This window comes from Phymastichus coffea, unplaced genomic scaffold, assembly GCF_024137745.1.
Source record: "Phymastichus coffea isolate CEN01 unplaced genomic scaffold, Cenicafe_Pcof_1.1 PCOF00179, whole genome shotgun sequence".
Classification (NCBI taxonomy): domain Eukaryota; kingdom Metazoa; phylum Arthropoda; class Insecta; order Hymenoptera; family Eulophidae; genus Phymastichus; species Phymastichus coffea.
The window spans coordinates 12,542-84,630 of record NW_026706990.1 but is presented as its reverse complement, the minus strand read 5'-3'; the positions used below and the strand labels follow the sequence as shown (position 1 = coordinate 84,630).

The 72,089-nt window shown below is 36.5% G+C and overlaps 3 protein-coding genes across 6 annotated transcripts; 2 read left to right on the top strand and 1 right to left on the bottom strand.

Moving 5' to 3' along the window:
• Positions 1–36,870: 36,870 nt before the first annotated feature.
• Positions 36,871–38,438, top strand: LOC131673472 (general odorant-binding protein 19a-like). The gene is made up of 5 exons (XM_058951492.1): positions 36,871–37,014; positions 37,675–37,753; positions 37,840–37,928; positions 38,000–38,114; positions 38,188–38,438. The coding sequence occupies exons 1-5, from the start codon at positions 36,949–36,951 to the stop codon at positions 38,271–38,273; spliced, it is 435 nt and encodes a 144-aa protein (XP_058807475.1). The 5' UTR covers positions 36,871–36,948; the 3' UTR covers positions 38,274–38,438.
• Positions 38,439–41,868: 3,430 nt separating this feature from the next.
• LOC131673468 (5'-3' exoribonuclease 2 homolog) lies at positions 41,869–47,356 on the bottom strand. Of its 4 annotated transcripts, none has more exons than XM_058951485.1 (18): positions 47,291–47,356; positions 47,061–47,141; positions 46,860–46,987; positions 46,668–46,779; positions 46,377–46,550; positions 46,145–46,307; positions 45,545–46,005; positions 45,261–45,467; positions 45,041–45,193; positions 44,786–44,961; positions 44,547–44,715; positions 44,344–44,433; positions 44,091–44,247; positions 43,797–44,025; positions 43,520–43,723; positions 43,357–43,439; positions 42,679–42,938; positions 41,869–42,597 (listed from the first exon to the last, which is right to left on the bottom strand). In XM_058951485.1, exons 2-18 carry the CDS (start codon positions 47,133–47,135, stop codon positions 42,538–42,540), a joined length of 2,901 nt encoding a protein of 966 aa, XP_058807468.1. In that variant the 5' UTR covers positions 47,136–47,141; positions 47,291–47,356; the 3' UTR covers positions 41,869–42,537. The 4 variants fall into 4 exon arrangements, with proteins under 4 accessions (XP_058807468.1, XP_058807470.1, XP_058807469.1 ...); XM_058951487.1 differs by having other exon boundaries at positions 47,280–47,308; XM_058951486.1 differs by having other exon boundaries at positions 47,258–47,294.
• A 9,224-nt stretch (positions 47,357–56,580) lies between these two features.
• On the top strand, positions 56,581–57,915 carry LOC131673477 (uncharacterized). Its single transcript, XM_058951496.1, has one exon. The coding sequence runs from the start codon at positions 56,581–56,583 to the stop codon at positions 57,913–57,915; it is 1,335 nt and encodes a 444-aa protein (XP_058807479.1).
• The last annotated feature ends 14,174 nt before the right edge of the window (positions 57,916–72,089 follow it).

Below are 72,089 nucleotides of genomic sequence, written 5' to 3'. Positions count from 1 at the left end.
ATTTGTTTGGTTTTTACGGAAATGAGAAACGCGTATATAACTACAAAACTCATTAAATTGTTAGTATAAACGATATCGAATGAGAATCTAAAACACTTTGGGAGTTTTGATTAAGTGTTATTAGACAAAACTTCTGTTAATAAATTAATAGTTGATGCACTAATAGGATTCGATATAAAAATTCATGGACTTTTTCAAACATACAAAGGTTTAGTGGATTCAACAACGTAGAAATCTGTAGCCGTGGGCGCAGGGTGAAATGAACTTTTAGTTGGAGTGAGAATAACTTTATTTAATCCAAACCAAGACTTACAAATGTAACGCGACTCGGCAGAACGTAAACCGCGAAGCTGGCATAAGGCCGAGCTGTTAGCTAGTCTCGAATTCGGGCTAGAGTGTCTAAAACTCGCCCCAGCTACTTGGCGCTTCTCCTCGGAAAATCCCGAAAATAAGGCAAGTCTCTCCCACGTGGCCCGCGGGTTAATATTAATAAAACGAAGGTTGGGCGTGCGCTTTCCCTTAAACGAATTCATTAGCGCGGACGCGCGGCCATCAACGTTTAATGCGTTTATTATAGATGGCCATAAAACGGTAGACTTCTGGCCAACACGTGGAGAGAAAGTGCACGCCACAAATCCATAGACATCACAGCCTTCCAAGCCTTTTTAATGCACTTTTGAAAGAAAATAAAATATATTTTAAAGTTAATGACAATACAATTATACAATGGTAGTAGAATTATCGAAGTACCATTCACAAACGAGGTCGTAACACGGTAGAGGGACGAAACGAGCTGTGAATCCGATGTGTAAAGCGCCAACAGACTCATTTCACACGTGGTTTATTTTTCGTAATGTTTAACGTATGATTATAATAGCAGTTGAAGTGGCTTCGAGCCGTGAATGGCACAACGGAAGCCATTTGAAATTTGAGATAAAGATGGAGAATGCGCTTAAGAGGCCTCCTCCGGCGGCCGAGGGAAACGACTGGAGATTTGTTTAGCTTACCTTTTGCTTACACGTGCCTTACAATGTTGACTTACACATGCCAAAGCATACGTCGAGGCGCGCGAGAGTGGGAGAGAGAGGATGACTTCGAGAGGAATAATGTTTGCGCAAGACGAAAAGACGCGACGGGATTCCGGATAGCGACGCCTCTGGCTGCAGACCAACTATGTACACGCGCACTTCATTCAGACTTTAGCATAAATTATGCCTAAAATGTCTCGAAAGAGCTCTGTATCCTTTTCGAATTCTTACACACGCTCGCACGGAAGTGGCATTCCTTATTCGTTTAGAGTGGATTCAGAAATAGGCCTCTAACTCAACTAAGTTTACCTTTCGATGATTAAGCTATTTGCAACTAGACTTCTCGACAAATAGAAAATCAAGCTATGTTTACGCGATTTCCCTTATTTTCGTCAACGAGTATCGCCAATTCTCAACAGAGTACACGTTAAACAAAATTTTATTCATCGGACAGGTTAAAGTCTCGATCCTTGTTGCACCTCGTGTAATATTTTATCGCGCTTGATGTCGTCTCCTCGTTCTCTTTCTCCGCGTCTGGCGCGCGGCACAGCCCTCGCGCGCGACGGCGCAGTAGTTACAGGCGGCTGCGACGTCGACGACGACGTTGGCCGCTTCGATTTTCCGCGCGGTGCGCGCCAGCGAGTCTGTCGCGAACGAGCTGCACTACGACTCAGCAGAGCGTAGCTAAATCGGCTTTTGCCAACGTTTTTTTTCCTACGCCCAGCGACGACGGCGGGGAATATTTCCCGCTGAAATAATAAGAGCTTTCCACGGAATACGCACACTTAAATTATATTTCAAATTAAATTGCCTGGCCTGAGCACGTTGGCAATGTGGCCGCGTGCTCTTTTACGTTCTTTTTTATTCTTTCGTATTTTTCCCCACTTTTCTTTTTAATAATGGCTCATTCCGACTGGCAGGCGTTAATTAAAATTTGCGCCAACCGTTATTTATAGATTTTTCTCCCGCGATCGGTAAACCTTAATTGCAATTAAAAATTCGTTTCTTTCGTATAGGAGTAATGGCGTGCACGCGTGTAATAACGACTACATTATATATGTTTCAAAGTGAAGTTGAAGCTCGCAATCTGGAAAATTTTTCAGAAATTTGAAATGATAAGCTGGCACAGAGCAAAACAACAAAACCATCCCTCGAAAGCGGCAGGGTATTCAAGCCAGGCCGCGGGATACGAGCTCTGTAACTAATTTCGAGTGCATTTAATGACTGCGCGCGCTCGGGAAATCGTTGACGCTGCTGCGGCAAACGACGCGTGACACGAATTCGTTACATGCGCTTCCGACAGCGCAGACAGAGAGAGAGAGAGAGAGAGAGAGATATCCCGTGTGAGTGCGAAATACGAGCGAGCGTAATATATATATACGCAGTGCACACTCATATATACGGGACGTGCAGCGGGGACAGGTGTAATTCTAGACGTGCGCGCGTGTCCGTGGGTGGGCTTCAAAACTCCAAACTACATATACGCGATTTTCGTGCGGCACGCGAAGCAGCTCCAATTTACGGCCTTTCGCAATGTTTGCGGAGAGATGAGAGCGCTCGTTTGATTCTTTATAATGCGATGGATATGAGTTTTAATTGACAATTTTTAGTCTAGCGATAGATTGTTCCAACGTGAACTTTAATAAAACAGAGAGCATTTTACCTTGACGCTCCACTGTCGAAGGGGACAAAAAAGCGCGCACAAAGCAATTTAGGTAAAATTAAGCAGCGACAAAGGAGGGAATGTGATTTGACGTGCCTAGCGAATGAGAACGTGAGCGAGAGGGAGAAATTCAGCAGAGGGTGAAGAGAAAAGTCAAGAGAGAAACGACGAGAGAAAGAGAGAGAGACAGAGGGAAGAAATCGCGAGAGCGCCTGATTGTGCGGAGAGAGAGAGAGAGAGATACTTGACCCTGCTGAGCCAGCTTCCACTCGCCAAAAGGGACTTATGACTACGACGACGACGCGTTAATAAATGCGTCACAGTCACGTACCTATATAACATTGCCATCGTCGTCATCGTCTGATGAAAAGAACGAGTTAGCTGTTTGCTCAACTTAAACATATTGGCTGTACGCGAATAATCCGATTTGTGAATTTCGCTATACTCGTGCAACGGCCTCTTCATATTAATTGAAATTCAAATATCGGCCGCGCTAGCTGACTTGCAATTTTCGAGTGGCCCATCTATCTGCTTGTGCGCTTGACGAGCGCAGCGCGCATGTGCGCGAATTGCCAACAATGTCGCTTTTTGTCATCGTGCACCGTTTCATTTTTCGCAATTTCAAGCGATCGCGCGGCGAGTAGGCAAAGAACGCACTGGAAATTTCGTCGGACGCAACGAGGATCCAATCGCAGATAAAGGGGAATTCGGTGAATTGTCGCGACTGGGGCTTCGTCGCCGATATAAATTTATCGAGCGGGTGTTGGCATGGAGACTGCCGGACCAGAGACGTACCTGCTGTGTGTATCTGTGTAGGGAGAGAGAGAACCACTCGAAGATCCAGCGGCTGTGCAACAGAAGGATCGAGACCGTCGTTTCGATTAGAGCAGGCGAACCGGGCAGTCGAGAATTCACGCCTACGTGCGCTTATTTTACTCTTACACGTGAAATGACTTCGCGGGCTATCAATCTTAGTAATGATGCTATGTTTCCTTTTTGTGGTAATAAGTGTAACTTTTTTATTTGCTATAGTACAGTTGGACTAATTTAAATTTGATTTTACAAACGACGACTCGCAGTTCAAAAAAAAAGCTTTAAATGTTAATGGAATACGCTATAGAAACGAAGAAAAAGCTGCAGTAAAGATTTAGTAGCGATGAGCGAATGAGATGGGAAAAGAGAAGAAAATTTGAATAAATTGAATGTCTATACAGGCACGGAAATAGCTAAAAAGAATCGAGCAAATTGGAAGTCGCGAGAGAGAAGGATGCGCGCGGCACAAAGAAGACAAAGCGCGCAAGAGGAGAGAGAGGAGGGCAAGCGCAGCAGGGCGGAGAGGAGGAGTATCGATTTCCCGAGCTGATCCAATCAACGCGGTCGCCTTCGGTTCACGCTCACGCTTTTACCCAGCCGAGCGTTTCCGACTCTCTATCTCTCTCTCTCGTCCACCAACTTCCTATATACCTATACATACGTCGCTGACTGGTTAGCTTCTGGAATTGGGCACTCGAACGGCGTAGCTACCCCCTCGGCCTATCTACTAAAATTGTTCGCCGATTTATGCCCATTTATTATATATTATTGCATCGCATTTCGTCTACGGAATATTATATTTTGCAATAATTTGCAAATTCTGAATTTGTCATCGTTGAAGAAGGAAAACGAAAGTAAAGATTATACAAAAACAGACGCAGATAGAACGTGAATGATTCGAGGGCGTTTACACAATGCGTATAGCGACGATAACAATTCAGATGTATATGAAAGGAATGGCGGATGCAGCTTTTGGGGTTTGTCAACCGGCCAAATCCGCGGAAATCGGACGATCCTCGGCATTCTAGTCATTGTGCAATCGCAGCCAGACGGAAAATATCCTAAACTAATCCGGCCTCCATGACATTGTTCGGCGAAAACAATGCTGCCGTAGTGAGCCCTCGTGGCCGATTTGCTCGATCGGATATTCTTCCTGCCTGTTGCCTTGATTTCATTGTCATGAATAAAGAAGTCGAAGCGCGCATCCTCCCTCGCATTCACTCAATGCCTAATAAGCGTCAAACAAAACCATTGTTTACCTTATTGTAACTTGTCTTACATATATCCGACGCTCGTACACATCTACCGTGGTTCCTTTTCAATCTTGATTTCTCTCCAACAATGTTACTTAAAATAACCTTTAACTTAAAAGATGGAGTACAACGAAATCTCGAAAATGGGCGTGTAATGAACAGCGAAATATAGAGTGCTATAATTTTAAGCAGACTATCAGTTGACCAAAAGATCTTGTTATTGCAGTCAATAGCTCAACTGTTTTTAAGTTATTCCTGTTCACAAAAGAAATTCATTTTCACGATAAAGAATCACTTCGGATGATATCACAAAACATTTACTTTGCAAGTGAAGTATTTTTTGAAAATAACTTTTCGACACCAACAAGACTAATGATCAACAAGACAAATAATTTATGGTTATAATCATACTAGCGAATTATTTTCTTCTGGTGTAGATCTGCCAAAAAGTAAGAAAACCTTTATAATCGGCGATTTCAGAGTGATTTCATTTGGAAAGGGTAGAGTATTTCTTATTAATGCATTAAGACCTCGATCTCTACGACTTCAACATGTCCATACAATTTAGTAATATTCATTTCACTACGTTATACAGTATTTTACGTATATTGGTAACACGTTTGCTACTGTGTAACGTGGTTTAGGATCATTTTCTTACTATCGCGGTTTACGATGTTAAAAAGATTTAATTTCGACTATTTAAAAAATATCGCAACAAATCGATTTCTAAATTCCTATAAAAATATTGTATTATCTTTAAGACGATCATCATTATAAAAATTAAATATCCTGATTACATCGACAGAGTCATAATGTGCAATAAGTTAGAATAATAATACTAAGAAAATTGTAACATTGTTAGGAACTAACATTCATACAAAAATGTAGTTTAGTACATATACAGAATGATGAAGAAAAGCTCACCTTTCACTTTTATTAAAATGGCACCACTTCTTCGCAATTGAACCGATTATTCTAGCAATAATACCTTTAAATATTTGCAGAGTATAGGAAAGTTGAACAAGGTTCAAATAAAGGTATTTTGCTAGGTTATTTTATTTTATGGTATGTTATGGTATTTTATTAGGTTCAATAAAGGAGATTCTAAAAATACTGAAAGTATTTGAGAAAAAAGTACAAAATAAAATAAAAACAATCATTAAATTTTTGTTGTACAGATATTCATATTGCATGATTTGACTACACAATTTTACAATATTTAAAAATTTTGTTTATTGAACATAATAGTTTTCAATTCCACAAAAAAACAAAACAAAATTTATTAGAAAATAAAATAAATAGAATATACTGTTGAAGACGTATACTTTCCACAGATAATTTGATTGGAAAATAACTAATCCAAAGTATTCTATGTAAAATATTTTTCCAGGAATGAATAAATATTTTAAATAATTCTATATTTAAGATTCTATCCATTGTGACGTCGGGGTCACTCTCAGGTACGCTTGGAGCAAGCGTAAACTCAGGGTTGCTCTGATTTGGCTATCGTGTAACACACAAGCCGGGACGAGCAATATTGTTGCGTTGAGAAAACTGTATGCTAACGGGGAATGTAATAACCAAATGTTATTACGAACACACCAGACTCACGCTTAATGTGTTCTTAAGGGACTTTAATGGAAATTCACCAGACTCACGCTTAATGAATTTCCAAAAGAAAGGCGGATTACTTAAAGAAAGAAAAGGATAGCCAGGTTTAAGATTTTACTTACTTTTATTTTATCAATTTAGTTATTATTAATGTTGCGTTCTCTCTCTGCTCTTTGGCCTCTTTCTCTCTCTATATGTTCTGAATATAGTTGGGTGATTTGATGCTTGCTCCGGGACTCGCTCACTAGTAAAAACTTCTTATTACGGACTTCCTGGTGCTCACTCCGCACTTACTCTATCTGAACTTGACTTCCTCTAACTTAACTGACTGAACTGAGCTTAACTTCACTTAACTTCCTCTCCAGCCTTGTACAGAGCTTTTTATAAGCCGTGGGTGGTTGGGTGGAAATCCCTTTCCTCAGGCCCATGAAGCGATAACGGCTAAATTTTGTATTGGTCGGAAATTTTCTAATCATATCCAGAATTTCTTTATTGGTCTGTGGGCGTGAATTTTCAGAGAGAGAAAGGGCGGTCCCTTTTTAACTTGGGCCCTTTTCTCCAGAGATGGCTCTCGGAGTGCCACTTTTAAGAGCAAGAGTAACGCTATAGCTTATAATTACTTATACATAATTGTACTAAACTTAATTAATTATGACGATACATAGTGACTATTATGAACATTCAGAAAAATTCAAACCTTTTACGATTTATTATAAAATACATTATTGTTCTATTTATTGGTTATTCGGTGACAAAAAGGTGCGCATTATAATGGCTTACAAAATTGATGAAAATCTATTTAATATTACGGATATTTTCTTAAAAATCGGTGGGAAAAAAAAAGATAGATTGCATTTTTATGGTCCCCTTCCATTATCGGCGTGATAACACTTCACGATGTATACGCGATGATCGTAGGCCCCTGTCAACACATACGTGTGGGACAAAGCAGGATAGAGCGTTGATTGTAAGCTTGAGTACGCAGGCTCGGGCCACTATCAAAGTTTATATTTCGAATGCGTTTTCATCGTGGGAAATCAGGAAGGTTCCCACTCCGTTCGTCATATTTAATAATTAAATATAAAAAAAACTAAGTTATGGCTAGCCGTCACACCCCCACACTTAAACAATTGCTAGAGGAGTGCAACGAGGAAGAGCAATCGAAATTTTTATTCTAATTATAAAGATCTTGTCGTATCATGCTGTAATCAAGGTTTTATTATTATTTTTATTATTTTATTAATCTCGAAGATCTTACCCTAACATGGGAGGAACCCAAACGATGGTTTAACTGCTTGAGATTGTGATGCTGGAATCGAATTACTCTGGTTGTGTTGTGTTATTTCATTTTCTGTTGTATGTAGAGTCGGATATAACTCCTGTCCAGGAGCGGTGGCAATATTTGCTGGTGATTCTACATCCCTTTTCGCTTCTGTGGGTTTTGGTGCTAAATGTATCAGAAACGTAGTTAAACTGTTCCATATGGCCCCAATCAGATGAAAAGACCATCCATAAATGCTATGTAGAGTTATTCCATTGATGAGGACTTCTATTAATTTTTTTGTAGTTTGGACAATTAGTATAATTGCAAGTATACCGGCACTGAAAGTACCAAAGGTCATAAATTTCATCCACATTTTGCTCCAGGTATTGACTATTAACTGCTCCATTACATTCTCGTTCATTAACCTTCCAATTATTCCATTACTGTCTCTTATGGTGTGTCCACGAATTTCTCTGGTTACATCATTTATTACTGCAGGTTGCTCCAAGGGGAACAGGATTCTGTTCATTAAATCTTGTAGATCCTTTTCTGTATATATTCCGCTGGTGGCTAGTGAGGGAATATTCTGGTACTTCCAAGTTAATCCAGAAAAAGGCTTAAGAGTGGTGGGAGTTTTTGCTTCTACTGCTCTTGGTAAAAACTTATACCAGTCATCATTAAAGTAAAAAAATGTGGGTAGGAGAGCATTACAATCAACTACTGTCCCATAAGCCTTCAAAATATGTGTTTTTGGAGATAAAAATTTGGTATGGTTGTTATGGATTACTTTTAGTTCAGCATAACATTCGTCTCCTTGCGATACCTTCACATCAACGGGTATACACTTAACGATGTGTACTACCTCTCCTGCTGTCACAGCCATGTATCCGGGTCCTTTCATGAGATTATAGGCAAACTGATCGGGAGATTGACTAGCAATTGCAAGTGCATTTTTCATAATTTCTCTTTCTTGCTTACAGCGATGTACGACAACATCCTTGTACATACGACTTAATTGTACTTTTATGTGACGTTCTACATATACAAATTTAGAATTTACATACGCAAATATATCTAGGTTGTTCATTGATATTTTCTTACTTAGAAAAAATGCATTATTTTCGACAATATAAACGAATAATTTTGGGTGTTCAGTAACTATAATTTCGTAACCACATAGATTACGTTTAGATTTGGATATTAACGCAAAAGCAATGTCTTGTGTTACTAACGAGTATAATGTTTGTTCTATTTCACCTTCAATTTGATTAGCTGTTCCTTCATACAATATTTGATACCGATTAAATTTGCATACATCTTTAGGTACACTTTCCCAAAAAGTGTATCCTCCTTCAGAATCTACACAATGTTCACTACCTAAAATACATCTAACGCCACTACGTAATATTATTTGGTTATTATCTAAATCGACCGAAGCGGTGTATTCTTGTAAAGTTACTTTTATTTTAGCTTGGACAACTACGGAATTCCAGCTTCCATAAGCATCGGAATAACTACCATAGGTACATTCTCCATTATGATCTACACTTCCTGCAAGTATAGCGGGTCTAACCGTGGTTTGATTAACTTTAATATCTCGAAATACATGTGAATTGTCAAAATAAAATGTACCGCTTTTGTGTAAATCATAACACGTTTGTTGGCTTACATCCATTAAATATTCTATTGCGCCATTCTCTATTATGGAATTATGTGAATGCATTCCACAATAATAAACAGTTCGGTCTACTTGGACTTTACATTGAATCACTTGAGCAGTTTCATAGTTATTTAACTGTAACAATTGAATGTACTTTCTTGTTGCGTTTATTTTTGTAGAAGGCATTTCACATTCTTCCACACTTAATAAAGATATAGTGGTTATATTAAGAGATCTTGCTCCGCAGTCGTATCCTATGATGGCTGTAACTGGATTAGTTATTGTTAAAAATATTAGTGATAACAGAGAAGAATGCATCATGTTTTCGGTTCTGTAATCAGAAAATATTTCATTATATGTTCCTTTTGATCTTTTGTTTGTTTCATAATATATATATATTTTGTTTTATGATTTATCTCATTTTATTTTATATTATATTATATTTTTCCTCTCTACCCCTTTTTCTATTTCGGCTTATTTTCTTTGGTTGATTTGTTTATATGTGAAATTCGGAGTCTATTTGAATGAACTATTTTTGTGCCCTTTTTAGTCTCTATTTTTACATTATGTTTTGGAAGAATACCAACTATTTTATAAGGCCCTGAGTAATGATCCCCGAATTTCCCCGGTTTAGGTCCGGATTTTAAGAAAACGTAATCACCTAAACTAAAGTCTTTTGGATTTATATGTCTATCGTAATATTTTTTTGATTTTTCTTTAGAGCTAACTAAATTTTCGTAAGCTAATTTTCGTATACTACATAAACGCGCAACTAAATCTATTATATATCCTTTATATGTAGGTAACGTATCGCTTTCACGAAGGGGATTATTTGAGGGCATTCGAGCTAAGCGGCCAAATACAACTTCATACGGCGTATGTTTGGTACTTTCTTGTACACAGGTATTGTAGTTTAGGATAGCTAGGTCGAGCCAATCATCCCAATCGTTGTCAAGATCGGTGTATTGCTTTAAGTACTCAATTAACACGTGATGAGATCTTTCTAGGGAACCGTTCGACTGAGGCATGAATGCTGTGGTTTTTAATTTCTTTATTTTGAATCGCTTGGAAATACGCGTCATTAGCGAACTCAAAAAATTTCTGCCTTGATCAGTAAGCACAGCTTTCGGACATCCAAAAACACAAATGAATTTCTTAAGAAATGCATCCGCTATTGTTGATGATAAGGTGTCTGCTAATGGGACAGCTAGACAAAATTTACTTAATTGATCCTGTAAGGTTAAAATGTATTCGTTTCCTTTTATTGTTCTTTTTAGAGGGCCTACAATATCCATAGCAATTTTATCAAACACTGTAGCACATGTATCAGTTATTATCATAGGTTGTTTGGTTTGTAAACGAGTTAATTTCTTTAATTGACATTCTAGACACTGTTGGATTCGCCTTTGTATATCGTCTTTTAGATTTTCCCAATAATATTCTTGTCTAATCCGGTGAAAGGTTTTTGAAACGCCACGATGTCCTCCAATTGGGGATTTATGGAATTCATAAAAGATTCCGTCGCGTTGTTCTAAGGGTACATACTTTAACTTATCTGTACAAATTATTAATTTTATTCCACTATTTCTAAAGACACTATCTAATAAATACTCTATTTCTATCCAACTTAAATTTTCTACATGTTTACTCTGAGCAATACAGACTTCAGTTTGATTAGTATTAATTAGTAAGTCTCTTAATATTTTTAAAGTAATATGTATATAATCCTTAATATAAGTTAACGATTCTGGGCGGTCTCCTCGTATGCAGAGTCCAAATTGATGATAATTCTTCTTCTTCTTTTCTTTTGAGACTTCACCCACTTGTAAGATTACCTTAGTATTAATTTTCTTATTTTCTATTAATTTTCGAGCGCCTTCATCACAAGGTTGTCCATTGCTGCTTATAAAATAAGCAACATTGTCGTTGCGCACATGTATGGCTTCTTTAACCTTAACTATATTAGCGGTATCGTTGTTGTTATTTACGGACTCATCCGAACTATTATTCATTGAGTCCTCTTCGGAATCGGGATCTTGTATATTGTGAGGTAGATTCTGATTGGGTTGCACAGGTATTTTGGGTATAACTCGTGCCTCACCTTCAAGTTCACTATCGTCTAGATCACTTTCTACGTAATCAACTATCTCATTTCGAGTTCTTTCGGGGTAACGTTTTGAAACAACTTCGACAGATTCAGGTATAGGCAACTTCTCTACGGGAGGTGTTCTTGGGTGTGGGATAATATTTTTATTATCATTATTAATAGGACTTTTCCGGGGTCGTCCGCGTGGACGTTTTATTGGTTTGATTTCTTCAGTTTCCTTTTGAACTATCAAAGGATCAGATGACTGTTCCAATCGTTGCCTTTGCCTTCTAGTAACTACATTTATTTCGGGTATTTGATGAGTTTTGTCTGCTTCGGTGATTACAGATATGTAACTATTATTTTCTTGTGTTGGTATTTTCCGTCTTCTAAAAGGAATGTAAGTGTCTCCTATTTTTATTGTCTTTGTGTCAAAATTAACACTTGCTTTACTAGAAAAAAGGAAATCAGATCCTATTATACCTTCGCAATTTACAGGAAAGTCATTTTGTACAATACGGAATTTCATTGATATCTCAAATAATTTCAGTGTTATTGATCCTAAAGTTCTATAGGTTAAACCATTAATATCTATTAAGTCAATTTGATCGGTCTCATCACGAATTCCTAAAGCATACTTTTCCTTTATTAGACTCTGTTCAGATAAACTATTAATCATATACTGTGTCCATCCGTATTTTGGATTATATATATTCAATAAAGGAGGTTCCTCATCAACGAGTGGCGTATATAAATTATAAATTTTTCTATATTTTTTCATGTTACTATCACTAACAACAGGTTTTATTGCGTTACTTTCGTTTATGCTATTGTTATTATAGTTTATCTTCGTACTGGTGTTGTATAAAAAATTTTTACCTATGATTCCGTGATATGGCATTTGACAATTTGCAACAACATAAAATACTATTTCATTCCCGGCTATTGTTAACTTGACAAATCCACATTCTTGGTAATCATCTTCAGCAAAAATACTCTGCATGGGTAAGATATTGGACATTTGGATAGGTATATCGTCCGGTACACAACAGGATTTAATGATATTGGTAGTGGAAGTAGAATCAATTAAGAATTGAACCTCTTCACTTGTCTGTTTGCTGATATAAGAGTAAACTAGATTTTTAATTTCTCTATCATTCTGACGTATATGTTTTACATTAATTGGTTCTATCGGATTCCGAGATAATGCATCGGCTGTCGCATTGGCTTTACCTGGGCGATAAATTATCTCATAGTCATATTCAGAAATTTGGAGACGCCATTTCAAAACCCTGGTATTGAGGTCGGCTGACTTAAACCAAACTAAAGGTTGGTGATCAGTAATAATGGTGATTTTCCTTCCGAAGACATATGATTTGAATGCTTTGATACTGTGAATAATTGCGAGTGCTTCTTTTTCGTAAACCTCGTAATTCAACTCCGGACCACGTAGTACTCGAGAGGTGTATGCGATAGGTTGGTCTGATCCAATAGTGCCTTGTGAAAGTATTCCTGCTATTGCAATTCCAGAGGCATCCGTACGGATTATGTAATCTTTATCAAGATTTGGGAATTGTAATAATGGAGCGCTACACAGCAACTCTTTAAGTTCACAAAATGAACTTTCGATTTTATCTGTCCATTCAAACACCGTATCTTTTTGCAAAAGTCTGGTCAAAGGTTTAGCAATTTTCGCAAAATCTTTAATGAATCTACGATAATAGCCACATAACCCTAAAAATTGACGTACAGCTTTAACCGACTTTGGTCTTGGGAATTCCTTAACTGCTTCAATTTTTTTCGGATCTGGTTCTAGACCATTTTCACTTATTATATGACCTAAGTAATTAACTCGTCGCATTAAAAATTTGCATTTTCCAATCTGCAATTTCAATCCTGCTTTTCGTAATCTTTCTACTAACATTCGGAATTTGCGATCATGTTCTTCAAGTGTATTTGCATATATAACTATATCGTCTAAATACACGAACAGATCTAACCCTTGAAGTCCGCGGAGCAACGTATCCATTAAACGTTGAAAAGTCGCGGGTGCATTCTTCAATCCGAATGGCATACGCACAAACTCATAGTGACCGAAAGGAGTACTGAAAGCCGTTTTATGCGCATCTTTTGGGTGCATCTTGATTTGGTAAAATCCCATGGCGAGATCAAGTACGGAATAGAATCTAGCACCTCCTACTTGGTCAAAAATTTGTGTAATGTTAGGTATTGGATACGAATCAGCGATTGTTTTTTCGTTCAATCCTCTCATGTCCAACACCATTCTTCCATTACTGTCTGTTGCCTTAGGTACGATCCATATGGGGATGTTGTATGGTGAAGTAGATTCTTGTATTATACCAGCTTTTAGTAATTTTTCGACATGATAGTTAATCTTATCCTTCATCGCGTGAGGAAATTGATACTGTCTACTATTTACTGGTACATCATCGATTGTTCTTATCTCATGCAAGACAAGATCGGTTCCCGGTAACTTGTCGCTAGGAAGATAGAACACATCTCGTACTTCCTTAATGAGACTAACAATGTAACATTTTTCAGTATCGTTCAGGTGACCTAAATCTAAATAATCTTCTATGTTTTTATTACTATCTTCGTTGGTTTCATCTAAGATTACGTCGGCTATCCCTAAATCATTATCTACATCTTCTATATCTAATTCTTCGTTAACGCTGTCTTGTGCAATACTATAAACGTGTCTGACGGCCGAATTAAACGGTACTCCAAAATCTAAGGGTATCAATTCGTTTAATATTCTGTCAAACTCATCAGGACTAAGCTGCACTTTATTGACTTGTGGTCTTGGCATGATTTTTCCGAGATCTCGTTCTAATAATAGAGGTACAACAAAGTTTTCTCCTCTAAAATTATTAAATCCAAAGTCTATGATGGCTTTAGCTTCTTCGAGAAATAAAGCGCCTAATATTCCTTCGTAAGTCATTCCAAAAGCATCATCGACTACATGAAAGATAGTGTAAGTGTCAAATATCCTTATTTCGGTTGTACCAAGAGTTGATATTATTTCTTTTCCTATTCCTCGGACTTGTGTTTTTTGCGTGTTATCAATTTCGTTTCCAGGTGACAGAAGACGTTTCTTTATTAGATTGACTTCGGACCCGGTGTCTATTAGGAAATATTCTTTGGTACTAGTTGCTGGATTTAAAACTTTGACTTTTGGAGAAATCTTTTGTATTGCATTTATACTAACTTCTTCTATTCCTTCTGTACTATGTAAATAACAAAAATTGCTACATTGAACATTATTTTCTTGAAATCGTATGACATGATCTCCTACAATAAATTGTCGTGTTGCGAAATTTATTACAGAATTGCTTTCTGAAAAATATGTAGCCCCTAAAACTACTTCACAAGGTATTGGAAAATCATCTGGTACTAATTGAAATTCCGTCGGTAAACCAAATATTGATAGTGTAATTGTTCCTAATGTGATAAAGACCTCTGACCCTATTCCCTTTAATTGTTTGCATCTAGTACTATTTATATGTTCTGTGTAACTTTGAATCATTCCTATTTTCATTATATTAGCTTCTGAGCCTGTATCAATCATAATTTGAAATTTAATATCACCTAAGAAGTTTGCGTTAATTATTGGGACTTTGGCTGAAATTTTTGGTTCATTTGTTACGGTATAAGACTGAGCGATACTTCCGTCTCTTGTAATTGATGCGCTTGATTCGAATTGGTCCTCTGCATCGCGCTCTGATGAGAGGACTGCTGCCCGTTTCCCTGAAACTGATGGCGATATGGTTGTCTTTTTGGACAATTAGCGATATAATGGCCTGGTTGCTTGCAATAAAAACAGTTAGTGTTTGGAGTAACACTATTACTATTATAGCATTCTTTTGCTGAATGGCCTGACTTGCGACAAACTTGGCAAATAACTTCTGTATCACGGTTGATGCTTAAGTTTTTGCGACACTCTTTCGCTGAGTGGCCAGGTTTATCACAAATTTGACAAATAACCTGATTTATCATTCTTATTTGTGTTCGAGTTCGGCAGTCTGCAGCTATATGGCCGTTTCTATTGCATATTTGACATTTGAGATGTGTTCGACAATCACTAGCAACGTGACCTTTCCTATTGCAAATTTGACATGTTGTAATATTATTCCTTAACTTGGAGAAGCATGAATTTTCTTCATGACCGACCTTTTTGCAGAAATTACATCGTTTACTTTCTCTAATTATACTATTGCAATTTAGGGCATTGTGGCCTTCTTTATTGCAATTTTGACAGAGGGTTATTGATCTGAAACAACGAGAATTATTAGAGGCTCGTGCTCGCAATGTTGATTGTAATTCCAGGTCTTTTTCGACTTTTATGGCATTCTTTAGCGCATTCAGGATAGTGGTGTCACTAGGTAAATTTAGCCGAATTTCGGGCTTTAGTCCTCTTCTAAAGCATTCAAATATGTTTTGTTCAATTATCTGTTTTTGTGTAGGCGTTAAAGATTCTAGATTCTCTTCTTTCTTTTTGGCTTCAATAATTTTACTACTTAACAGTCGTAACCTATTTCCAAAAGTTAATACCTTTTCCTCGTTTCTTTGAAACTCATTGCCTAATTCACCTAATAATTGATTTAGTGTTTGGATAGGACCGAATATGTCAGCTAAATGATTTAATAATTCATCTACAGTGGAAAATGTTAGTCCTACTACTGTAGCACGTGCTTCTCCTTCTAATTTCGATCTTAAGCGTTTGGTTAAATTTTCTTCTATGTTTGGCGGTATTATACTTAATGCCTCTTTGCATCCTTCTACAAATTGGGTCCATTGGTTTGGTCTTCCATCAAATGTTGGTACTACACTTAATGCATCATTTAACGATACTACATGTCCTGGTAATGCTTTGGTTTCGGCGTATATTTCTGCTTCGCTATTGATTTTCGGCGGCATTTTGTTATAATTAATAAAAGGGATCGGTAAATCAATAATAGAGTCGTTTAAGGTATGTGAAGTGGACGCAGTTTCGACTTGGTGTAAAGATCTGTTTCGATTAAAATCTGGATCTAAAGCAGGACTGTCTTGAATATCATTTAAGTCAGGGAGTGATTCTGTTGATCGCTTTAGATTTCCGCCAACTTTACTAATTGTCCAGCTGACACTCGAGGTTCTCGACTGGCTGCGTGTAAGTCGCTTATCCTTGCTTTCGCTCATTAATAAATATACTTATATAGCTTATATACTTAAATATGCATTTATATATGTCAGACAAAGGGAGAAGAGAAAAAAAAATGAAATTTGTACTAGAAGGTATAAATTTATTTGGTGTTTTATTTTGCTAAATATTACAAGTACTTATATATTTTTACATAATTTTATGTTGACAAATTGTTAAGTAATTACAGCTTAATTAAGGAATTCTTATAATCTTTTATTAATCCGAAAAATTTGTCTATTCTAGATATCGGCTCACTAGCAGAGGATAAATTGGGAGAAGCCTTACAATTTACATTCTTTTTTGTTATAAGTGGTAAAGGCGGACTCAAAAGAGCTTTAGGGATAGAAGGAGGCTCTGAAGATTTCTTTTGTATCTTAATTTTTTTAATCGCGCGCAAGGATCTTTGTAAAACTTCGTAAACCTCCGGGTTTACTTTTGTACCATCCTTCAGTATTTTAAGTTTTTCGTCACTTTTTGCAATTTTAATAACGGCGTCTTTAATATTATGCTTTTTTTTTAATTTTTGATTTTCGCAAAACGGTATTTTGTATTCCCTCCTAAATGTTTGTTGACAACGAACACACTTTTCCGGGATAACAAAATGTCGACATAAACATCTTCGAAATTGGGCGACCTTTTCTTCTAATGTTGTAGGCGAGTTACTTGATGAAGGTGCAGATTGTTTGGGTGGACCCTGTACCTCGTCTTTTGGTGTTGACCAAATCTCTATCGGACGAGCTAACTCTATTTTATTCTGCTTAGATATCTCTTTTAATCCATTTTCATACTTGTCCTTTGGCAATCCTAACTCGTGTTTTCGAATCTCTCTCCCGAGAGCTCTTCGTTGTGTTTTAGTTAGCCGTTTTCTAGTTGTTCTATATCCTAGTTCCACTAGAACAATATCGAAACAAAGACACCAAACTTATATTAATACTATATTTCAATAATTAGAATGATTTTAAAAAAAGTCTGAACTTCATACTTTTACTAGAAATCTCAATCTAATTTATCGTAATAAAACCTTATCTATTTCTGTGTATAAACTAAGGATTATCGCGAATTATTTTACTTATAATTGTAAATTTTCAAATGACTTTGCTAATTTATCTACTTTATTTGCTAAAGCCCTTTTTGAAATCGTATTCCTATTAATTAATTTGTTATTAATTTTTACTTGCTTCCTAAGATTTTTAACTTGTTTCTTTAGGGCAGTATTTGTTTTTATTAAGTCTACACAAATATTTCCCAAACTAGCTATCTGTTCAATTCTATGCTTATTTTCTAATTCAAGTTTCGCGACACGTGCGCTAAGACTACGACCGTTATTATTTATTCTTGTGATATCGGAACTATGATTATTAACCCTATCAATTACGGATATTTGACTGTCCTTTAAATGTGTAATATCTTCGATTAATTCATCTACCGTGTCGACTACTTCGTTAGAAAAAGTATTAAAACTTACGAACGGTGGCATTACAACTAAAAGAAAGACCAAAAATCTTATTTATCTAAACAACGAAATTTTATTAAAACTTATTCGTTTGTAGAATTATGAAAACTGTATGTGAACGTTTTATTAAAATTTTATTTTTACAGATATATTGCGGCAATTCATTTCTTAGATATAAATTTTGATTCCTACAGAAAGATATTTATCTTTATTTTTACTTAAACTTTCTTAATTAAACCTTTCATTCTTTGATACTATTTGTTTTTAAAATTATTTATTTTACTTATAACAGGCAATTTTCTTATTTAAATTTTTCTAGTTTGCAAAATTATTTATTTCAAAATTTCTACTTTTATATTATTTTTCTCAGCAAGATTTCCTAAATTTCTTTTAAACACAATACTCTTTTATTTTTACTCCGAGTTTTATTTATTTATTTATTTTTAAGTTTTCTTCCGCAAGATTTCTAATTTCTCTAATTAATTTTTATTGCTAATGTATTTCTTTCCGACTCAGACAAGATTCGTAATATTATCTCAAAAAATTTTCCTGTATGTTATTTTCAATCTTTCTAAATTAACCTTTTTATTTTTAAATACAATTTTTAGAACAAAACATAAATTCAAAACCCTCTTTTTTCTATAATAAGCATTTATTCTTATTTCTCTCTTCAAGGCACAAAAGAAGACTTTTCTTTGGACGAATTTTCTATTCTGATTTATAATTTTACTTTCATAAAAAATGATTCTTCTCTGAAAATTTTTTCAAATTTCAAATATTTTTCAAACTCTTTTCTTAAACAACTTAATTTTCTTTATTTTTCTCTAACTCTTCTATTAATTTACTCATTCAAATTTCAATATTTTCTAAATTATTTCACTATTCTTTATTACAAAATAAATTCCCATTAATTTTCCCAAAATTTTCCTAAGTTCAATCCAAATAAACTCCAATTAATTTTCACTTTCAATTTAACCTATCTCCTTGTTTAACACAAAACTTATTTTCTATTTTCTCAATTAAATCAGTGATTTTCTGACTAATAAATTTGTATTCTTATTCAAAAAAAAAAATTTTATTACTTTATTTTATTCTTCACAGATTTCAAATTCAATAAAATACTTTAAGTAGTATCTATTCTTAATTTTCTTTTACTCTAACTGATCACTGATATAATTTAAGAAAGGAAAACCCTAACAGTTTTCTTTGCAACAATTTAATCCCTCCGGGGCCTCCAAAATTTTTATGTGACGTCGGGGTCACTCTCAGGTACGCTTGGAGCAAGCGTAAACTCAGGGTTGCTCTGATTTGGCTATCGTGTAACACACAAGCCGGGACGAGCAATATTGTTGCGTTGAGAAAACTGTATGCTAACGGGGAATGTAATAACCAAATGTTATTACGAACACACCAGACTCACGCTTAATGTGTTCTTAAGGGACTTTAATGGAAATTCACCAGACTCACGCTTAATGAATTTCCAAAAGAAAGGCGGATTACTTAAAGAAAGAAAAGGATAGCCAGGTTTAAGATTTTACTTACTTTTATTTTATCAATTTAGTTATTATTAATGTTGCGTTCTCTCTCTGCTCTTTGGCCTCTTTCTCTCTCTATATGTTCTGAATATAGTTGGGTGATTTGATGCTTGCTCCGGGACTCGCTCACTAGTAAAAACTTCTTATTACGGACTTCCTGGTGCTCACTCCGCACTTACTCTATCTGAACTTGACTTCCTCTAACTTAACTGACTGAACTGAGCTTAACTTCACTTAACTTCCTCTCCAGCCTTGTACAGAGCTTTTTATAAGCCGTGGGTGGTTGGGTGGAAATCCCTTTCCTCAGGCCCATGAAGCGATAACGGCTAAATTTTGTATTGGTCGGAAATTTTCTAATCATATCCAGAATTTCTTTATTGGTCTGTGGGCGTGAATTTTCAGAGAGAGAAAGGGCGGTCCCTTTTTAACTTGGGCCCTTTTCTCCAGAGATGGCTCTCGGAGTGCCACTTTTAAGAGCAAGAGTAACGCTATAGCTTATAATTACTTATACATAATTGTACTAAACTTAATTAATTATGACGATACATAGTGACTATTATGAACATTCAGAAAAATTCAAACCTTTTACGATTTATTATAAAATACATTATTGTTCTATTTATTGGTTATTCGGTGACAAAAAGGTGCGCATTATAATGGCTTACAAAATTGATGAAAATCTATTTAATATTACGGATATTTTCTTAAAAATCGGTGGGAAAAAAAAAGATAGATTGCATTTTTATGGTCCCCTTCCATTATCGGCGTGATAACACTTCACGATGTATACGCGATGATCGTAGGCCCCTGTCAACACATACGTGTGGGACAAAGCAGGATAGAGCGTTGATTGTAAGCTTGAGTACGCAGGCTCGGGCCACTATCAAAGTTTATATTTCGAATGCGTTTTCATCGTGGGAAATCAGGAAGGTTCCCACTCCGTTCGTCATATTTAATAATTAAATATAAAAAAAACTAAGTTATGGCTAGCCGTCACACCATTATAAAAAAAATGATTAAATGTATAATTATGCCATGTAGAAGATTTTATGCCAATTAATTTTTGTTAATTTTTCTGTAGAAAGATAGATAATATATTTTTTTTTTTTAAATAGTACTTTATTTTTTATGTTCAACAGAAAAGCATTATGTTAAATGAATACAATGTAGAAATTGGTGTTGAATCAAAACATGTAGAATAACTTGTACTTGTACGGTTTAGCCCCGATCGACATCAAAAATGTTTTTATAGGTTTTTTACTTTACTTTAAAATATTTATTTGAATAAAAATAGAAGTAAATTATTCGATAACTATATAAAAAATATTACAGGTATGAAGCAGATTGTTTAGAAATTAGTCTTCCACAAAGAAGAAAAAACATAAATTCAATTACGACGTGCTATAAAGGAAGTGCAAATCATTTATAATTTACTTGGAAGTGGATTTCTTTTGCAAATAAGTCCATTTTTCTACTTTATTACTATATCACACAAAATAAGTAATTCTCTTTTATTTGATCTAAGTAATTATGTAGGATCAGTAATTATTTTTGGCAAACATCATTTAATTATGCGAAATATTAACAGAATAGATTATTTTAATAGACGTATCGAGTTGTACGTATTGGAAAGTTTCAATTAAATACGAAAGCGTTAAGTTGTCAGAACGCAGAAAAGAAATAAATAGGTACAATAAGAAGAAAATGGGAGAACCGCGATAAAATAAAAAGAAGCTTTGGTAAAAGTAGAGTGTGGACGCTGATGACGGAGGTGGCGTGTCCACGGGGCGCACAGAAAGTCCGTTGAGTGGACTCGAGTCTGACTCGTTTGATTTCCACGGCGGGCGGATAGGTAGGTGGGTATATATACGGGGGCAAGGCGAAAGTGCAAGCGAGACGGAAAAGAAGAGCGAGAACGAGTGTGCGAGGAGTATGCTTGGCCGCTGTAGGACCCTCCTCGCTGAAGAACCTCTCTTCCGCCGGTGCGCGCGCACTCGCTACGCTCGCCTGTGCTCCTCTCTCTCTCTCTCTCTCTCTCTCTCTCTCTCTCTCCCACCCCCGGTTCACAGTTTCAAGCCCTATCTACTATACTCATTTATCAAATAAATCAACATGGCTACTTCTGTGCACCTGCACCTACCCCGTGTAGTCAAGTGATCGTTGCAGCCGCGCCAAATCGCTTCTTTTTTCTCTACTTCATCTGTCGTCTTTTAAATCACTCTTCCTCCATTTCTCCTTCTGCTTTTCTTTTTTTTTAAGTTCTTGAAACTATCGACTAATTAGCCCTATGTTCTCACTCTTTGAATACGATATTAATTCGATTATTTTAGGTACAATGTAACGGCGTAACGTCAAGCGATATATTACGAAAGGGCAATTAGTTATCGTGAGCAAAGGTTTGTCATATATCACAGCGAACTCGAGCTGGAAGTATGTAAAATAGTAAAGTGAAGTGTATGCTTGAAGAAGAAAGTCCTGCGTTGTTCACTGATTAGCAACAGTCAAAGATGGAGCGCATAGCTTTGAAATCATGTTAGGATGCGAAGCCGCGCTGAAGATTGAGAGAACAAGGAAGAGAAGTTGCATTCGAGCTGTTGGCAAGTGAAGCGTAGCCAGCCGAGAGACATCAGAGTCAAAGCAAGGACCCTTTCGACGCACTTGCGCGAGCTTCCCGTCACGCGCAATGCGCACAATCGTTTCATTTTTCTTCTCTGCGCGCACCTTCTCCTCGTTTCCGTATTTCATACTACTGACGGTAAACTTCGCTCCACTTTCAAATTTGCGAAAAACAGGATTCCAATCAGTCGGTCGACACACTTGAATCGTTGATCGAACACTTAAGTCGACTGGTTGCAGTAGTAAGGATAGCGTTTGGTCGGTCATCTACGCGACATTATAAAATTGATATTTGATTGGGCTGGTTGACTTATTCAGCTCGGCTAAGGTATGGCTATTTGGTTGCAGATTTCAGGCACGTACAGAAGTGACAATTAGAGTCCCATTGTTCGGATGGAGATAAAGAACCGGGCAGCAGCAGCAGTAGCAGCGGTGACAGCAACCACTCTTGCTCTTAATGCTGCACTCGAGAGAGCGAACAACGAGGGTTTTCAATGCAAAGACACCTAGGAAATAATTCACGAGTCCAGCTTGAAAAGCAACTCGGCGCAGCCGAGCGCGCGCCATTGGCGCGCCGCGCTGCAGCCAAAGAACAATGGGCGTGCTGCTGCGAGAATGTCCTTTGAAAGTCAATCTTTGTCTCTGTTCTGGAAAGGAAAATGGCGCGCGCGCGAGCTCGATTATGAGCTGCATGAAGGTCAGCGACGACGAGTACGCCCTTTGAGCTAAGACGCAGTGGCACTTGTTCCGCTGCTGCTGCCGTCGCTAATGAAAGCGCGAGCTGCCCCCTTCAAAGCAGCTTTTCTCGCTCGCTTATTTACGCCGAGCGCGTCGCTTTTATTTGACGCTTGTTAATTGGAAATTTGAGAGCCGCCTTCGCGTTTAAATCGAGGCCCTGATCGAGCTTGCGCGCAATTTTTAATTGCAGAGAGAGGCCAGACGCGCAAGCGGGAGGGAGAGAGAGAGAGAGAGAGATCGTTTGTGCGTCTCTCTGCCTTCTCGATTCTGCGCAGTTTGCTTCTTGTCGGACGCCAATTAAGGGATAAACTTTCCAACGAGAGCTTCCAACTACATCCGTGCAGCTTTCAAAAGCTCAGCTTGAACGTTAAAATATGCGTTATTATTCCGCATTTCGAACGTGTTTGAGGCGTGTTTTCAGCGTTTGCTTGATACTTCCATTAGAATAAAGGATCGATACCGTAATGAAAGTCAAGAAGGACGCAAGCTGAGAATAAAAATCAAAAGAAACGAAGAGCCAATGGAGAGACAGAAGTGCACCCGTGCGAAAGGGCATGAACGCGTACACATGCATACACACACTTCAGCTGCGAAGAGAGAGCATAAGTATATACGAGAGAGAGAATCGTGGCGCTGCCTCTCGAGGTCTCTCGAGAGATTCTTGTCGGTCTTGATTAGCCGATTGGCGTACATCGCTGGGTGAGGGAGAAAGAGAGAGAGAGAGAGCATAAATACATGGGAGGATCGAGCGAGCGCACGCAAGACAAGTGACTTTGACGCTTTTGCTCGACGAGTCATCGACGCGAGTACTCTTGGCGGCGGTCTACGAACTGCAGAAGAGAGTGAGAGAGAGAGAGAGATAGAAAAAGAAGGAGAAAGTGGAAGAGAATGGCCCTTGTGTCGCGACCGCGCCAGGATATAGCTCTGCCGACTCGTCCTTGCCACCACCACCCACCCGAGGAATAGCCTAGAGTCGCTTGAGGATGCTTCACGCTCTCGTCGACGACGACGACGACGAGCTGCTGCTGCTGCTGCTGCTGCTCTGCCTTCTCTTTCTCTCTCCCCTCTCTTATATCCCGCGTTAAGACTGTAATGCTCTCAGATTGACTCGATGAGATGTTCAATGACCTCTTGTTAAGAAAAAAAACAACTCTTCATTCGTGTTTATCTTTCTCACTCCCGTAGAGAATTTACCGTAAGCTATCAAATAAAATGACGTGGAATATATTCTTTTTTTCGGTTAGAGGTTTCTCATGGACAAAAATTGCACGTCCGTTTCAAATTTAACGACCGAAGAATATCAAATTAACGCATAAAAACGAGATGTAAAAGAAGAAGAATAGACTAAGTACAAATCGAAGGAGGGAAGAAAACTAACTGGAGGGACGTGCTGGAAGAGAGGCCTGCTTTTTAAGATTCCAATGCTTCACCCCCTCGTGCACGTGCACTTCTCTAGGCTCCACCCCCTCGCACTTTGAACGCGGAGCTCTGCCGCCCTCACGGAGGAGCTATATAGTCATTGCTACGCTCCTTCGAGAAGCCCTTCCGCACACAGCTGTACTATGTCGCTTTCATGTACCGTGAAACTGCATGTAACGATATCTGGCCGCAGGCGTAGGCACGATATCCGTGTGATGCCACAAGTATTTGTTACGCGTGGCAGTTCTTGTCTCCGACTTGTTTTTCGTGGTTTGTGCTAGCAAAGTAGCAACATCTTTGAATTAACACACAAAAGGAATTAAGAATTGCTGTATCTACCGTAAAAGATGAAAGAGGTGCAGCGAGAAAACGAACGGAAGCTAAATGATGCAACATGATTCAAATTGAAAACACTGAACGTTACAAGCATGCTCTCGTAGAAAAAAAGAAGTAGGGAATACATGATAAGCGTTGCAGATATACGAGCAGGGCAGGCGGATTGTGGAATCAAGTGCGCGCGCTACAGGAGAGGTCCTCGATGGCAATGTAAGTGCGGGTGTGTGCCGCCGCAGTACGCGAGATTGACGGAGATGAAACGCGAGTGGTACGAATAGGCCCTCCAGGCAACTTTTCGGGAGGGGATCAGAGTTAAGGATAAGACGTTGTCGATGATCTTGCATTCGAAAGAAATGTTAAATCAAATTAAATATCCGAAATATGCCACAATCAAAAAAATCTTGTGAAGTGGTTCCATTTCGTACAGGATTACATAATATGTGGACAAAATAATTCTAAATAAAATGATAATAATGTGCTTGAACAAAAAAGCTTTGACCCGGTATATTGGATGTTAAAAAGTCACAGTCATGTTTTACCAAAGTATCAAGTTTCCTGATCTTTGCTATAGCGTCAACGGCCCATAAGCAGGTTACGTAAGAAGAGCCGCAAATCGTTCACACATCGAGCTGCCTACGGGAAATTCGATATATTGCCTACGTGTATATACGCCGGGATTCAGAATCAATAGTGCCAACGAGCATTTTGAACGTACGGAAAAAGTCCGCCCGCGGCAATGCGCAAGTAATCCGATCTGGCCGTTCCTCTTCCCCCGAGCTCCAATAGTCGACAGATCACTGCATCCGAATGGGCTTTGAACGCAACATGTCGATGGTCTTCCTTTTCAAACGCAACTTTGCTCAGGGTGTATTTCAGCTAATGGACCGCTAATATGCTGTTCCCAAGCGAGAGACATGACGTATCCTCAAGTGCTCTTCGCATTTACGCAATAAAACGTCTTTTGACTCGTATAGCGTAGGTATCTGCATACATTTCTCTTTTTTTACTATATCTATATGAAATTTAAAATTTTGTTTCTTAATGAGCTTAATTTGGAATTCAGAATATATAAACCAACGTTGCCTTAATTTGATACAACGATCAGTAATGTACATGTAAATGTTGCAAGCAGATGGCCATAAAATATTCTGTTTGTTGTGCGACTTATAAAGAATTCTCACGTTTATGTACGTGCTTCAAGATTTAATCGGCGTCAAAATCACTCGACGTTCTCTGTATGGCTCTTTACAAGTGAATTCATCACGAGATTGAAAAGAATATAGAAACGCGCGTTATTTATTCTGCGCTTTAGATCGAAAATCCGATTCGACGGATGATCTGAAGAAGGCCATAGCTTTTTATATTACGCAGAGAGAGAGAAAGGCCCTTTTTTTTCGAGTGCGGTTTGGACGCACAATAGACACGAGCGATAATCGCGTTCTCCCACACTTGTAGCCGTTGAAATGAGTCGTGAAACCACCGCGCTACACTCCCCGAGTCTCAATCATATATATCGTCTTTTTCTTACCCTCGCAACTCATTTTCAATGATTTTAGACATTACAAAGAATTTTTTTTAATCGAGAAATAAGGCATTCATCTTGCTTTGTTGCCTGCTCTTAACAAAACACTAGAACATTGTCCGTGCAATATGAAAATAGTAAGATATAGCTATTTCAGTATATTTAAGTTAATTGATGATAACTGTATCTTAAAACGTATCTTTACAGATGTACCATTTTATTAATCTATGAATTTTCATCCGTAACTAATATTTTGCTTTAATGGCTGAAATCAACTTAAAATAAAATTTGTTGCAAAAATTGTCAACTCAACTATTGTATATTTGCGCAATATTTTTTTCCCTCTTCGGACAAATGGCTAAGTTCAAAGTATAACGCGCGCTGTTTGCATTAACTACGCGTGACTGGTTCTTTTGTATGAAATCTCTCACCCTCTCCTTTCTTTCTTCTTGGCGTGTCTCATAACATTCATTGAAATGATTTTAAAAGAAGTGCGCGAACTCTCAAGATTAATTGGGATCGAAAGACTTTTGCAATGTGACGGCAGTCGTTTTGATTATGAACGTATAATATTTTTAAATGATTGTCCATAAAATTCATATCGAAAGTACTGAGGTATGCTAGAAAATCACGTGTCTATTGTGTTGGAAAGCCACCATTTTTAGAGATCAAGTTTTTTTATAACTAATTTTTAGAAATTGAAAACGAGGCTTAGTTATATAATATTGAAAATGAAAATCGACCTTTGAATTGTTTGAAAGTACATCGTGAACGAACGAGAAGTTAATTAATAAAGAATAAAAAGAAAGCTAATTGAAATTGCCGACACTCGTATTCATTGTGCGGCTTGATGGATACGCGAACAAAAACTGATTAATCCGCATAAAGCCTGTGCGGTGTAAGCGACCTGGCGTGTGACAAATATCCCGGCAGCATTGCTATGAGTTCGTGTCCCCCGTATGCATGCAAAACTGAGGGTAAAATCCAGCGACGACGTGCGCGCGCGTGAAAGTTTGTCAAAGGGAAAGAGGCGTGGAAGATAAAGAGAGAAACGATGACGAGCGTCAACAACACGTCGCGGCTAATTTGCTCGACACCGAGACGTGCATTGTGTCATGCTTTTTGATTCCTCTCTCCTCGATGCCCCGCCCGCCTATTTCACTGTGCATTTTTGACAACCAACTGCCCTTTATTTGTTTGCTCACATTCCGATTGCGCGGAGTACTTTATATAGATCTATTTGCGCAACGTAACTCATATTTTTGACATCATTCATCTTCGAAAATAATGCAGTGACCAACGAGTTCTTTTACAGATGAATGAATAAAAATGATGAAGAATAAAAGTTATGTGCTATTTAAATTTAGAACGAGACAATTTTGAAGACTACTGACTACGGCTAAATTACGCAACACACATTTTTGCGTCCCCGTACAAACCGTATAAAATATGCATTAAGCGACGTTATAAATTGAAACACTTTGACTTTTAGGCTGCAACCTTTGCACAAAGTTAGAAAAGAAGCTGAGGACAAGAAAAAAAAATAGCGCAAGCACGAAAGTCATCGAGCATAGAACTCGCGACGTCAAGACAATTAGAAGCCGTAAATAAAAGGAAGAAATGTAAGCAGAAAAGAAACGCTCATGTCGAGAAGTCGTCTTCCGCCGGGGGGGGGGGGTGGAGAAAACAGAGGGTAAGCTCACTAATTACGCCGCGCCTCATTAGCGTCGCAAGTCGCAAGTCGTCGGCCGCGCACGCGAGGACACTGACGTAGATACACAAGTACGCACACACTGCAGCTTTGCAGTATTCCGCGCTTCTGAAGCGTCAAGCAGTCTTGTCGACTACTGCATGTTGTTCAAATAAAGAAAATTCGCATTCGTTACTATTTTTCCAAAGGAAAGGAGATTTTCAATTTGTTCTTGGAAATATTTATTTTGTTTCATTTTTATAAAATTATATAAAAAGTATATACACTTTTTATACAATTTTTTTAGTTATTAAGCAACGACTATTATTATGTTGTTCAACATGCTTCTTATTGCCCATGTGATTTTAAGTTTCTTCAAGTTGTTAATTTATTAAAAATCTATAAATAGCACGTATCAAAAGTGATTGTTCTTTAATAAATCAATTTTTAAAGATATTTAGATGTGAAATCATAGAAAACTCTAAGAATGCCGGTACCGTAATAGACTTACCTACAGCGTGAAGAGAACTTAAACACAGTATAATGACCATGACACAACGTCTAATGTAAGAAACCGCAGTATGTTTTCCCACAATTTTTGTTCTATACAACATATTCAGTCAAGCGAGTTGGTCAAACAAAGACTTACTATGCACTCGAAAGCCAGACCCTTTTCTTGCACTTTATTTCATCATTGCACGTAGCCAAGTACATAAAAAAAAGAAAGAAAGAAGAGGCGACGCGAGCTTGATCAATGGAGGATCACAACGGGGAAAAGAGAGTGTGATGAGACGAGGAAAAATAGAGAGATAGAGAGCTCCGACAGTCTTTCTGAATGCATTTATAGTGGATATATTCGTATATTGAGTGGGAAGACTTTCACTTTCTCTGTTATGATTTGTCTTAATATAAGGCGAGAAAAATTCATTCATTATCTAGCTCTGTAAAAGAAAAAACAAAAATGATCGAAAGCACAGCTAAGAAAAAAAGGAAGAAATATTTAAAATGATGAAGTTACAGAATAAACCTGGGAGGTTACAGATATTTTTAATTGCGATTGATTTAAGGACTAATTTATGTTAAGTAAACTGTCACATTAAAGTACGGTTACCATTTGAAAAAGGAAGAGATTTGGATGCCAATGTTTTTAAGGGACACGCGCGGACGATGAATAATGAGGTGTAACAATTGAAGGAGAGAAACGAAAGAAAGAGTCGTACAAAGGTAGGAGAGCTCATCGCCAGCAAATTACAGGAAAAGCCTAAGAAAGAGATAAACACGAGGTAGGTAGGTAGGTAGATATATAAAACGACTGCGATCTAGCTAGTGAAAAAGCAAGAGAGAAAGAGAGAGAGAGAGAGAGAGAGAGAGAGAGAGAGAGAGACTGTATAGAGGGCGAAAGAGGGAGAGTGCTGAAAGTGTAGGGCGCTCGCGCGAGAGAGGCTCTCTTCCGGGATGAAAAGTAGGCTCTCTCTCTCTCTCTCTCTCTTTTTGAGATCGCCGTTGGATGCCTAATGGATGGATAATAAAAGCGCGCTCTTTCACGTAATGGACATGTATGCACAGCGCGGCCAGACTCGGCAGCGGTGCACAGCGTGTGAAAGCGGATCAAAAGCGGACGGTGACGACGACGTGTGCACACACGTGCAATTTCATCGGTGATGCTAATGCCACTCGCCGCCGCCCGAGAGATAATTGAGAAAAAGTGCATGCCCAGCCGCCGCCGCCCTTACGCGCTTCTTTTACCTGCTCTACCTCGCGCTACGTGCTCTCTTTCTCTCCTTCAGAGACACTTTTCAAGCGATTTAGCTATTCATGCGCATGAGAGAGCTTCTTTTGATCGAGCGCTGCCTAATGACATATCATCGTCCAACGCCACTCCAGCCAAATTGATATTGACGTTTCCAGCGATGTGCTTTGCCTTTCCTATTTTTTCCCATCTATTTCCATCGTGTCCCCCAATTTTTGGACTTCCGGCGCGCATTTCTTACGCTGCGCCTTAAACACGTCAAATTGCTCATTAAATGTTGGATGCACTTGCTCCGCAAAAGCCGTCACTGCGAAAACGTTACAATCTTTAACTTTCTCTCCGGCAAGTGCAAAGCCTCAAACGACAGATGTGCTATATAAATGTGTAAATCACGTTCTAGAAGTTTAAATGTTTTGTCCGCATGTGGCCATCAAAGCAGCCATCAACGTCAACTAAAAATACCAAGCCAATTTTCCTGTCGCGTACCTTCAATACTTGAACTCTAGCAGTGCAAATAAATGACGATATACTAATTGGCGAGAAAGACGCACAAAACGCGAGCTTAAAGCGACGGCAAACGTATCCATGAATATAATAATAAAAGAACGAAGAAACGAAGCACACTGGCGTGGATATAGCTGCAATGTATTAAACTAAGTGAGGGAGAGAGAGAGAGAGAGAGAATCCGAAGGCCGGTCGCGCGCGCTGCTGCCGGGCCATCTCGAGTGTTTGCAGTCCACTCGAAAGCCGGTGCCAAAGAGAGCTACAGAGCGTATGCGCGGGAGCCAAGCGTCGAACGGAACTTCGCCCCCGTATACACACATGTATAGCAATACTGACGGGCGCTTTATACGTACGCTGCTGCTTGCTTTGCCCGCGCCTGTGTATGCGAATGCGGGCGTATCGCGCGCTCGTGTGACTGACTCTATGCCATTTCGAAAATGAGCGGTTTTTACGCTGGAGACGCCGTATACTCGGCCTGTCGTCTAGCTGCTCCGCCAACTCTCTTCCCTGTGCAATAACCGCTATAACTTTCACAATTACTTTTCTAGTTTAATTTCATGAACGACGCTGGCGCGCCTATTGCCAAAGCAATCTCAATGCTGAGTTTTTCACTTTTACAGCATGCTTGTGTAAGAAACTGCAATGTCTTGTTTTCACTGACTTTTTCATCGACAAATTCAAGCTACGAATTGCAGAAATCAATAACGTTGTAAATTATTTCCAATATTTCACTGCAGAATCCTTTACAAAATAATTTTTAAATAATTTTACAATAACAAAGATGTCCCATCACAATGTCTGATTATAGATTACTTAATTAATCATTGAAAGATCATTGATTCGACAACACTTTGACTTAATGTACTCGATTTTTATTCAGATAGTTTCAAATACTTCCAATTTTTAACCAAGTTAAATGTTAAGAGCTTTAAAGTTTACAGCCCTCAAAACGTTGCGAATATCTCCATTAAATTTTAATCTGAATATCTATATTCCCGGCGAGTATCTATTCTTATCTCATTTAATTAAATTCATTCGTAAAGTGTAATGTATTCACTTGATATATATCCGTTCGTTTTTCCGAATACGATTTCCCGAATCTATTTTCCCGTATACAACTTTCCGAAAAATATATATCCCAACAAATATAATTTTCTTGACAGAATGTATGTTGCTATAAAAATTGCAGATAATTGTTGACTTGAATAATATATGTTCCATAACTTTTAGAAATTGTCTAAATTTTTTGTGGGTTGGTTTGCGAAAATTTGCAGTTTATTTTTATCGTCTAAATTATCAGTAAAAATTGCTCGTTTACTTAGAATCGAGCTAAGATATTTACTGGAATTGCCCCTCGTAAAACTTGTAATTTATTCGTTGTAAAAAAGTTATTTATTGTTTAATTAATAGGATAGATAGAGTGTAAGTTAACTTGTAAATAAATAAAAAATTGCTCATTATGGTTTCATATATCTATGATTAAGAATATTAACGTCATTGACAAACCAATGAAAGATACGAGACGTGCTGTGCCGTCACGTTACCCAATAAACATTTTGATGTTACAAAACGGCTTGTGTAGGCTCTCATAGTACTAATAATATTAATGAGGGCTGGCATAACTAATTCGGCTTTTTGTAAGCCAGAATCATCTGGATCTTTACTCGATATTGAAATAAATGCAACACCAACAAGGTGACAGTGAACTCATTCAGCCAGAATAATTAAAATTGCTCCGAAAAAAGTGGACAGATCTGCAGCAACGTATTTAATCGATTGTTTTAACATATGAAAAACTTAAAAATGAAATTAATTGTTAATAATTATTAACATTAATAAATTAATGTTTTAATCCTCAAATTCATTAAAATTTATTTATCAAATGTTGCATTGTCGGGAAATTGGATGTCGGAAAATTATATTGGGGATTTCCAAAACGAGATTTTTAACTTCGTGAATAGGTTATGCCGGAAAAATAGATTCGAGTAATCTTACGATAATAACTTACTTTTATATCAGAGATAAAATAGATAAATCCAAAATAGTAACGAGGTGTGCAAACCGTTGATCATTCCAAAATGTTTATAGAAATGAATGGTCAAAAAATAATATGCCATATGCTTTATTGCAAAGTAATTGCCTTCACAAGTGAAAAATAATATATTTTCATTGTATGAATAGTATTTTTTATTTCATGAAATTAAATAATGGTTTTCTGTAGACATGTCAAGGTCTATCATTTAAGGACGAATTTTGAAAAAGGTAGAGGTAATATGATTCATTCAAAAAATTTGTTCAAAAATTAGTATAGTATTAGTATAATAAAATTATTTTATTTACTATCTGAAAACCATAAGAATACTAAAATATCACGTATATATTCTTATAAAACTATAATGTTAAATTTATATGTGTATTTATATTGTCGTAGATCATAAAGCTATTTGAAATAACTAAAAACCTGCATCAAATTATTCAGTCAAAATACGGTTAGTATAGCAAAAGTCGTAAATGTATCCAATGTTGTTGACGTAGTCCGTGCATGTCTCATACGCTTTTAATAGTACAAATTAATGTTAAGTACACAGAATCAATGTTTTACCAATAGTTTGCAAACAAAAATGAGAAACTACTATTTATAAACTTTCAAATCTTTGCGATTAGTTTGTGACATAACAAATTAAAGTAAAATAGACTCAACGAAGCTAAGAAATATATAATACAATTGAGTGTAACGAAATTTTTTAGTAGTCCATTTTAATCAAAGCATTGGTCGTCCACATATTCCCGCAAAAGCCTTTTTTTACTTAAAGAACTACAGGAAAGCTTCATATCGATGAAAAGTAATTTTGAAAATAACATTGTATGTGGTCAATGGAAAAAATACGAAAACTAATAATAAGTAGTTTACACGTATGTTACTTGTTGAACAATAATTACGAAATATTGCCGACAACTATATGAAAAATTTCATATTTTTATAAAAAATGCAATGAACATGGATTATAGCTTATGGAATATGGTATAGACGAACTAATAAACAGAGTAAAAGAAATCCAAGACCAGTATACTCACCTTTATAGAAAACAAGAGATGGTCCATATTGCCCTTAGGTAATCTTGGACATTCGATGACATTTGATATACATTAGTTTACTTTTCCAAATGTAAATGATAATAGAATTTAAAATCTATTTTGAATATTATATTTTTTTTATTTGCCATTTTCTAACTTTCGTTTTTGTAGTCGTCAATACACTGGCCATATTTTCGCATTCCTACGTACTTGAATATCTTAATAACTCTCATACCATAGATAGAAGTAATTTTTCCTAATATTTTGTTGTACGAAGCAATAAACCAGATTGATTTTTATGAAACAGTAAGTTTGTATTTTTATTGAATAATTGCGCATTTATCTTCAGTGAATAGAAATTCATCATAAAAGAATAAAACTTTCAGGGTGTACGATATGCATATGTGCACGTGTGCGCGCACGCGTCTGGTATAATGATAATAAATGTGCATGTATATGCATATTTATGTGTGTATAAGGTAAATAAATAGGTATATAAGGTAAGTAATTACGATTTTATCTACTTTTTGTTCGAGTATTTTTTTTACGTGTCTATTGAAATCTACGTGTATGCGATATACATTGAAAAACATAGGATCAGAAAGAATCCGTTTTATTTTTTTATGGTAAACAAAAAATATGAAAATTTCACAAGGTAAATTTTTAATCAACATACATTTACCTAGAGATTCATATAATGGCATTGAGGTTTGAAAATGATTTTTACTTTTTTTGAGATAGTTTAAATCGTGTAAATTGATATAAATAAATATGAACAGATCGGTATATAAAGAGAACAACTTATCTATGCCTTAATAAGTTATTATAAATGTAGTCAAGTAAAAAATAAACAAAGGAGTGGTGATATCGTAGAAAACTTGACGTGTTGAGATTTTTATGATCCATTTTTTTTTTAACTACGTCTCTACGTCTCTTAGTCTTCTCCAGAAGTTCAAAGATGAAACTTGAGAAAAACTTACATCAGTCTTTTCAGCAAAGAGCTAGAACATAAAATAATACATTTTAATAAGCAGAAATATCACGTTGCGAAATATATCGATTAACTTTTATAAAGGAGAAACAATGTTGCTTATTAGAATACAAGGGACCTGAAAAGTTAACTTTAATGTCAATATTGACTGATAATTAGTTTTAAATTAGATACCAATATAGATTTACTAGTTTGATTAAAATAATAAATTGGTTCTAGTACATATAGATATGATAAGTCAATGTGAAGGAATGGTATTGATCAGTTCAAACAATTTAAAAGAACACATTTTTCAACTTTATAAAAATGTCGAGCTATTTTTGCACAAGAAGATATGTACTTTTCAAGTCTCACGATGAAAGAGCAACTTGAATATTTTGTAATGGTAAAACTACTCAAAATTAAACATGAAAAAGAAATTGACATCATGAATTTAAAAACAAATTAATAGGCAAAAAGAAAAGATAAACCATACCCCGCAATCAAAGATAACGTTCGAGATCTTGTCCAAAAACTAAAAGTATTTAATATTAAAGATACTTTGCATGGTAGTTTACGCGAAGATCAAAAGTGCAAACATTGTCTCAAGGATTTGTCAATAGTTTCCCTCTCTAGATACATAATATTTTGTTTTTTGATAAGCAATTCTCATTTTATCCAAAAATATTCGATAAAATTATGTTAATGTAGATATTATGATAAGAGGTATAAAATGATGATTTTTTGTACTTACAGATGAAATATGCGGTGACATTTATTTGAGCTGACAAGGAGAGTGTCATGATGCCGGATCACCGATTTTCCGGGAATTTGGAGGGATGATAGCGCACAGTGTATGGAAAAAGTATAACTATCTCACATGCCTTTAATCAAATGAAAATGTAAAAAATTACTAAAATGAAGGCTTACTTTTACCTATAGCATGGACTGGCTACTGTAATTTAAAAAAGTGATATGAAAAGTAGAAAGCAACAGCATCGATTTAAATCATTGCACGGCTACACCAAACGAGTTTCTATTGAGATTAAATATTAATCAAGCATAACCATAAAATCCAATATTTTATGGTATTTATTAATAATATTAATTTTTATACCTTTCTGATTATTTTTTAATTAATCAATGGCTATAACGACAAATATTGTTATCTTAGGCCGTGCAAAGTATTAAATTAAAATGAGCAAAAAGAAGTAGATAGCAAATTTTAGTAATCTTTTACTTTAATGCCTAAATCTACATATAATAGTCATATAAGGTAGATCTGGTACTTTTACCGTACATTGCAAGTTATCAGAAAATATCGCTCTAAGTTTCAAAACAATTCTAATTCAAACAATGATCTGATACTTTCTTTCTGTAAGTGCAATATCAATCTTTTGCAGATTTTGATAGTTACACGTCGCTATTCAGTGGAACATACAGTAATGGCAACAAGCGATGCTTGAACATAGCAATGGGACTTGACTCTACGTACACTCGAGTAATTGTGCATGCTAAAACTCTCGTTCCACGCACGTCCTACCGAAAAATAAAGTTAGATACATGCGTGAGAAAGTGAATTTCACCTCGTGTGTGAGAGCAAAGCGAGGGTGAAGAGGCCACACGAGGTTCAAGTCACTTTCTCACACTAGTATCAAAGTGTACTATATTAATTGATATGAACTGAATTACAATCAAATACAATTCCATCGACGACTTTTTGATTATTGCGCAAGTGCTTATCGAATAAATGCGTTACGATACGAATTTCCGAATCAGATTAAGCTTATATACAATTAATATACTTTTTTGAAAAATAATAATAATAATAAAATAAGCTTCCTTTGAAAGGAAGCTTTGCTTTCGTGAAAATTTTAGGATCGTTTTTCAATGCGTTTTTACTCAGATATCCTGCAATATTTCAAATATAAATTATTTTCGTAATGTTAGTGAGTATTTGTACATGTAGGTGGGCGCATGTGCGTGTATGTGTGGTTAGTCAATCCTTGTGCGGTTCTGTCCAATCTGTCGTTATTTATTTTCTAAACTCTTGCAATTGGTGTGTAAGGATAAAATAAATTTTCTTATTAAGATCTGTTGAGTAGAAAATTTTTAGTCCTTTTGAAAATTTCCTTTTTCCGTGCTGGAAAATTTGGAAATCGGTCGAGTAGAAATTTTTTGAGAACCTCAATTGCGGAAGCTTATTTTTATTGAAAATTTCGTGTTTTCATGTTAAAAATGGTATCCATCATTGTGGTTTTCAAAGTTATCTTGGTAAATCAAAGTTATCTTGGAATTGCAAAATATATTATAACTGTTACTATAAACATTTTCTTCCAAAGATGTCTTGATTTTAAAAAATGACAATATATACTCGTTATCCATTTAAATTAATTTAAAAGACCAATGATACTTTATGATTCTTGTGTAGCAAATTAAAACTATGTACGCTTATATAGAATTTCAGCAACAAGTTAACATTTTTTAATGTTAGGTAAACGACCTTATACTCAGTTTCACGTAACAATAACTCGCAGTTCCGTACTGACCAACGTAACGATGAAATCATAAGTTAGCGCTTTAATATTCAGTGATTTTATCCTAAGCATGCAGAAATTACACATGTTTTAAACTATGCCAGAGACAACCTTCATTAAAGTTACATATTGTCTATAAAAAAGGCCTGACTTGCAACCGCGTATTTTCATTTGACTGTGTGCCGACCAACAGTTTTCACGGATTACAGAAAAGTATCCAATATGAAATGTTACACAACAATCTGTATACTGATATTAAGCTTACACATGATTGATGAAGCCTGCGCAGTAAGTATATAAGAATACGTGCACATTGTACATTGCAATCATCGATTGAACAAAATCACGATAATTATTATATAAAAGTGATTTTTATTAATATAAATCAATTCAGCGCATGAGCAAAACATCTCTATGCGTGTCTTACAATGCAGCGTCAAACATACCAAGCTCATTGTAAATTATTTGTATCATTGCAAATTTTTTATTAACATAACAAATGAGACAATCTATTTTCGAAAATTATTTATGCTTAAACAACTTTATATAGTTAATGAACTTATGTAAAAACTAATTTGGATATGGATAATCTATACGAAGTCGAATTAACTTGCTACACATAACAAATTTTCATGATTTATTATTAATCCTATTATTCTTTTAATAGATTATCGTTAAATTTTCCTAGTTTATTTTTTTTCGAGATAGAACCTTCTATATTTTATATTAATTATTTTAACTTTACAGAAATTTTATTACTTTTTAAGTAATGTATCACATAAAAAATTGATTTACTGCATTTCATGACATGGTTAATTTATTGGTAAATTTTCCGAAATGTATGGATCCTTGAAAATTCGTGTTATATCGGAATTTATTATATCAGCTAACTGCAACATCTGCATATAGTTTATCTTGCAATTCAAAAGATTACTTCTCTCAAACTAGGGTGCTACCAGAGAACAAATGGAAAAAATAGCTGAGGGTTTTCGAAAAACATGCATTGGCAAAACAGGAGCAGATTTAAGTGAGCATTCAGTATAATGTACAAACAAGTATTGTAATTAACATTTATTAGATATAATATATTCTTGGTAATATATTCATTTATAGGTATCGTATCAGAGATAAGAAATGGAAATTTCATCGAGAATCCGCAAGCTAAATGTTACACCAAATGTATTATGGGACTTATGAAAACTGTGAGAAATCTTTTTGTATTACTTTTAAGAAATAGTGAATAAGCATTTGAATCGTTTTTCTTTTTTTGTAGCTTACAAAACAAGGTCAAATAGATGTAGAAGTAATGATAAGACAAATAAATGTGATGGCAAGTGCGGATATTGCGCCAGCTTTGACAGATGGTGTGAAAACATGTTATAATGAAGGTAAGCACTGAATCAAGTCAAATTAATGTTTCCGAAACGTTATTATCCATATGAAACATATATGTGATTCCAGTAAGTGCCGACGAACCTTGCGAGCTTGCTTGGCGTTTCACCAAATGCCTTCATAGTCAAAATCCAGCTCTCTTCTTTTTCCCTTGAAAATGCCATAGTGAGGAGTATTAACATGATGTAGCTTCGTAACGATACTCATACTATTTCAGCGACATTTGTGAACTAAGCTCGATAATGTCAGGTTTTTTTTTATTAATGAAGATCAAAATGTTACAAAATAAAAAATATATTTTCGAAAATTAAGCTGTCAAAGTACCAGTTATTGCCTTTATAAAGTACGGCTTTAAAATAATAATATAACAAATATAGTACAGATTTTATTACAGCCATCGATCGCAAATTAAATTACGAGTATTCAGCACCTTTGTTTTTAGCAGAGCAATGCAACGAAGTTTTGCGTGATTCTGATTACCTAACAATTCTTATGCTCTCTTTCGCATTGTTCGTCAAGACTGCTTGGAGAAACTTTGCGTGAATGCGCTCGCAGACATTTCCGCGAGAAAATGGTCGACTTCCGAGGCTAGCTCCGCAACAGCTAACCGAGGAAAATGGCTAATGCGAGAAAAACGAGGGGTAAGAGGCAAAGTTGGCGCGAGCGCGGCGGTAGACGGAGAGGGGAGGGGGCGCGGGGCCAAAAAGTTATAAAAGCGGCTGTCCGGGCTGCGGCTGGCGTTTACGTCCCGCAATATAAATCATGGAACGGCGCGGCGCTGACCGCTATCCATCCCCCTGTTGTTTTTGCCGGATACGAGCGCCGCTACGGGGCGCGCACGTGCGCATTGGCCTCGGCCAACTCGCTCTCGCCTCCGAGAGCGGAGTCTCGTTATGAGCCCCCCGGCTATTTGCTTTTTCGCCGAGCGTGCGACGTTTGTTTGCTTTCTATGGGCATTAACGACGGCTTATCATCGCGTAATTAATACGCTGTTAAGCGTTCACGTCAATATAACCCGCTCTCGCGCACTTGTTATTACTTGCGCTTTGTTATTCCCGTAGCGACAACATCGCGATGTATCGCCTTTCCAACTTTTCCGTCTTTTTCGATGCCGTGCAGGATTATTAGTTTTTGCTGACTAGTGTACGTAGATGTGATCAGAGTGAACGCTGGCATCTGCGACGATCCGCCTTCACATTTTTACAATGATTTATTTGAATGCACGAGGCGCAACAAATGGCATAAACACCCTCGAGAAGTATATCTCCCTAGTCGTGTGTGTAGCATACGAAAATGCAGCGTGCATGTAACAAGAAGATTAACATCGTAAAAAATTCCAGGAGCTCGACTCTACACGGCCCACTCGAATTAATGCTGACACTCGTGACTTGATTTTCGCGCTGGCTGGTGCACTGCTCGTTGATTTCCAGCGGTCGACGACGGCGAGTTCATTTTTAATTATTCGCATTTTTTACGAGTTACCGATACCTTCTTTTTCTTTATCAAGTGTACAACATATGTTAATGTTACATAATTGCACTCGTGACGGCTGGATTAACCGAGCTTTTTGAGATTGTTGTTTAGCATCAAACGATTCGTGGCAAAAAAATCTAAGTCAGCATTTCAGATTATTTGCAAAAGGAACTAGTGTGAAATTCGAAAGATGACTTTTAAATTGACAGTTATTTTGAATAAAGGACGCGAATCGCTTCCGGCCTAATTAGCTATTGTCTGACTAATATTGTAAAATATTAGTCAGACGGTGGCTTGTCAAAGAGATCCATCGAGGAAGCGGACATTTTAGAAAGTAAGCAGTTTTCAAAAATTGGAAAGATTTTCCAATGAAAGAGGAACAATAAAAAAAGAATAGAAAAGAAAAAACAAAAGGAAAAGAGAAATAAGCCGAGAGAGAGAGAGCACGAAGTGATGAGGTGGCGAGAGGGGTGACGGCTGTAGCCGCGAACTGAAAGGACGACGACAAGGGGCTGAGGTACATCTGCTAATTGGATAATTACGGAGTGCGCCGCGTTTGTTTTATAATTGGGCAAAACGAACGAACTGCTCGCTCGCTCGTTTGTTCGACGACGACGTGCCAAACAGTGAAACGACTGGGAGTCACGCGCTACGTGACGAACCAGCCCCGCGGCTAATCCGGAGATCGAGAACGATGAGTCCCCGCACTGCGTCAATCCTCGATGACTTTTCAATATGACATCCTACTTTCACTGGCATCTCTACTTTTCACTAGTTTAGTTTTTTTCATCGATTCACTTCTGACGAGCTGACCTTGTCATTTCACTTCAATCGTGTTCAATTTTATAATTTTGTGAATATGTTCATATTTTCAAAGCCGATAATTAAAAGCGGAAAATTCAATACTATTACTATTTTCATATTAATCCAACTAATTTCAAAGACTAAATTTGGTAGAGTTTACAGTTTGTTCAAAGAATTTCCTAATTCAGATAAAAAGCTTTACTTCTAATGTGCGACTTATTTTTTACTTACGTACTATATAAACTTACCTTTTTCTAGCGCTTACTTTTCATAAATATACATTTAAAAAATTGGTCGATACGATACGCTTAATACATTTATTTGTCGTTCGATAATTTCTATCAAATTTTGCAACTGGGAAAAATGCCGTTAATTGATATTTTTCAACAAGCACATCATTTCCGCCGAATATATTGTTAGTAGAAATATAAAACAGGTAGCCAACCAGCAGCATCCTCGAATTCAGCAGTATTTCTCCATCTCTTTGAGCTTTGTCCCCACGGAGCCACTTGTATGTACTCAGAAATGGAAAAACAATTCGAGGGTGATTACGCTGACGTTGTCGTATGCCCGCGGGGTGAGCTTGGCGGCAAACGATCAAAACAATACCACGCGGCGCGTGCTAGTTTTCTTTTATGTTTTTGTATTCAATTTGCAATGGATGTGACGTTGGCGGTCGCCTATCGATAAAACAAAAATACGGAGAATCCCGCCACGTGCTAAGTACCTCTTCTTTCATTGTCGCACGTCCACTATTCTCGCTATTCCAATCAGCTTGTAATTGCTTGGTATTCGTTTCTTAAAAACATGTATACCCTTTATTTTCGGTTCAGTGATACGCCTACTTGGCAGTAATCGTACATGTATGTATTCATGTTTCGTATATCACTTATTCGATACTTCATACATACTTACATGTCTCAATACTTACCGTTTGAGATCATTGAAAGAGATACAAATTTTATTTTCTAACGTATTTCACTGCATTTCGAGTATAGACGTTTTTTATACAACCATTTATTAAATGTTTTACAGTATCTATAGTTGTTTTTTCTGCTCATATAGTTATGTATACATTTTTTATATCAATCCATTCAAAGCTACGAATGAACAAAATTATTAAAAAAAATTTGATTTGAAAATTGAACTAGATGGCTGAAATTGCATGAGTTCCATTAAAATATTCATTCTTAATTTGATATCAAAATAACAATGAATGAGTTTAAAAATAATTTGTTTTCAGAAAATTAAAAATTAAAGATTCCACGACAATAAGAAACCATTTCAAAAACACTGATTCTTGAAAGATCAAAGATAATATAAAAATAATTATTTTGTATGGATTGGCTAACAATAATAATATAAAATAATTTTTAAAGAAATATCATGTATATATTTACTTCATCATTGTTTCATTAAGAACAATATTAAATTATTCTTAACAAAATACATATTTATGTTGACAATTTTATACAAACATAAGTTTAATTTTTTCTTTTTTGTTGTTTTCTATAATCTGCTTTTAAATGCGCATTCACTTTTTGAATAATCAGTATACACGTTGCAATATAATTCTAAAAATTAATTTTGTCACGTGAAAATTACAATACAGAGATAGACTAATTATATACTAAGTTAATGAAAGTTATTGTTGTGTATTACAATCATATTAGTGGAATGAATATTTAATTCATATTTAATTCTTACGAAGTTACTATATGAAATAAATTTTCTTTTAGTTCACCATACTCACATAAATTGTTGTAAGATTTAAAAATCATGATTTTCTTACACTTTCATTCGTCAAATAAAATACGTGAAAAACTAAATCAAATTACGTCCAAATATTTTATCAAGATTCAAAACGTCTACTCGTTAAACAGTATAGTACTCTGATAGAGTAGACATAATTACGTAAAATGTACAATAATTGTGAATCACTGTCACATACTTTTCCATAACGAACGATTTTCCAAACTGATATTGACACAATATAAATTATAATTACAATAATCATTAATATTTTACAGCAACGTTATTATCTTCACGATGAGTATCCTAGTTACACACTGTAGAAATCATGTGTGCATTACATGACGTGACATTTAACGACTGACGATGGTTCCTAGGATGTACTATTGTTTAGCGACGCCTATTACCACCACTACCACCAGGTCTGTTGTTTCCTCGATTTCTTTGTGACTAAAGAATTACCAATGTTATAGAAAAAAAATATCAAAGTCAGAGAGAATTTGACAATGCAGCATTTTTTCAAACACTTACTTGATTAAAATTACGATCTTGCTGATGTTGATTTTGAAAGGGTCTCACAATTCTTTGCTGCCCAGATTGTTGCATTTGTTGATGATAACCTCGCTGTTGATACGACTGATAAGACTGCTGTGGCTGATAACTATTTGTAGTATAGCCACCAGCCCATGGCCCCACTGTCTGGTAGGAATTCTGTCTTAAATTTCCTGTCTGATAACCAGGATGGTTCCTTGAATCTTTCTGACGATCTGATGAGTAGCCGCTCTGGTAACCTATAATCCACATATTGTTTTAATAAAAGATTGATGAAAGATATCGTAGATTTAAAAAGTATTCATAATTTCAATAAATAGGATGTACGGAAAATCTAATATTATACTTCTATACATTATTTTAACTATTCGACGGGAATTCGACTTTAGAATTTACCGTATAATCATTAATTAATTATAATCGCACATAAATACTAGTCTTATTTATAATTTTCAAAGTCATAACTATCTTATTACTTTCTATTTATTTACGTCATTTACAAAATTAAGCTATATGGATTGCGGTAATTTGTTACGCTTGTTTGAATTTAGTATGATAAAGTAAATTTTAGGTCAAATTTACGTTCGGTGAATCGATAGATGCAGGTATGTTTTGGTGACCTTTATATATCATATATTTTTATGTATGTTTACGCACCTCTACTAGAATGTTGTAAAGATGCAGGTGGTGGTACATGACCGTAAACTCCTGGTTGCCGATTTGAATTATTTATGTTACGCCTTTAAAGAAACGATTGTTTAAAATTAAATATACTTTTAATCAATTCAATTTAATTAAAATGAAAACAAAAGAATTGTACCCTAGCATTCGGTGACCTGCATCACCCAACATTGCAACCTTGTTCGAAGGAACAAATCCAGTTTGAGGTTTCCAATCATTGTTTCCTCTATTCATCTGCTCAAAATCTTGAGGCTTGAGAACTCGTGGTGGCTCTTCAGCTCCTTGCAAACGTTTGGCAGGGAACATGTAGTCGTCAGAATATTTAGGATCCCTAAATCTTACACTACAAAACAAAAAAATGTAAGCATGTAATCGTTTTGACGGCAGTACAAAATATCATTTGAAAAGCTATATACCAAATAACTTGATTATTTCTAACTGGCAGTGTATTGATAGGTGAAGGAAGTGTGGCTCCAATTCCTACACAATCATGAGCCAGTAAAACGGTTCCTCGCATACCATCTATACAAATTTCAACTTCGTTATCGTAACCTATTTTATTTTCATACAGGCCTTGAAGGAATTGATAGCCTTTGTTATCTGGTCCAACATAAAGTCTATCGTCACCTCGAACATTTCGCCTCTCTAAAATAACAGTTTAAATAAATTACTGAAGCTTTTACTGTTTCTTGAAAATTCGCTTTTCTTACTTTCTGCAGGAGTTAATAAATCGTAATATGGCTCTAATGCTTTAAAAAGTCTGTCTTCTTCGACAAACGGCAGTAGAGCTACTCCTTGCCAAGCGAATTTCTTTCCATTGAGATCAATTTTGAAATCTTCAGGATAGAAATCGATAATAGTAGATCTCTGCAAGTTATAATGTTTTATTTTGTAAGCTTAATGAATTTTTTAAAATTAAATGTCAATAGATTTGATTTTTTTCTATATATTAAAAAAACTGACCGGGTCTTTCATCAATTTTGCCCAAGGCTCTGGAACATGTTTACAACTAGCAGCTGGAAATACTCCCATTAACTGCTCTAAAGGTCGGAACTGAATAATAAAATAATTATTGTTATGCAATAAATATTATCATCTTACATTATTGTAGTAAAAGGATATTATTCATGAATTTTTATACATTAAAAGAAACTTAGGATACTTACTGGTACAGTTCCCTTTTCAAATTCGGTTGACAAGCCACCTATGTTGACAAAGTCACTGGCGAATGGAGCATAATGATATGGAAAATACCATTTCCATGATGCACAACCTTGATAATAATAACGCAATACCCAACACAAGCCCCTTACGTATTGAAGAGCGACGTTGTTTCTGCAAAATAATGAAAATTAACGATCGATGGTTGTAACAAATACTGTCAACAAAAATTATTTACACTCACCTAAATGCTAAGTTTTCTGGTAATACGTCAAATTTAGATTCATAATATCTGTCTTTGAAACCATCTTCCCACAGTCGGACTTCATCGTGTGCTTGATCATCCTTTTCTTCTTCTTCAACTTCGTCGTGCTTACGTTTTTGACCTTTGTTATCGCTTCTATTACTAGAAGTACCACTCTACAATAATGAAACTAACGTTTACAAATGTATTTCAATATTTCAGAAATATAATTAACGTTGACTGTTTTGTACGTACCGCAGGAACAATCATTCGATCAAGAGCCAAGGTAGCATTGGTACCTTGCAACGCACGTTCGACCGAGTATGTGTTATAGTTTCTGCCTTGCATACGCATTTGAAAAGCTTCATATCGTGCATTTTGTACTGGCTTCACTTCTTTACCCAGTGGCTAAAACATAAACATTTAATTATTTTATATTTATTGATACAGAATATAATGATTAAACGTTAATTACATTTGGTGCAAATTGACCCATGGGAGTCCAGCTTGGCTTATAATTACTAATCGCTTCCATTCTTCTTTTCTTATTTTTTTCTCGTGCTTTAAATGCCAGCTCATTTTGTTGACGTTTTTTAAAAATTTCATCTTCAACATTCCCAAGATCAGATAAAATTAGTTGGACTCTATCTAAATTTACATCACCACTATTGGTCAAAAATCCCTGAAAAATCAAATCAATTATGTAAAAAACTGACAAATACATTTCTTGCTATTGAAAAATTATGATTTCATTTGTACCCCAGTTTTATAAACAGTTTTTTTGTACAAATTAACAAGTCTATCTATAGCATTTTCGCGGATTTCTAAAGAAGGTAGATGAGGCAGGAAATCATTTCCTACAAAAAAACACATAAACACCCAATCATCTATTGCTCTTTCAAATTCATATTTGAAAGGTAAATTTGGCATCTGTAACTCTCGTTCCAAATATTCTCGAAGCACATTCAATCGCACAAATATGAATTGACATTCAGAACCAAAAATCTTCTCTTCTTCTTTTTGATTTGGTTCTGCACCAAGGCAATCTTGCATATCATGACCCAACTGACCACAAATATCACAAGGTCTTGGCTTATTTGGTTTGAATTCTTCACGAATAATAGTGAAATTAGGCTCATGTGTTGCTAATCCTAACATGATCAAATCAGCATCTGCTCCACAGAGTACATGTTGCGTATTTGGGTCATGATCAGGTTGTGCTAAAAATAAAATTCAGATTTGATACGTTGACAATAACATTAAAATACTAGGAACTATATTAAATTAATTGGTTTATTTTAACTAAAATCATAAGCTAACATAGATTTATTTGTTTAGAAAATACAAATATGTTTAAACCTCTTTGTTTTCTAATATAATCCATGATTTTATGCTCTCCTTCACCAGGAACATTAGCATCACTGAGAATAACTTTGATATTTTTCCAACCTGGATCATTATTCAACCTATCGTGTATATAGTAATGTAGACAAGCAGATAGACGAGCCATGAATGGAGTACCCTAATGCAATAAAATACAAAATAATAAAACAAAGATATTTAAAAATTATTTACTTCTAATATTACTTACAGGTGTAATACAGTTACTATCAAAGTGATCTTCTTTTGGCTTTTCTGGAGGTAAGAAAGCTCCCTTTAATGCTAACTCTGATCTAATTCTTGCAATTTCAGTTAGTTTTTCACTTGTTTCCTTAGATGCTCTGAATCGTCGAGATCTTTGTTGATTCATTTTTGCTCTTGGTGCCTACGTGAAAAGTTGTTAATTGTAATAACTTTCAAAATACTTAAATTATAAAATTGACTTAAAAAAAATGAATATTTTCTATACAACAAAGAGTTGAGAAACTATTATATTACTTACAACACCATCAATAGCCATATATAGTAATTTACGAGGTCTTACTATCCGAAATAATCTATCAATACACTCAAAGATAGCCTCCATCATTTCATCCTCATTTTTTGGAGCAGGCCTGAAATGTTATTCCTTGTTAAGTGACACTGCTATTTAAGCATCAAAACTATAGTTTCAAATATTTATGTGAAAACTTACTTATCCTCAGGATGTGTACAAGGATGTATAATACCATTCATATCTAGATACAAGTTATCAAATTCTACACCATTTGGATTGGGTTCTAATGTATTGACTGGTACTTGAACTCCATCAACAGTAACAGGCTATTTATACATTATATATATAATCATTATTAGCGTAATTTAAATAGTATGATAAAAATGTGTTTGTACAAACCTTGTTTTCTATGCACTCGATTATTACAGATGGATATTTTCGACTAAGCCACCGGAAAAATGCTGGTACTCCCATGATTAACTAGGGTTATTGTTCAACAAGTAAAAAATAATACTTTATCAAAAACAGAGCCGTATGAATTTGAAACAATTTCGAATTTTCATGAATAAATGACGGATATATTATAATAAACATACACGACAGCAAACGTGATCTAACCTCAAACTGACCTCAAAATAGCATCTGTAGTTAAACTATACAGTGTCTAATATCCAGTTCAGTTTACTAGATGGCGGTGGGTCTCTTAGTTAAGACTCCGCGGTATGCCAATGGTGTCTAATATCTGACAATGCGCAGGCGCGCGCTATACGCAAGTCAAATGCGATTGGCTTATTGTAGTCCAGTAAAAATAAGGTCCAGTAAAAATAGGCCTGAAATGTTTTTGTCACGGAAGTGGATGCATTTTTGATATATGGTAAATTGAGGTCGAAAAAGACGATTCTGAAATTTGCAGAGTTCTAGGTCCAGGGGTTCTATGAGAAAATCACGTTTGAAACTTGTTTTCGCCTGTATCTCGCGAACGGCTGAACGTACGACAAAATAACATGCACCAATCGAAAGAGCGTGAAATTTTACATCAGAAACAATGTTTAACCGGACATCGATGAGTGGAAAATGTTGGGATAAAAAATAAATTAGAAACTTTACGTGAATAAGGTAGAAGGGGAAGGCTGGGGAAGGCGCAGTATAGTTTCGCTCTCCTCCGCCGCCCCTTCAAGCGTGTGCAGATAGTCGACGACACTCGGCAATCGTCGGCCTATAGCAGCCGAAGAGGGGAAACGTGCATGTACGCGCGCTTGAATTTATTTTCGATATTTGGTGGCCGGCGATGGAGCGGTGGTCGGAAACAAGTCTTATTATGATCTTTTAGGATTCTCTCTTTGCAACTAATCTGAAAAATTAGTCCTCTAACTAATCTGAAAATTTAGATCCTCGGGCGAGAGGGGAGACACGCTGCTGACTCTATTTGCTCGAAAAGCATTTCGGGCTTTCGGAGCTCAGCGGCGATTGTTGAGGCTGTCGCGTTTTGAGACAAACAAATTCCTTTGCTTTTATTTTTAACATCAGTACGAGGTAATTGATTAATTAACGATCGGGTCAAGCACATAATTTAATCATAAGCCCACATGTTCCTTGATAAACATATGTAACTTTCATACTTTGATAATCCAGTTCGTCGATAGTCGTGATGGTTAAAGTACGTACATGCTACATTTGTTTTTGCGGTCGTGGGATCGAATCCCGCTCGATTATTTTATTTTCTCGATTTCGATAAAATACTTTTTTATTTTAATTCATCTTTTTCAAACTTTTATAAAATAATGAATAGGATATAAAATGGCGATGGAAGTGACACTCGAGTTTCTACAAATTTATATACTTTGCACATAAAAAATAATAATAAAATTATATGTAGATGTAAAGAGTATAATTGATTGTGGTAAACTAAGTTGCGAATAAATAGGCAGCAGTTTTTAATTTTGTTTAAAATATTTAGAATCCTTTCGACGTGTTAAAGATTATCGTATAGCATTCCAATTATAGGACACGAGTTGTACAAATAAATAATACAGAGCGCCGTTGCCAACTTTTTTATAGACAATCAAATTCATCTCATTGTATAAACAGTTGATTGTACCTCCAAAAAAAGTTTATTTGTATATCGATGAAAAACTTTTTTTTTATCGTTATTATATTTGTGTGTAAAAAAGAAAAAAAATATAAACTGTGTTGTTCAACGTTCGTGCAATGTATCTTTATAAGATATGGAGAGAGTAATTAATTATTATGAACTATGCATTGCTAGGGTTTTTTTATTTTGGTATCAAAAATTGAAATCCCCTCAATATGGTAAGGATAGTCATATAATATAGAACGCCAGAAAATGTTGTTAATTTATTAAGGAAAAGTCCATTTTTATGTTGTGTTTTTATTTTATTTTTATGTAATCAATGGTAAAATTTAAAAGAATAGCGATTCTAACTATAAAAGACAAAATCATTTTTAAATACAAATTTATGACAAGTGAATATTGCTTCTTTTATCGATATCGGTATATATACTCTAGCGTTCAAGTATATAAACACTTCGTGACAGTATATGTTTATATATGAGGTCACTAAGTGGATATAATTTAACCACTTCACAGTTTACGTTACTTTCAAATGTATACTGGTATATTGATAAAAAGCAATATTCATTTGTCATAAATTTCTATTTAAAAAGGATTTTGTCTTTTATAGTTATAGAATCAATATAATTTTACATTTTACCATTGATTAGATAAAAATGAAATAAAAACATAACATAGAAATTGACTTTTCCATAAAAAATTAACAACATTTTCTGGCGTTCTATATTATATGACTATCCTTACCATATTGAGGGGATTTCAATTTTCAATAACAAAATAAAAAAACCCTAGCAATGCATAGTTGATAATAATCAATTACTCTCTCCATATCTTATAAAGATACATTGCACGAATGTTAAACAACACAGTTTATATTTTTTTCTTTTTTACACACAAATATAATAACGATAATAAAAAGGTTTTCATCGATATACAAATAAACTTTTTTTGGAGGTATAATCAACTGTTTATACAATGAGATGAATTTGATTGTCTATAAAAAAGTTAGCAACGGCGCTCTGTATTATTTATTTGTACAACTCGTGTCCTATAATTGGAATGCTATACGATAATCTTTAACACGTCGAAAGGATTCTAAATATTTCAAACAAAATTAAAAACTGCTGCCCATTTATTCGCAACTTAGTTTACCACAATCAATTATACTCTTTACATCTACATACAATTTTATTTTTATTTTTTATGTACAAAGTATATAAACTTGTAGAAACTCGAGTGTCACTTCAATTGCCATTTTATATCCTATTCATTATTTTATAAAAGTATAAAAAAGATGAATTAAAATAAAAAAGTATTTTATCGAACTTGAGCTCAGCCAGGATTTTTGAGCTTCTCGCGCTTTGACATTTAGCAAACAAAATTTATGTTTCGATATTTTTAGCATAAGTACAGTGTAATTGATCAATTAATAATCGGATCAAACACAAATCAATGTTCCCAAACTCACATGCTCCCTGATAAACATATGTAACTTACATGCTATCAATTTTCAGTACACTGATAGCCGTGATGGGCAAGGCGCACTACTGATATTTTCTATTTTGCAGTCGTGAGTTCAAATCCCCCTTAATTATCATTTTTTTTATTTCGATTTGGATGAAATAATCTTTTGCGCAGCCTTTTTTTTACATTTGTTTATCGAATAATGAATAATGTTTTGTGCATATTTGTTTTATTAACGTTGTTTGATGTAGCACCTTGATTTTTTAATGCTAATTAGTGAAACTATTATAACATCCAAGGATGCCGTACAGTTTTAATACGAGGTATATTTCGGTCTAGAGTTTGCCTCTAATAACCGGGAAAAACAAACGATCTATATTTATTTTATATATCCTAATTGGGATAGGCGTTGGTAGATAGGATTGGATAAGTTGCTCCTTTCGTACTGCACATTAAAGGGCGCACGTCAAAGGAGTCTTATGGAGGATTGGAAAAATTGGGAATATAGCGTGAACAGTACTCGGCTTTACAAGCACTTAGTACACGCTTGGAAGGAAAACTAGATAAAGCAGTATAAGAAAGAAATTATAGATGAAAGAAAGATTTTATAGTCAATATGATTTTATTACTGTTTACTTACTTTGTTACAAAGGATCTCGATCGACGAATTTAGTGAAAACGAGAAGAGATTGAACAGATTTGGAAGCTGAGATCGAACCGAACTAATCGATATGAGAGCACTAACTCATAGCCTCGGTTAATACTTCCTACTCCAGATAATTTGGAGACGATACTCTTTCTTCCGCTCAAGGAGAGGAAGTCTTTCCCCTCATTAGGCGACAAGCGCATCACATACGGACTATGAGTCAACGCCCTATATTACTCTCTTCCTCATTTCTATTGCGTTTTTAATACGTGTGATCGTATAATGATTGTCGTTTACTCGTGACTGACTTGGGCTTGCGTCTGATTCGAGATATAGACCAGATACACCCAATTCTAAATATTTAAAGTGGTTCTTTCGGCATGGGAAAGAGACAGCTTTGCTTTATCTTCGAAATGACGCGTATGCGACATTCGATTTTAATAAATATATATATTTAAATAAAAAATGTAGATATACGGCGGACGTCACACTATGGTCAAAACAAGAATTCTCTACATAATCGAAAATTTTGAAATACTAAATATAATCACTTTTTTCCGCAAAAGGAAAAACAAATTTGTATGCTCCTGGGAAAATTGTCAATACATTTATATACGTGAAATTTGGCAAAGTTAAGGCGGCAGTGGCCCTAGCGAATTAAAACAATTCTTTTTAAGCAGAAGAACAACGTCCGTTTATTTTTTTAAAAGCTGCAACAAGAAGGTAAGAGCTGTTAAACGAATGTCAAGTATGAGTGTGAGTGCTAAATAATGTAGAGCACCAGAGAAGATGCGTTTATTTTCTTATAAGCATCACTAGGAATAAAAGTTCCGTATACTTAGCATGGAAATAGATAGATAAGTGTATTTGTATGTTCATATTATTTTATTGTCATTAAATCAAGGATAATAATTGAAATAACGTTGCATGTATAACTTTGTAAAAGACAAAATGATTATCAAATAGAAATGTTTAAAAGATGAATATTGCGTTTCCCTTTTCATCGCTTCGTTCGACGTGAGAATAGCGTAAACGGTGCAGCTATATCCAAACTTTTCGCCACGATATGTTTATATATTGGAACGCCATGCGGTAATCATTTTTTCATTCGCAATAGATGACTTCAGCTTTTGAACGATCTGTATCAAAGCTCATTAACGCACTGCTTCTCGTGCAAGTCATATCGATCTACAATATCTTGAACGAAAATTTCATTTAAAAATATTTTTTCAATACCATCGTTAAATTGTGTGTAAATCAGTTTGTGTTGTGCCAACAAGATTCTCAAAGTACGTAGAACATTATTTTTTTTTATATATTCACAATCAGTACCCACGCGAAAGTATATTTTTTGGAATAACAGTTTTTTGTAAGTTTCAAGAAGTTTGGATGTTATAAAAGTTTAAAGCAGCTGCTTTAAATTATTTTAGTTATTGTTATTGTTAAGGAACAATTTTTTTTTTATATTTGGTTATAATTAGATTAAAAGTAGCTGTCAAAAATATTTTTCAATAGTCGATTGTCTGAGCTTTTTGTATTCAATTTGAAAATCTGATGAGAATATTTTGATATTTACTAGATTCTTTTCATTTGGGTACAATACAATTATTTTAGTATTCAAAGCAAAGAGTCTCAATATTTATTATTGAAATCAAAATTAAAAATGCAGTAAGCATTTGCGTATTTTCTACTTACCACAATTTTCCAGTAGCTACACCATGTTTTTTGCAATTTGCGGAGATGAAAATAACGTTCACAAAGAAACAACAAATTTTATGTTGAATTTGTAGCAGTCGTTTACTATGACAAATATCGCGATGAATTATCTTTGTGAAATACGCGTGAAGATGTCAACTTTTGACATGAAAAATAAACGGTGAGTCGGTATTTTTTATTAGCATTTCGACACGGTACAATCTAGATTTTAAATAAATTTGTTTCACTGTATTCCTTGATCTTCCTTTACGTATAGAACAGTATTGAAATTTCTGTCCACTATCAAAACAGCCAAATGTAAACGATACATTAAAACAGTCCAGGTACAGGTGAGGTCACAATTCCATTTCATTCCAAATGGTTCAATATGAATTTGTAAATTTTTTCAATTCATACTGTCCAGCTACGCAATTGTGATCTGCATTCGTGCAGACTGCTTCACTGTATCGCTTTTAGTAACTGTGTTAAACAATTCAGACAAACAGAATGAACAGTCAAATTATAAAGTATACTATGGCAAAAATGCAGTACGTTCTTTTTTATAAAAATATGTTCATTTTTTGGCGATAAACAATGTTTACTCAATGTACATTTTCCACGCTTTACATGTAATAATCGCGCGTGTTTCGTACAAAAATTCATCGCGATAATCATAACAGCAACCAAGTAATTGCCTTTTATAGAAAATTCCTTTCTTTGGTATTTGATCATTATATTTGAATGATATGAAAATTCGACTTAAAAATCGATAAAATCGTGGTTTCATCAGATTTGTGATTATTTTCAATGAAAATAAATATTAAAAACATTGTGAGCCAACTTTGAAAATTATTTTCGGAAAAACGTTTTTATTCCAAAGGCTGATGGTCTTATTGAAATGTAAGTTATCACATTTTTTATAGTAACTATTGGAAAATTGGAGAGTTGAACTATCCAATGCTATCAATGATTTGTTCATTTTCCTAATTCAATAAATATATTTATGTAATTACTGGAAAGTTTATGTTTTTTATACGTGAGAAAAATAGGTTACTCAATTTGATTTTTACGTATATAGCGAGAAAAAAAATTGTAACCTATTATATTCGAATGACATTGCTGAAATTAATATTCAAAACAAAACAAAAATTAGACAAAATTGTTTACATACTTTTCATAACCAATATAGATTTAACGATGTTAGAAAATATGGGCAATTAACGGTTCTGAATAGATATCATTATAATACTCAGTAAACTGAAATTCAGGAGACAAACTAGAATGTATAAATTTTACTGTTTCAGATGTTGCGCTTACTTGTTTTTTCATTGTCTATTATAGTATATTCACACGGATTCGAAAAATATAATTTGATACCTGTTAGCACGCCTATATTACAAGAAGAATTATTTAAAGCTAGACTATACCATGAAATTTGGACAACAATACATTTCGTTGATATTAACGACCTCGTAAACAGCGCAGAAAAGCTGAATATAATTATAGAATATCTTGAAAATCAGTGTTCTCAACATATATTTTACTGTTTTCATACTTCAACTTTGAAAACACTCCGCAACAAATTTCAGAAAATCGAACGTGAAATCAAGTCACTACTTTCTTTAGGTTATGAGAAAAGAGAAAAAAGAGGATTATTCGATTTCGTTGGGGAAGGGCTACATTATGTATTTGGTACTATGTCATCAAGTGATGCTGAAAGAATCAATCAACAAATAGACGCCGTGTATAGTAGAGCTAGGAATATAGCAGTACTTGTAAATAATCAAACCGCAATTATGCAAAGAACTCTCCGGAAATTTGTTGATTTGAATGATTACTACCGAGAAAGCCTTATGTATTTGAATGCTACGGTTAGTCTTGCTTTTCAAGGTAATTTCCGACTACAATTTAATAGTAGAATGATGGATTGCATAACTGATACAGAAATGCACATTGCAGATATAAATGAAAACGTTAATTTAGTTTATGAGTCAGTTAACGACGGAAAATTGGGAGTTGTGTCCCCAAGATTGATATCACCAACAAATTTCCTGGTCGCTCTTAGTAAGATTGCTAAAAAGAATTTTTACCAGCAATTACTGTTTCCCTTAACAAACAATTATTATATTTTCTACATGAAATTAAGTAAGATTAATGTTGTTTTATCTGGTACTCGGCTCATATTTAAAATTCAAACACCGATACCAACTGGTGCTGATTATACTGTGTACAAATTTACACCGATACCTATGTCTGGGTGGGCACAGTATTACATATTTGATGGTATTAAAAATGAACCTATTGCTATTGATTCAACATTTACAGAGTATTCTGAAATCGACTTGAAAAATTGTATACCTGCTAATGATATTCAAATTTGCGAAATAACATCGGCCATGTATAAATTCGGTAGAGATGAAAGTTGCTATGACCGTTTGATAAGATACAAAGACGATAAAGGGTGTTCTAGAAAATATTTCAAGTTGCAATCTGATTTTGTTTTGGCATTAAATGACGGGTTTAGTTGGTATATCTTACCAGGAAACGAGTCAGAAAATATCCAGATCAATTGTGGAATGTCTATTGGTATGTCGGTGTCCATTAGTAAACCTCAAATATTTCAACTTGATTCAGATTGTAAAGCGTACTCTCCATACCATGTATATTTACCCAGAAGTCATGGTAAAAAAATAAAAATATCAGAATATAAAATAACAATTGATTTTCTGCCGATTGAAAAGATTGCTTTGAATATGTCAGACCTCAAACTCCCTGTACTGACATCTAAGTCCGTTGACTTGAATGAAATAAATAATTACGGAGAAAATTTAGATTATCTCTCGAAAGAATTAGAAATAATTACATCAAATCGGAAGTATAAAACCTGGGTTAAAACTGGTCACAGCACTTTTCATTATGCTATGTATAGTATTGCCACAATTGCAATACTTTATGTATTATTCAAACTACGAGTATATCATTGTATTTTTAGTGCTTTTAAAATGTGTATTCTCATATCGTGTCCTAATGCATGCAAATTCTACGTAAGAAGCGAAAATACGGCTAATATGACCAACCAAAGAGAAGGCGACAACGTAAATGCCGCTCCACTTAACTCTGACAATGTTCAATCAGTAGTTCGTTTTAATGCTACAGCATCCTCGTCGAATAACAATTAATTGAACTTATCTATCATCAACTATTGAATAGTTAAAATCACTACTACTATTTAAATAAGATTTAATTACTTAGGTGAAGGTAGCTTTCTACCAAATTGTAGGTGAAAAAAAATTTGTTTTATATTATTTTTTATATCAAAAAACGATTACTTTAAATTTTAAATAACATTGTAGCACATGGAAAATTTTTTTTAAAACTTGCATTTGCCCAGATTTGTATTTTTCCAACTTTAAAGTAACCCTTTAGCATTCAAAATTGAGATGCGAGTTTGAAATTTTGGGTATGTATCCTACAAATGATTTACAAAAAGGCTGTTTTCCGAAATTTCGATTTTCAGTGATTAAAATACAGTTTAAATAGTTTTTATGTAGAAAAGAGCAGTTTTTAACGTAAACGATGAACAAAAATGTTTGATTACGTGGTTAAAAAATTAATAAAATGGTTTATTGAAAATCAGAAATAAAATATTTTTTCGAGAATATTTACTTAAAATTTCAAAATTGCATCTCAATTTGGGATGCACGTGAATCGATTTCAATAACCTTATATTTGACTAATAAAAAGAATATTATCCCCTACAACTTGAGTAAAGCATTAAATAAGCTGAAAACTCGAGTAAGAGTTTCACTTTTGAAAACAAAAAGAATAAGTTAACGCAGGTGTTACAATAACAATTTTTTTAGAAAGCTACCATCAATCAGAAATTTTTCGGATATGCCACATGCCAATGATATGTTTTTGAATAATACAATGTTTGAGATTCTTTGCTATGGATACTTCAATGCCGATTTTTATCATACGTTTATTTTGTAATATATAATAATTTGTAGTTTACTTTAATAATGGAGGAAGGAAACATGTGCACTATCTGTGGTACACTACTACAAGAAACCGGTACCGATAAAATTACTCTTGTGAAATCTAAAGGCCTCGAAACTTTCATAAACAAAAGTCAATGCAGAAAAGATGGACTTCATGAACGATGGGAAGGAAAAGAAAGCGTTAGATTTCACGAGAGTTGTAGGAAACGTTATTCGGCGTTAAAGTTGACGGAGAAGAGAAAGAGAGATTCATCGGAATTACCTCCACTAAATTTCCCTACAGCAACCAACGTTTCAATTGAGTTCAATTTTGATGAGTATTGTTTTATTTGCAACAAGCTACTAGATCGTATTCACAAAAAAGTATCTACTTTACAACATCTATATACTTATAATAATCTTGTACTAAAAGCTTCGAAAAGAAATGATGAACTCGGCGTAGCAGTATCAAACCGACTAATTAATACGCCATTTAGGGAAAATTACTTTCAGTACCATTATTTGTGTTACAAACATTTTTTGTATGATTCTTCAAAGGCGCCTTTAACAGAACAAACTGCAGAACCAGTACCCGAAATACATAACGAAAACCCTCAACCACCTAATGCTCCATCGAACGATGATGTATTTGAAGCTATATACGAGTACATGGAGGAAAGTGGTAAATTTCGTTTTTCTTTATCGGAATTGCAAGGTTTGAATAATGAAAAAATCAGTAATAAAGTACTTTGTAACAGATTGGAAGAGAAATACAATGATGATATTTATATTTTAAAACATCGTGGTCGCGAAACTCTTATTTATTTTCAAAAAATAGATTTGACTCAAACATGTAGCGATTGGGTCACTAAAAAATCTATAAGCAATTTCGAAAAGAATGCTATTATACATTTTGCTGCAGAAATTTTGAAATTTGATATTATAAACGCAAAATACGAGAATTCAACATACCCACCAGCTGAAAATTTTCTTGATAACGTCAATTCAGAGATTCCAGAGTTATTACAAAATTTCCTCTATGATCTGTTACTTGATAAAGCAAAAAAGAAAAGTACTGAAGAAACTCACGCGAAAATAGACATGATTGCGCATAGTATAGTGGCTCAGTTACGTCCGAGATATTTTCTTTCAAACTTACAACTAGCTGTTGGAATGTATGTTTATAGAAAAACGGGATCGAGAATTGCAATTGACCTTCTTTCGAAATTTGGAGTCAGCGCATCATATGCATCTATTCAATTATATGAAGCCGCAGTAATCATTAATCCGCCGATTCAACATATTGATAGTCCATTTGTTCAATTTATATTTGATAACACTGACCATAATGTTGGAACATTAGATGGTAGTAGGTAAACTAGAGGGGCATCAACTCAGAGGGGTACTAGCTCACTGAGTTGAAGCGTGTGAGTTGAGGTGTGTGCATGTTCACCTCACTCCCCCCCCCCCCCCCCTCCCGATCGGCCCGTGCGCTGTCGACTCACCTCCCCCCCCCCCTCCTACTGAGTTATACCGATGCGTTCTACGCACTCCCCCCTCCCCTACTGAGTTGATCTGATGTGGCGTGCGTTCTTCCCCCTCTCCTACTGATTTGATTCCTATGCGCGCATCACCTCCTCCCCCTCCTCCTACTGAGTTATACCGGTGCGTTCTACGCACTCCCCCCTCCCCTACTGAGTTGATCTGATGTGGCTTGATCTGATGTGGCGTGCGCGTTCTCTGCAGCACTTCCCCCTCTCCCACTGATTTGATTTCCTATGCACTGCGCGCGCGCGCGCGTTCTGTGTTTCGCGTTTTGATTTTCTTATTGTGTGTGTGTGTGTGTGTGTGTGTGTGTGTGTGTGTGTGTGTGTGTGTGTGTGCGCGCGCGTGTGTGTGTGTGTGTGTGTGTGTGTGTGCGTGCGCGCGTGTGTTAAAAATTTTTAGATTTATCTGAAAAAAAACGGACGGATCGGGGGATCGAACGCGCGTCCTCCGGATCCGCAGGCCGATGCTCTACCGCTAGAGCTACAGCCACTGTTACCACGGGCAATACCGTATTGTGTATACTGGCTACACACGCGATTGATATGTGGGGGGGGGGGGGGCGCCGGCGGCTGCTGCTGCTGCTGCTGGGGAGGGCCCAAGCGCTAATACATACAAATGATAATAAAGTTTAATAAATATACTAATTATAATAAATATTATACATAAATATTTATTATAATTAGTATATAACGAATAATAATTTTTTTTATGTTCGATGTGTGCGCGCATGTGTGTGTGTGTGTGTGTGTGTGTGTGTGTGTGCGCGCGCGTGTGCGCGTGTGTGTGTGTGTGTGTGTGTGCGCGCGTGTGTTAAAAATTTTTAGATTTATCTGAAAAAAAACGGACGGATCGGGGGATCGAACACGCGTCCTCCGGATCCGCAGGCCGATGCTCTACCGCTAGAGCTACAGCCACTGTTACCACGGGCAATACCGTATTGTGTATACTGGCTACACACGCGATTGATATGTGGGGGGGGGGGGGCGGCGCCGGCGGCTGCTGCTGCTGCTAATACATACATAAATATTTATTATAATTGGTATATAACGAATAATAATTTTTTTATGTTCGATGTGTACGCGCGGGCGCGCGCGTGTGTGTGTGTGTGTGTGCGTGCATGCGTGTCTTATCTACCGAAATTGGTTTAATAGAAAAAACGTGCAAGTACCTGCTTACTTTCTTTTATTTGTAGACTTCGTGGTTGTAAGCTACTATAAATAGCACAGCGTAAGAATTATCGAATCTTTCATCAACCAGCATTCACATAAAATGGATCGCTACTCTAAAGTAAAGTACTCTCGTCTTCCACAGGAAGACCCGGACGAAAAGAAGAACAAAGAATCATCGACATGGAAACAAAGTATTTCGAAATTTTCGAGCAATACTAAAAATTTTCCTGAACAAAAAGGCTATCAGCAGTTCAATAACGAAAAGAAGAAATAATCATATTTATACATGTCATCATTGTACACCACCTCAACTAATAAATAAACATTTTTTTTGTCTAAATTCTATGTTGTATAAATTTTTTTTTTGTTGATAAAAAAATACAAAATTTATTATAAAAAGATGAACTGCTGCTACTGCTGCTGTCATCGTCAGAGTCAGCGAAGAATTTCGCTTTTTTTTTTTTTGGATGGTTTAATAAAAAATAAAAGAATATTTTTTTTTGTATCTATTGAAACAAAAATTTTTTTTATTGATAAAAAATATATCTTATTCTACATGTTCTTAAAAAAATACATATTATTCTACAAAGTATTTACTTAAAAAACAAAATCACTATAGAAATCCTTCAACAACTTCATCACTCTCTTCCCAATCCATACAACAGCCATCGATATAAAACTTTTTAATTATTTTAACGTTTTGATGTGCACATGTCGTTACGTATTTGCCGTTATGATTAGGGCACACGGTAACTAATTTTAATTTTTCGAAAGGCGAATAGCCCCAATCATTCAAATCGAAAACTTTGAGGCCATATCGTTCTAACCACTCTTTTTTCAAATCTCCGGAAACGAAAATTTTTGTGGCATCTTTGAGTGTATCTGTGATGATGAATTTATGCTCTTCGTATTTATAATCGCCAGAGTTCCATGTTAATCCATGATAGTAGAGTTCTAACCAGAGATTTTCTCGCTTATATTTCTCCGTTAGCCTTCGCCATGGAAAGGGAGGTTTGAACAAGCGTACGAGCGGTTCTTCGTTGTAGTTAATTGGGAGTATCGCTAACTCTTTCACGGCATAAGTTTTGCCAGGCATCATGAAGCCTTGCATATCCACTACGTACTCCATTGCGATAGAAAGCTACTACTGAGCTGCTTAAGGAAAGAGTCAATTCTTTAATACCCCCCCCCCCCTCCTAAATAAGTTTCTTCACATCTCCATTTATCGGATTATACTGAACGATGCGATCGTGTAGAATAAGACAATACGCTGTAGTTCCTTCGGGAATATTTTCTCTGGTTTCGAACTCCAAGCGCACATCTACTGGAGCAGTCTTTAATGATTCGTTTTGTTTCGAACAGTCAATCACTACGAGTGGCATGTAATTTTTATATTCGAGTTTTTTGAGCATCGGTTCGGCATCCTTACCGTAGTATACGTTTTGAAAATTGGCATACATATCGTACAACATTGCGTACTGGTTTTTACTGAAATCAATGTTGAGATTACCGTATGGATAGCACTGAGAGTTGAGGTACAGTTTTACATTTCTGATGTTACAATGATCAAATATACTAGCGTTAGAGTTTGGTTCATTTTTTCGATTGATTTGGAAGGCTAAGATGACGTAGCGTGGTTTCTCCAACTGATTTGTCGTTTTAACTGTCCAGACGTGATTTGTGTTTGCAGGCAGCGCTGGATATTCGTACAGTTCCCAACTACGAAAACTCATTGAAATACTTCGTTCGCTTTTTAGAAAGTCGAGTAGACGTATTTTCTTTTCATTCGATGCAGTCACATAGGGCATAAGCCATTCGAGACGTGTTACATTAATCTTGAATTCTTCGTAAGCTTCAACGTTAGCCACGGTCTTCTTCGTTTGATAAACTGCATTTAAATCAGTACTCGATCTTACGAGAATTAATTCATGTTTCATATTCACTAGCACTTTGCGATAGTCCTCAGCGAATCCAAGTATGAAGCTCAGAGGAATCAAAATGTCAAAGTCGCCATTCGCATTAGTTATTTTACGGTCCTCTTGTTCTAAGGTATTTATCCATCCGGCATTTTCGGCAATCAAGGTTTGACTTGGAGTGAGAGATAACCAGTTCTTCATAATGGTTGTGAGACCAACGTTCTTACATTTATCTATTTCTATAGCATTCAGCTCATACCTAATTTCTTCAAACATGTGACAAATGGCATTATTAACAAAATCAGTATTCGTTAACAAAGTGTTATTGTTGCTGCGTAATCGTCCACAAATGTGTAACGAGCTGCGAGATGGTAAAAGACACAAGTCTTGATGTTGAATTGATATACGAATCTCGTCACTATTTTTGAACGATGAATTGGTGTAAGGTTGATGAGCGTGGATCTCGTAATGAGCCAAAGATTCATCGAAGACGACAGGTGACTGTATTTCGAGAATGTTCTCCATTGTTTCGTTGAAAGCAGAAGCAGCAAAAAGAAAAAATTAGGCAATTTATTTTCCACCTGGAACTACTCTTAACCCAAGACTTTTTAGGAACTTTATGCTTTGACGTGTTAAAGCTTTCGCTTTCCGATGACGATTGATGACTGGAGTTCGTCGTGTTGACGTTTTCAATTTCAGTCGACGACTGATGATGGGTTTGCATTTTTCAATGCTTATATAGTCCCTACCACTCTTTGAATCGTAAACAATTCCCATTATACGCTTTTGAGGTGTAATCTGATGGTTATGACTTCACCGCGAAAATTAATTAAATTTCCGTCTTGATCGACGATGCATAATTGTAAATAATCTATAGACTTTTTCGTAACTGGAAGATAAATCACGCGAGAGGGAATTTCAATAATTTTATATCCAGGCGGTACTGCTGGACAAAATTCGTGAATATCGTGAACGGTGTTTCCGTTCAAGTAAGCTCCAGCGGTTATATTACACTCGACTCTCACAGCGTTCACTCTGAGAATACTGACGGGAAGATCAGAGTTGTGAGAAACGTTTGCCTCTAATGTACGTTGTGAAAAACCCAACAATCGTCCGATAGAATTCTGCGGACGAAAATCGATAGGTTCGGAACACTTGATTGTACAATGCAAGGTGTTGTTGTTTGGTTTCAAACTAAATATTATATTATTATTATTATCAGTACGGAGAGGCTGCACAGCTTTGCGAAGAAATTTATCAATGTCGTCGATCTCGTAGGTCCCGACAGGTATGTCGATAATTTGATTTGCGACGTAAAATTTATTATTATGTACGTCGATATTAGGTATCGAGTTGAACGTTAGAAACTCGACTAAGCCCAACTTGTAATGTTTATGCTGTGATAGTTCGATTGGTGGGAAATAGTGCGCTTCCAACAGTGAAGAATTACCCGAGAGCGTCAGAGTTAACGAATCCTCCATGACTGTGTGAACATGACTAGCGATATTTTCACGTTGCCTTTACTTTTATACCCTCGCACAAAAACTGTAAGCAAAGATGACCGCATACGTGAGAATTGAAATCTTGATATCTTTTCGTATTATATTTGATCTCGATATCGCCAAGATACATCATTAAATCAATAGGTGGTCTAAGATCTCCAAAGCTATCGAAATATGTGACGTTTTTTCCGATTTTGCGATAAGCCACCCAGTGCGTTCCTGTTCCTTCGACGCCGTCAAGATTGACTATAGCTGATTCGTGATAATATGGTCCAGAACTCGGTAAGTCATTTCTCATGAAGACTCCGCGAAAATTTGGTATATTCAAAACTTTTGCATACTTCATCAAGTCGGCATTTGTGAGGGCTCTATCCGGTAAATTTATTACGAACTTTTTTTTTTTTAAACCTGATCCCAGATAAGGTTTGAGATAAAGTCCATAGCCTTTTTTATAAGGTTTGAGATACAGGCCTTTTCCCAGAGTAATGGTCTCCATCGTTTTGTTGTGTCTCTTGTTCTCTTCCAATTGCTGTTTTGCAGACTTTGCATCGTTCACGGCTTTTGCGATTCCCGCGGCGCCACCAGCTAGAGCGCCAGTTGCACTCAAGCCTGCAAAAAGTGGTATGAGGAAGGGCAAAGCTCCACCAATTTTAGTTGATATTGGTAGAATTCGTGGAACATTGATGTTTGCTTTTCCACCAGCTTTTTTAACGGTTGTACGAGCTTTTTTCAAAGCAGAACCGATGACTTTGCGCGCACATTTACCCTTGGACCATTTGAATGTGGCCGCTTTGATCACGCTTTTCAAATTAACTAACTTTTTCGTTTTCTTGCGTCCTTTCGTCTTGGTTTTCTTTCTTCTCTTCGCGAGACCCATACCAAACTTTGATTTTAATTTCATGGCGTTAGATATAGCGTAAGCAGCTGCTTTCTCATCAAAACTAGAATCCTTAGCGAAGACTCTTTTGATCGCTTTTTCAGCTAAAATGTTGTCTGCGATATTTCTAGCCTGGATATTTTCTCGATTTTTCGAGTACGCTATATCGTGTTGCTTGCAAGCTGCGTCGAGAGGATTGATTCCTGGATCACCGCGAGCTAAACGTGTCTGTAACTTAGTTCCTGGTCCGCAATATTGATAGCCTGGAATATGGAGTTCAAACGGAAGTTTATTAATGATATTATTGACGAATCCTCGTCCTTTCTTTGCTCTTTGACGTTTGCATATGATCATCCCTCGACCAAGTCCAACACACGACTAACGTTTTAAACTATAAAAACAGGTATATATATAGCCATGTGGTCAGTTATCGTTCGAACTCTGTCTCGTGAGTATGAATTTCAAGAAACAAACTGTGAAACTTCCCGTAGAAAATTTTGACGTCATCGTGCGGGAGGATAAACAACCAAAGCGTCACGGAGATTTACTGCCGAATAGCATCAGAGCTATTTTTTGTGGTCCGTCCAACTGTGGCAAGACCAACAGTCTTTTGGCGCTTATCACTCACCCCAATGGCGTTAGATTCGAAAATGTTTACGTGTACTCGAAATCGCTCGATCAGCCAAAGTATAAATTATTGGAAGAGATGTTAAAGCCGATAGACGGAGTGAAGTATTTTCCGTTCAAGGAGCACGAATCCGTGATCGATCCCGAGCATGCATTGCCTAATTCAATTATGATATTCGACGACATCGCCTGTGAGAAACAGGACAATGTACGCGCTTTCTTTTGTATGGGCAGACATAGGAGCGTCGACTGTTTCTATCTCTCGCAAACGTACGCGCGTATTCCTAAGCATCTCGTGAGAGATAACGTCAATTTATTGGCAATTTTTCGACAAGACGAAGCAAATATGAAACATATATACGACGATCATGTGAATTCAGATATGACTTACAATCAATTTAAAGAACTTTGTGCAAAATGCTGGTTGGATGATAAATATGGGTTTTTAGTGATCGACAAAGACAGAGCTATAAACTGTGGAAGATATCGAAAGGGCTTTGATTGTTTTGTTATAAATATATCACGATAGTAATGCGGTACACAGTCTCTCGATGATCGTCGAAGCGTTAACATGGCTGATCATCAAAGGGAAAAACATGTGCTTTCTCAACTCGTAAAAGCGCAAGACGCGATAAGACGAAAATATAGTTTATTGAAGCATAACCGAGAGTATACCGACGAAGTCTTGAATAAAACATTCAAACCAATAGTCGATCCTCTTAAAGTCATAATAAGTGAGAAGGAACAAAAAAAAAATCTTCCCCCCGAAACTCCCGTTACAGTTATTAAAAAGCCGAAATTTCTAAACAAAAAAAAATTAAAATACGAAATCAATTCGACTGATAATGTCGACAAGTACGAAACCGCTCAGTCTAGTGGCGGAGATAGCGATGCTACTGTCACGCACAATACTACACAATTTTATAACAGTTTATCCGACGAACCGAGCGAGGATGAGCATTTAGCTGGCGACAAGTACACGAATGCATTGGATAAAAGTGATTCGAATTTTGTGGACTTGATTTATGGAGTACGTAAAGAACGAAATGGATCATACACGCTTGGTAAATCTACGGTGATTTTTGACAAAGATAACGTAGACGTCGATGATTTCAAGTACCCAAAAACACAGGGTTTGATGGAGTTACTGGTTGCAAAGCAACCTGATCAAAGTTTAATCACTTCCAATGATCTTAAGAGCTACAAAGAAATCTTGGAGATTTCTAATATTCATAGGAAGAAAAATAATCCAAACGAGGCTATACGAGCGCACAATAGTAATAAATTCAATAACATAATTGGTCCGTTATTTGGTTTGACTAAAAAAAATACAAAAGGAGGCGAGGGGCTGCTACAGACGACTGATACGTCTTTGCCTACCTACAAGATTGCTCGAAACAATACTTCTATGGATTACATATACTGGGATGATCCGAATGAGCTCGTTGATCGTCTTCGATTGTTATTGGCTGAGCAATCAGCTGGTAACAATAATCACATCAACGAAATTCATTCGATAATCGAAGAATTACGCGAGGGTGGATATATATATATACTAAGAGCACACCTATCGTTCGAGCATTATCAAAATGAACGTCGACGTATTCGGACGTAAATATAAAGAGCAAGGAGTTCCCGGTCTTCGCGGTCCGCCTGGTATTGGGTTCAAGCTCACGAGCGAGTACCATTACGATCTAGAGAATAAAAGATTGGAAAATCTTGCTCCTCTGCGGAAGGCTAAAGATGCTATAAATTAGGAAACTGCGGAAAACATCGTTCAGATGGCAATCAAATCTACGAGAGACGTGATCGCACGATTAAGGAGTGATCTTGAGGATTTGGATGCAATTATCAAAGAGGAATTACCACGAATAAAGTCAAGTGTTGAAAATTTAGAAAACAGTCGATTAGATGGAAGCGGTGGTGGAGGAGTTGCACAAACCAACGAGACGTAATTATCCAAGACGAAAGTACGACGTTCGAGGTATCGATGAGACGTGGCAAGCCGATCTCGTCGATATGCAGGCCTATTCTAGACAAAATCGCGGCTATAATTGGCTTCTCACGATAATTGATAATTTTTCCAAGCACGCGTGGACTGTGCCAGTGAAAAGGAAAACCGGTCGCGATGTGACAGCGGCCATGAAATCTATTTTAGCGAAAGGTAGACGGCCAAAGAATCTTCATACGGATAGAGGCAAGGAATTCTACAATACAGATTTTCAAGCTCTCGTGAAAAAATATAATATCAATCTGTATTCTACCAATAGTTCGCTCAAAGCTTCGATATGCGAACGATTTAATCGCACGTTGAAGAACGCTATGTGGAAAAAGTTTAGTCTCCGTGGGAACTACAAATGGTTCGACGTACTACCGGAGCTCACAGCTGCTTACAATAATCGCAAACACAAAACTATTGGTATAAAACCTATCCAAGTTACAGCGGCGAATCAAGCTCAAGTATTAAAAAAATTTATACAATACGTGGGAAGAAGAAAGCCAAAGTTCAAAGTTGGCGACAAAGTCAGAGTGAGCAAAGCGAAGCAAGTATTTGAAAAGGGATATACACCAAATTGGTCAACGGAAATATTTACAATTGTGCGCGTGGCACCAACAAATCCAACTACTTATCATTTGAAAGATTATCAAAATAAGCCTATCCTAGGTGGCTTCTACGAACAGGAACTTCAGAAAACCAAATATCCCGACATCTATCTAGTGGAAAAGGTTATTAAGAGGCGTGGTAATCGAGTTTTCGTAAAGTGGTTAGGATTTGATGATTCGCACAATAGTTGGATAAATAGAACCGTATTGTAGAGAAAAAAAGAAAAACTATGTAGATTGAAGAATTAATAAATAAATAAACACACACACACACACACATATTTTGATTGAAAAAAATATAAAGGAAGTTTATTCTCTTCTTTTTTTTTTTCTTGTTATGCGTACATTGATATACATATATTTATGCAGTTGTAAATTCTATACAACCATTACCCTTATGGCGGAGAAATAATTTAAGTTTATTAGCGTAATCCGACATATCGTTGTACAGCTTTTCATTCACGATCAGCGCACTCGATACCTTGTTTGGTAGAAACAGCTGAAACTCCTCGTTCACTTCGGCTACGATTTTTGCATTTTTTGTTTCAACTTGTTTGAGTCTGGTGATCATATGCTTGGATTCTGTGTCCAATTCACGAATCTTCATAGTGGGTTTGAATTGATTACAAGCTAAATTATTCAGCTGCGCGAGATCCATCTGTAGAAAAAAAAACAATGATATTTAAACTCAGTCGACTTGAAACAAAACACACACACACACACACACAAAATCACAATTACCTCGTGTAATTTTTTTTATTTTTTTCTAATTTTATCGACGAACCGAGCTTCCAGTAACTTTCTTTTCCTCGGTGCAAGTTGACTAAGAATGAAATTCGAAGACTGCTGCTCGCTACTCGTCGTCGTCGTCAACGTTGCTGGTAACTTTGTCTCGATGAGAATGAGCTGCGAAGCCTCGGGCGTCGATTGATATAACCCGTCCCCCACTCCGCTCTTTTTCGGCGACGGCGGCTCGACAGCGGCGGCGGCGGCGGCCGCGGCGGCGGCAGCAGCGACCGTTGGCTCGACTGCGATCATTCCCAACGCCTCTATCCGCCCCTCCCTCTCCACCAACGGAATGCCGTAATGGCCCCAAGGAAGCGTATCGGTGGTTCCGGGCAGCAAGAAGCGTTTATCGTCGTGCGCGCTGAGCGCGATCTTTGTTTGTCTCTCGCTGTACAATTGATGATGACGCGATCTGATGAACTTTTGCTGTCGGCTCATAATCACATTTTCTCGGAGACATTTGACGTAGTCGGCGAACGTAATCGTGGTATTCAGCACCGAATTCTTGATCCCCTTTGCCTTCTTTATCGCATCTCTATTCCGAACTCTCACGCTGTACATTTTGCTTCTGAGTCCCACGAACTCGAGCATGAGCATTCCGGCGTTCTCGTCCTTCATCTTGCCGACCACCTTCTTATTGGCTCTGGGAATCGCGAAGCGATTCGGCTCTGGAAAATCCGACGTATCGAATTCGTGAATATCACGACGCATGACCTCGTACATGTCTACATTGGTGATCTCGTACACGAGACTGTCCGTGTCGGTGTACAGAAGCTTGCAACGCTCCTCGCCAATGGCGGCACCGAGCATGTAGTCGTAGTGGAATCGATACACGAGCGTCTTGGACAAGTCGAGAACAGCGAGACCTATGTAAATGGGTTTTCTCACGGTGATTTCCGTACGCAACAGTTGAATCGCCACCAGTTCGTCGTCGAAAATGTCGCTACTGTGGAAATTTGGTCGAGCTATCAGAGCCTCGGCACCGTATCGCCCCTCCCACTTGTTCACCAACTTCACGTCGATGTGTTTCTTCTCGTTTTCCATGGTCTTGCCGTACACCGCATTGTTGAACAGTTTGTACAGCATTTTTTCGAATTCGTTTGCCGTTCGCTTACGCAACTCGCTATTCAAATCGATGTACGTCTTGAGCCATGGGCTCTGCTTAAACTTTAAAACCCGATGTATCTTCGCGAGGTGCAAGCCATGCCCTATTGCTTGTTTCAGAGCTCTGTAGTGGATTACGTAACGCTCCTTATCATGGAGAGTCGTCATGAGCTTTTTCTGCTTGGATCCCGGAGCGGCTTTGTGCTCCGGACAAAATGGCATATCTCTGTGCGCATCGTGAATTTCTTCTGGATACTCCAAATCCACCTCGAGTATGTAACCGAAGGCTGAGTCATCGGGAATATCGAAGGAAAAGTTGGCGGTGGCGTCAATGTCGCACCATTCGAAATCACCGAGTGGAAGTGGCTCGGTCATACTCCAACCGTAAAGGTTATTGACGTCAAAATACATCAAATATTTGTCATCTTTCTGTGGATCGTAGTTATCGTCGTCGTCGTCGTCGTCCATGTATGGATTGTTCGCGGCAGCGTACCCATTACAACACTGGCTAACTCCACCGCGAATGCCGCGCTCGACAAACATGAGCATGTCGATATCCGTCAAGAGCTCCAACCTTACACCCGTATACTTCAACATGGCGTCCCAACTCAGTCCGGGCGTCGTATAGTAGTGGGCCGGATCCAAACGATACGCCGTTCGACACTTGGCTCTGAAATTTTCAAAAACTTCGGCCAACAAGAGAACGTCCGTCTTGAGATACAAATCCGAATAGTGGCCGAGATCGGCGGTGTCGAACGTTCTCCAAACGTTCTCCGCGTGACTGTACTCCTCGTCGCTGATATCCGAATCGTACAGACTGCTGTAAAAATCTTGCTTTCGTGGAAGCGTCGTCGTGTCCTCGAGTTTTGTAAACGACGACACATAGTCATACGGAAATACACCTTTTCTCTTGAGTAGGGCAATCTGCGGCAGTGTGTATCCGTCATCTTGCTGAAAATGTCGCTCTAGAATATCGTGTTTTTCCAAGTACGACGATAGTTTGTCGAGCGAAGACGCCATAAATCGAAACGAATCGACGAAACGCAGCTTTACATCGGTACCTTCCACGTACTTCGTAAAAGATATGTATTTTTCCTTGGTTTGAGGAATGAGGCTCACTCGACCGGGAAATTCGTTCGCGATTTCCCGGATAAATAGATGCGCATCGTATCCGCTGAGATTGTGAAAAAAAACGGGTATAGTTCGCGATTCTTGATAAGCAATGTTACACGTGCTGTGAGCAGCTCCACGATACTTTCCCGTAAAGTGACAATGATCGCGAACTTTTCTGTCTTTTTTTTTTTCATTCTCGACAAAAGGCCTATTACATATATGACATAGCGTAGCACGAAGAAAGCTAATTGCCTCTTGGAACGTTAAATTTTCCATAGGCTGCGGGCTTCTGTACAACTCTTGCAGATACTTGGCCAAATCGTGAAGATTGCGAACGAACCACTTGGCCGGACCAACGTCATCGACGGTTTTCTGTCTGTAGCTTCGATAACGCGAAAGAGAGTCATCGTAGCTACACTTGACGAAAAAGCCAACGCTGTACGGTTTGTGACGTTGATAGATCCGCTCGTCGTTGGACACCGCTTCCAAGAGACTCTCAAAATCGGCGTACACGACGAACGGTACCGCGCACTCATTTTTAAAGTTTTCAAATTGTAAATATTTATCCTTGACACTGGGAAGCACAATTTTACACTTATTCACATTTTTACAGTCGATCTCGTGCGTTTTCAATCTCTCTTCAGTTAGAAAATAGTGCAAGCAACGATCGCATATATACGACTTACATTTGCGAAATGACAACTGTCGATACATCAATCGAGATAAGTCTTTTATCCAAACGTAGTGCACTTTGTATGGTATACCGGGACGTTCCATTTGCTGCTGCTGCTGCTGCTTTTCGTTTACATCGATATAATAATTTTCCACTAGAAGAAGATTCACATGCCTGTCTTTTTTCTCATCGGTCAAATGTTGCGGCAACACATCGTAGGATCCATTATTCAAATTTAAAAAGTACACGTTCACTGAAACGTTGTTTTGCTTTTCAAATTTCACGATTTCTTTCGGGTGTACCGGAAATGATAGATTTTTGAAATTATATTTATCTTGATGAGCAGTATAGGCAGTGACACGGCATGCATTCCTTGCGACTGGATGTAACGCCGAAAGGATGGCCCATTTGAAGCATTCGTTATCGTTGTTCCGCACGTTCACACAGGCTTTCTTATTTTTAACAGGCTTGGGCAATTCAACGTAAGAACCAACTCTCATAGGATTGTACTTGCTGATATTTACGGTTAAGTTTAATATAACGCGAAGAGACCAGCCTGAGTCTTGCTCTTGAAATTCTTCCGTGCTCTTACTAATTGGTTGTAAAACGTTTTCGACGAACCACTCGTCTATGTCTGTGGTTAGGTATATCGGCGCCATCTTCGTATTGAAATGCTTCACATCGAGCTTTTCATCGCAATTATTCTTTTCGACTGCATACTCGGCATCCAGTACGGCATTAACTTTTAAAGAACTATGTTTCTTCAAGGTCTCCTTAATTTGAGCATGGAATAATGGTTTGGCATGCCTCAAAAACGCATTCAAATCCAGATGTTTCAGATTGGTTATCACACCAGTCTTTATTCTGCCTTTGAACGCACTATTGATGTCGTTCCAGTGAACTGTTGAGTCTTGAGCTGGATTAACAACAGCCGGTGTAGTGGTAGTAGTAGTAGTAGTAGTAGTAGTAGTAGTAGTAGTAGTAGTAGTAGTAGTAGTAGGAGTAGTAGTAGTACTAGCCGGTTCGAGACCTTCACCAACTACATCTAAAATAACGAGAGGTTCGGATATGGATTGTTCGCTATGCTTGCTCACCACAGGTTCAGCAATCGATGAGGTGGCAATGGGGGGCTGTGCCAACAGCCTACTCTTGTATTCGTTTAGCAGATGTAAAACGCTTCTAATCATGCACATAGTTGCCTGCAGCTTCTGTTTGCCAGACACGATCAAGCTAGGCGAACGAGAAAGCTCATCGGCTTTGCGCAAAGCCAATGAACCCAGTGTCAACCATCTTTCGATGTCTTCGACACTAGCATAACCTGCATTCGCCAGACGATGTGCGCGCAAGAGCAACAAAGCTGTGTTCTTGAAATACTCAGCCATGATGCTAGTTACTCAACTGAGCAGATTTGACAAATCCATCGCATTATATTCATTACTCGTCAATGCTGATTGGTTCGAAAAAGTATAGAGGGGGTGAACGATTGTGATTGATCGAAAAATTATAGTGGGGCATCAACAAGTGCAAGCTCAGTATAAAAAGACATTCATTCGTCTGTATTGACGCAGTCGTCGACGTCGATTCCTCAGTTACTACGATGAATTTTGTTGTAGACGTACAGGGCTTCAAAAC

What these genes read in the sequence shown, in the direction of transcription:
- LOC131673472 (XM_058951492.1), top strand. Translation starts at nt 36,949, where the DNA reads ATGAAATGTTACACAACAATCTGTATACTGATATTAAGCTTACACATG. An exon ending in TGATTGATGAAGCCTGCGCA is followed by an intron (nt 37,015 to 37,674) that starts GTAAGTATATAA and finishes CTCTCAAACTAG; the next exon opens with GGTGCTACCAGAGAACAAAT. An exon ending in TTATGGGACTTATGAAAACT is followed by an intron (nt 37,929 to 37,999) that starts GTGAGAAATCTT and finishes CTTTTTTTGTAG; the next exon opens with CTTACAAAACAAGGTCAAAT.
- LOC131673477 (XM_058951496.1), top strand. Translation starts at nt 56,581, where the DNA reads ATGGAGGAAGGAAACATGTGCACTATCTGTGGTACACTACTACAAGAA.
- LOC131673468 (XM_058951485.1), bottom strand. Translation starts at nt 47,135, where the DNA reads ATGGGAGTACCAGCATTTTTCCGGTGGCTTAGTCGAAAATATCCATCT. An exon ending in TGTACACATCCTGAGGATAA is followed by an intron (nt 46,780 to 46,859) that starts GTAAGTTTTCAC and finishes ATAACATTTCAG; the next exon opens with GCCTGCTCCAAAAAATGAGG. An exon ending in TTTATTAACTCCTGCAGAAA is followed by an intron (nt 44,026 to 44,090) that starts GTAAGAAAAGCG and finishes CTGTTATTTTAG; the next exon opens with AGAGGCGAAATGTTCGAGGT.